At 36.7% G+C, this 72,089-nt stretch overlaps 3 protein-coding genes, 1 non-coding gene and 1 pseudogene across 4 annotated transcripts; 4 read left to right on the plus strand and 1 right to left on the minus strand.

Moving 5' to 3' along the window:
• The first annotated feature begins 17,019 nt into the window (after positions 1-17,019).
• Positions 17,020-22,006, plus strand: LOC143556831 (putative pectate lyase 5). The gene is made up of 5 exons (XM_077046066.1): positions 17,020-17,207; positions 17,803-18,511; positions 18,588-18,779; positions 18,863-19,068; positions 21,681-22,006. Exons 1-5 carry the CDS (start codon positions 17,074-17,076, stop codon positions 21,904-21,906), a joined length of 1,467 nt encoding a protein of 488 aa, XP_076902181.1. The 5' UTR covers positions 17,020-17,073; the 3' UTR covers positions 21,907-22,006.
• Positions 22,007-23,960: 1,954 nt separating this feature from the next.
• Positions 23,961-24,046, minus strand: TRNAY-GUA (transfer RNA tyrosine (anticodon GUA)). Its single transcript is given in 2 exon segments — positions 23,961-23,996; positions 24,010-24,046. It is a non-coding gene; the product is annotated as a tRNA-Tyr (tRNA).
• A 4,707-nt stretch (positions 24,047-28,753) lies between these two features.
• Positions 28,754-32,602, plus strand: LOC143556832 (serine carboxypeptidase-like). The gene is made up of 8 exons (XM_077046067.1): positions 28,754-29,071; positions 29,940-30,108; positions 30,200-30,319; positions 30,405-30,548; positions 30,617-30,767; positions 31,553-31,641; positions 31,734-31,992; positions 32,084-32,602. The coding sequence occupies exons 1-8, from the start codon at positions 28,758-28,760 to the stop codon at positions 32,344-32,346; spliced, it is 1,509 nt and encodes a 502-aa protein (XP_076902182.1). The 5' UTR covers positions 28,754-28,757; the 3' UTR covers positions 32,347-32,602.
• Positions 32,603-33,975: 1,373 nt separating this feature from the next.
• Positions 33,976-57,393, plus strand: LOC143556804 (serine carboxypeptidase-like). Its single transcript, XM_077046044.1, has 8 exons — positions 33,976-34,254; positions 34,615-34,783; positions 34,845-34,964; positions 35,063-35,206; positions 35,274-35,424; positions 37,917-38,005; positions 38,097-38,358; positions 57,131-57,393. Exons 1-8 carry the CDS (start codon positions 33,983-33,985, stop codon positions 57,391-57,393), a joined length of 1,470 nt encoding a protein of 489 aa, XP_076902159.1. The 5' UTR covers positions 33,976-33,982.
• Positions 57,394-66,877: 9,484 nt separating this feature from the next.
• LOC143556818 (serine carboxypeptidase-like) lies at positions 66,878-69,911 on the plus strand (annotated as a pseudogene).
• The last annotated feature ends 2,178 nt before the right edge of the window (positions 69,912-72,089 follow it).

The following is a 72,089-nucleotide window of genomic DNA, read 5'->3' on the forward strand; positions in this document are numbered from 1 at the left end:
CGTCGGCTCTGATGCCACTTGTTAGGTATTAAACAGAGTCGGTACGCAGCGGAAACACAAACACACGCGCAAACGAAAGCAATAAATAAGAGACACGAGATTTTACGTGGTTTGGTCAACGCGACCTACGTCCACGGGTTGCAACTAGGGTATTTTTATTAAGCGCGGTACAAAAGATTACAATACATGACCATGATATATATAGAGAACAATTAGGTTAAATGACTTAGGGACCAAGAAAACGTCAAATGGGCCATCTCCATAATTAAACGGGCCGCCCCCTTTTGTCTTCTAATTGTCAACCAACGAACCCGGCCCAAAGGCCTTCACTAATCCTAACAGCTGTTTATACGGTTAGGTTCACTGACAAATGGGAAATGTAGTCTCAACCATGTTATAATACGTATCAAATCAAATTATTACAATTACATATACCAAATTATGAATAGGTAAGAGTGTTAAAGTTAGAAAATAGGTCACATAAACTCGTAGTCGCCATATATTGAACAAATATGTGCTAACATAACCAAAGGGGTTACCAAACTTTCGAATTGTTGTGAAACCTACAAAAGTTTCATTATTTTGTTCCAACTATCAATCACACCATGATATCTATATAAGCAATAACATAAACAAAATGTAGTATTTACTATTACACTATACTTTTATTATATATTTATACTAGTTTGTATCCCTCGTATTACGGGGTTGTTTTATATTGTTTGTTTTAATATTTATTTATTTTTTTGAATTTATATTTTTTTTATTGTATGAAAGTTAATAAAATACTTATGGTTTGATGATAAATTGTTTCACAAATAAATGAGATGTTATAACCCAGTTTAAAAACTATATGGTTTTGTTGAGACCCAAGACCCGTTTATTTTTTTTACTATAAATTTGGTTTTATTAATTATAAATAATATTTATGAAAGTATTAATATACTTGTGGTTTGATGAGACCCAATACCCGTTTGTTTACTATAAATTTGGTTTTCTAATTTAAATAATATAAATATCTTTTTTTAAAATAAATAAGATATTAATTTTTAGTATATCCTATTTTATAGGATTTTTACATCAATAATTTGGTGAGAATAATTTTTTATTTAATGAGATGTTATAACCCGTTTAAGGAATATCTGGGTTTGGTAAGACCCATACCCACTAATTCGGGTCAAATGCATGAGAAACCTCCATTTAAAAATCAAGCAAATCTGGTGACTCCAAAAAAAGGGGGTAGCGACCACATCGCGACACATAAGATTTTTATGTTTTCGTTTATATATATTATTATAGATTTAAATGAATAACAACATAACAAAAGGTTGTGTTTTGTTTGAGACGATCGAAACATGTTTATCTTATTGTTATTTGTTTTATTATAGTTTCCAGTCTTAGTATATCCAGTTTACTTCCGCTATAACTGCACCCGGGAGGGGGATATATTGGGATTTGGGTATTAGGTTTACTATGAGCCAAAGAACCCGTTAGGTATCTTGGGTTTGCATTTTGTGTTTATGTATTATAATGTGTTATTAACTAATAAGCAATTCCGTCTTTTACTCTTTTACCATCTTACAGAATAAACAATTAACTTACACGTACATTTTATTAATTGTACTAACTAATTAATTGGCAAATATACTTTAAGCCAAATTACTATTAAGAGAGTCTAATCTTTGTGAAGAAACACCAAATTGTTTAAAAATGAAACTTAACAAAACCAACGCCATGAATACTATTTATATGGTTATTATCAATATTGTTATAAATACGGTTTATAAAACTATTATGTTGTAGTAACTTTCTAACTGTATAAATAATTGCTTGTATTTGATATATTACGAACATTAATAAGAATGAACTCTTCCATTCTCTCTCTCTCTCTGCAAACCTTATAATTCATGTTCTTATATTCATATACTTAGAATATTAGATACTGCTAGTAGGTTGTTTCAACAAAATCATTATTACAGTTTATTTTAGAGTTTGAGGGATTTAATGTTTAACATGGTGGCATATTCAATTTATATGCATAGATTTTTGTTTTTTTTTAAGAAAACGTAAAGGTTTTGTAAGGAACAAAATAATTTTACACAAGTAATAATAGAATTTGTAGGACGGTGCAAACAATCTTAACTTATTTTAGTAGTAGTTACATTTACTAGGATAAAGTAACCCATGCTTAAAAATGTATTCTCATAATGGGTTTCCGGAATGGGCCTTAGGGTCCATGTCGGACAAGCCTAGAATCTTATATTTTGTTTTGAAGCCCAAGATTTTATATATCATCAAATATCAAATATCTAAATTCTAATGACTGGTTTTGATTATTTACGGTTTATGAATTAATATACTTGATTGTTCATATAATGAGGTATTATAATTTGAAGTCTTTTAGAAATGCATAGAAAATTAAATTAAGTTGGAGTGTTGGACTAAAAGAACTTGGAGATGTAGAAAAAAATAATAAGAAATACTTATAACGTCACAAGACAAAAATAAGATTAAGAAAAACCCCTAACACATATTTCTAATCAAAACTATACATTCCCCCTAAAAGTCCTCCACATCTCGTGCCATGATCAAAATTAGTTTTCAAGCACATTCACGCCGTATATCTTCACACATGCTAGTCACTCGTAATTTAATAATATTATTAAAAGAATAATATTTAAAATACATAAAAAGCCACACAAGAGTTGGTTGCTAAACACAACACGTCAATTTTTAGCCCGGATTCAAAAGTGTCGATCATGAGTGAATACGGCCCGTTCATTTCCTATCACCTCTAATACGTTTCTTTGAAAAAAAAAAGTTCTTGTGACACAAAAGAATCTCGATAATATTTTTATTCAATTATTAAAGCCATATCTGTACTTTTTAATAGTGAAGACCAATAGGAAAATTTTTATTTATCACTGGTGGAAACTTTTTATTTTTATTAATTAATATAGTAAAATTTCCTATATTAATAACGTCTACTAGAAAATATAAACAAAGTATATAATAAGTTAATAACAGTTATAATAAAACTCATATGGTTTCATACAAATTACCAAAAATAATATAATGTTAATACAGAACCATACAAGTGTCTTTTTCAAATAATGCTCCAGACATTAACAAAGGTCGTAATTAATAATAAAAAATGTAGACTTTTCAATACAAGCCATAAAACGTTTTTAACCTAAAAACATACAAATAAATGAAATATTGATTATCGCTATGTCGTTATGTTGAATTCGGTGGTCAAGAAAAAGATATCTAACCAAATAAATAAAAGCGACAAGATTATATTATTGTAAGTAAAGCAAATATTATTTTACTTCTAGCATTAAAACATATATAGTTTTTTTAATGGCCAACAAAATAGTTTTTATGGGGAAGGTTAGCGTACAAATGAAATTAGCGTGCTAAACGTGAGAATTAAGTAGAGTAATTTTATATACAAGTAGAGTAATTATCATAGAGTAATTATGTAAGTACTCTATAATGTAATTACATAATTACTCTACATGTATATATAATTACTCTACCTTGCCCATGATGCGGTTGACCTGTATAGAAGTCCTTCATGAGTGACCAATTTGTAATCAAACTACTTCATTGAGGTGGTACCAACCTTCCATATTTTGTGAGCAATAAAAACGGGCGTGTTGCACTGATGATGCTTTAAATCTGCAATCACAATATCAACATATATATTGAATAATTAAATAGATAAAGTTAACATGCAACGTAAATCTAATCATTCTACACATGTAATGAAAACTAGAGTTTGGATCAAATACAAATGAAATTAGCGTGCTAAACATGAGAATCAGGTAGAGTAATTATATATACATGTAGAGTAATTATGTAATTACATCATAGAGTACTTACATAATTACTCTATGATAATTACTCTACTTGTATATAAAATTACTCTACCTGATTCTCACGTTTAGCACGCTAATTTCATTTGTATTTGATCCAAACTCTAGTTTTCATTACATGTGTAGAATGATTAGATTTACGTTGCATGTTAACTTTATCTATTTAATTATTCAATATAACTTTATCTATTTAATTATTCAATATATATGTTGATATTGTGATTGCAGATTTAAAGCATCATCAGTGCAACACGCCCGTTTTTATTGCTCACAAAATATGGAAAGTTGGTACCACCTCAATGAAGTAGCTTGATTACAAATTGGTCACTCATGAAGGACTTCTATACAGGTCAACCGCATCATGGGCAATTTGGTGTATTCTTGTTGATTTAAGCGCTTAGTGCCGTGACTCAAACTCTAGTTTCCAAGAAATTAGTGTTTTCGTTCTGAAATCACCACATGATTTAAGTACTTCTGATTCTCAATTAACACGCAAGAAAAAAATACCGACTCCTTTTAACTTTTAAGTAAGTGCATGACATAAATATATAAATGCGTTATCAAAAACTAAGTAATAATAGTACATAAATAAATAAGTGTGTTGTTCAATAAGACCCACCCTTTACGAAGATACCTTTTGAATTGAAGTGGTCATACTGTCATAGTGCTGATCTTAGAGGTGCACAAAACGGTTAACCGGTTAACCGTTAACCCGTTTTTTTCGAATAGGTTTTTTTTAATACCCTAACCGGTTAGACCGGTTAATCGGTTAGGTTAGTAACCGGTTTTGAGCGTCTGCAAAAGCGGTTTTGACCGGTTAATAGCCGGTTTTTTATCAAATAATAGTTAAAAAAATCGGTTAACCGGTTCGGTTAACCGGTTTATAACCGGTTTTGAAATCAGAAATACTAACCGGTTAGTAACCGGTGGTTAGGACAGTTAGTAACCGGTTAGGGTTGGACCGGTTACTAACCGGTTACAAAATCGATTAGAAACCGGTTAACCGGTTATGTTGTGCACCTCTAGCTGATCTTTGAGCTCAATTTGCTTATTGGGCTTGTATTAGAAGACAATTAAAGTGGCAGTTAATAATGTGGGTTGACCCGTTTGTTTTATTTTAGCCCATTTTTAATTTTTTGGAATTAAGCAATAACATCCCGTACTTGTAATTCTTTACGAGTGACTCCGAGTTATTGAATTACTCTGGTTGTAGCCCGTGAATGTGGGTCATATTGACCAAACTATGTAAATCTTGCGTATCTATCTTTGTTTGATTTCTCTTTTTGTTTTGTGATACGGAAGCATCTAATTTAAAATTTGTATATAGTTATCTTTTACTATTTGTTCAAATTTCAAATTCCAAGTTTATAATTTCTTGTTTAGTATAAATAGAGCTATTAGATCCATTGTTTAATCAGTTCTTATGTTTAATAAAAGATAATTAAGCTTGTGAAGAAACACTAACCAGACCCCGGGCAGATTACTGGTAACCTGGGGGTTAGATAGATGTTTCCCACAAGGGGTTAGACCCTGAAGATGGTTCTTCTGATAACCTGCAAAACAGACACCGTGAGCTCGTCACTGAGAAGGGGGGGGGTTCCTCCTTGTGACCACCCTCCGGCGTGAGAATCAGACTAGATTGCTCTTTAAATATAAAAGTATATTAAGAGATTGCTAGAGCAGATATCAGGTATATTATGATAATGTAAGATAAGATGAGATGTTCATACCATTGGGGTATTTATAGCCGAAGGTAGGTTTCCAATGAGGTATGGCCGGCTGCACAGTGTTCCTGTTCACCAACAGTAGCCTACGCACGTGCCCTGCTGGTAGTTGGTGGGTAGGCAGTGGCTGATAGAGACCAGGCCTACTTTACACTATTCCCTTTCCACCAACTGCCGGCTACGCACGTGGTATGACAGTAGTTGGTGAGTAGGCAGCGGCTAATAGTGACATACAGTGCAGGAGCATGCTGCTCGCCATACTGTTGTCAGTAAGCTGTCGTATCTCTGATCAGATCTTTCGCCCATACCTCATCAGGTACAGTAAAAGATCCTTCAGTATACGGACTGGCTTATTTGGGCGGGAGTATTCCCCCTCCCGCCCTTGTGCGGGATTGCTCCCGGCTTCGCTCATTCCTTCAGGTGACACTGAATGATCGAGAGCTAAGTGCCTTGTGCGTGTAGCCATGCTGCGCGGGTGGCCTTCCCTAATGGCTTGTATCCGAGGCTGCGGGGACAGGCGGAGTCCTTCACCATTGGGAGGCATTTCCTGCGGGACCAGCTTGCGTACTGCGCGTAAGGACGTCACGTCTCTGAGCATGGTTGGTCCTGCGGATCCAGTTGGTCTCTGCGCAGACGTTCCTGTTTAAGGTGAGTCTTGCGGGTCCAACTGGGCTCTGCTGGGACCTACCTCTTCAAGTCCCCCCAGTCCAATGTTCTTCTCATGCGTGTTTAATAAAGTGAGGTGAACTTTTGGACTTAAGTGAAGGGTTTTGAAAAGGGGTTTGTAAGGTTTTCCATGGGGATTCTTCCCGCGGAAGTCCTTGTCACTTTGCAGAAATTCCCGAGTTTCCTGCTTGGTCTTTGGGTATGATGCGGGTAGGTCTGTAACCTCCTCGCAAGTCAGGAGCATTGAGTCCCAGTTGTATGGATTTTCCATGAGGTTTTGGTAGTTTTGAACATAGTGATCAATTATGTTAAAACCACCAATTCCATTCTGGAGCTTCAAACAACGTAGTTCTCGACGTTCCTGCTATGCGGGGATGTTATTTCCGTTTCCGCAAGCATTGCCCAGAAGATCCTTCCTGGTTTCAATTCCCAGCGGAGCGCTAGGTATATGAAGGGTTTTGCCTTAACACTGTACCAGCGCTCGTCTTACGGTTACTTTACTTCCAAGGTATTCCTGGCGTCAATTCCCTGCGGGTGCTAGGTATGTGAAGGGTTTTGCCTTTACACTGTACCCGCACCTGTCTTATAGTTACTTGGTTGCCGAGGAATATTTGGCTTCAATTCCCTGCGGGTGCTAGGTATGTGAAGGGTTTTGCCTTTACACTGTACCCGCATCCGTCTTATGGTTACTTGTTCGCCAAGGTTCACTTGGCTTCAATTCCCTGCGGGTGCTAGGTATGTGAAGGGTTTTGCCTTTACACTGTACCCGCATCCGTCTTACGGTTACTTGTTTGCCAAGGTTTACTTGACTTCAATTCCCTGCGGGTGCTAGGTATGTGAAGGGTTTTGCCTTTACACTGTACCCGCATCCGTCTTACGGTTACTTGTTTGTCAAGGGGTAAGGGGTATTTTCCCGCTTACTTTTTAATATTTTCGAATTTTGAATTTTGAAATTCGAAGAGTTGGTGAAAAGATAAGAACAGTCCAAACCTCTGAAACGTCGTGCGACGGTTTCTTCTGACTGTGTCAGGACGTGCAGGAAGTTATGGTGACGTGACAGTACATGGTCATTCCAGTCGCTTTTTCAGGCGCGTGGGCGCGATTTTTCGGGCGCGTGGCCGCGAAATTACTGGCACGCGTCTTGTCAACAGCTGTTGCCAGCTTGCTTTTTGCCACGCGTCATAGTTTCATTGCACCTTTGATTTCTCTCTCTCCCGCATTAAATTCACCGCATTAATTGCGATTACTATATAAAGGGGAAGAGGGCTCTTTGTGATCCACACTTTTCACTCTTCATCTCTTCTTCTTTAGCGATTTCTGGCAAATACTCTCCTTTTCAGGCAAGCATTTTCCCGAAATCGCTCTCTTTCTTCAATGTCTTCTCGTGAAGAGGCTGCCGCAAAGGAAGTTCTACTTGCCAATCTTAATAAAAGCGAAGCCGAACGCGCCTGCAAAGAAGCTCAAGCTACCCTCCAATGGCTTCTTCGAGAAGCGTTGCCTCAGGTATGTTTAACTGTTTTCACGCTTTTCCTTGAAAGAAAAGGTTCTAATACTTGTATTTTTCTTTGTAGGTTGTGCGTCGGGTCTTTTCAGAGACCTCTTACGACGATGCTATGAGCGCAGCCCTCAACGCTTCTCATGAGGATGGGGAAAAGGCCGGCTTCCTGCTTGGTCTAGGGTTTGTTGAGAAAGGCGTCCCGCCTTCCAACTTCCCTTTGTTCGATGTAGATACCGAAGCCATTTATGACCAAGCAGTGAACCAATACGCCGCCTTCCCGCATCCAGTGGTGGAGAAGGTGGATGAAATAGCTGCTGCTGATGATGGGTTAGCTGTCCTCAAAGCTTTCCTCGAACCACCCCGCTCTTCTAACGGGGCGGGTCCAAGTGGAAGCGGACCTGAAGCTTGATCCTGAAGATCCCTTCCCATTTCTTAAGACTTGTATAGATTTTTCTTTTAGGCGGGTAGTTACTCAGCCATTCTTGTAAACTCGTTTGTGAAATATAAATCTTTTTGCGTGTAAGATTGTTATTTCCTTCTTTGCTTTATAAACTTATATGACTTGCATACTTAGTTTAAATTAGCAATTTTCCAAGTGTTTAGAATAAGTTAACCTGTTGAACGTGGTTGATAATGGGTTAAAGTTTTGCTTCCTCTTTCGTGATTGTGCGGGTAGAACCGTCACTTGCACTTAGTAGGATGGCTAAACTTTAACCTTCATCTGACCTGCGTGTAGGTTTTCCTTATCTTTTGAGGATAAGTTAACCTTTGAGCGTGGTTGATAATAGGTGTGAAGTTTTGCTTCCTCTTTCGTGATTGTGCGGGTAGACCCGTCACTTGCACTTAGTAGGATGGCAAAACTTTACCCATATCTGACCTGCGTGTAGGTTTTCCTTATCTTTTGAGGATAAGTTAACCTTTGAACGTGGTTGATAATAGGTGTGAAGTTTTGCTTCCTCTTTCGTGATTGTGCGGGTAGACCCGTCACTTGCACTTAGTAGGATGGCAAAACTTTACCCATATCTGACCTGCGTGTAGGTTTTCCTCATCCTTTTAAGGATTTTGTTTTGAACCGTTCGACGCGCGGTTGTCAATAGGTTAGTGTTCAGTTTCCTTTCATGATTCATGCGGATAGACCGGCACTTTCATTTAATGGGATAACTGAACTTTTCCCCTTCAACTGACCTGCGTGAAGGTTTGTCACGCTTTTGGGTTCGTGCGGGTAGGACCGCCTTCCCACGCAACGACTCCACGTAATGTGAATGTCGTCACTAGTGTTGCATAGTTTAACCGTTCGACGCGCGGTTGTTGACAGGTTACTGTTCAGTTTCCCCATTATGATTCGTGCGGATAGACCGGCACTTTCATTTATTGGGATGGCTGAACTTTTCCCCTTCAACTGACCTGCGTGAAGGTTTGTCACGCTTTTGGGTTCGTGCGGGTAGGACCGCCTTCCCACGCAACGACTCCACGTAATGTGAATGCCGTCACTAGTGTTGCATAGTTTAACCGTTCGTCGCGCGGTTGTTGACAGGTTACTGTTCAGTTTCCCCATTATGATTCGTGCGGATAGACCGGCACTTTCATTTATTGGGATGGCTGAACTTTTCCCCTTCAACTGACCTGCGTGAAGGTTGTCATTTTTGGGTTTATTCGGCATTTTGCCGTCTTCCCCATGCCACGATTCTTCACGTAATGCGGTGAGGACCGGCATCAGTGTTTGAATCAACCCTTCAACGCGCGGTTGTTAATAGGTTCAGTTTCCCCTTATCATGATTCATGCGGGTAGACCGGCATTTTCATTTAGTAGGATGACTGAACTTCCCTTAACTTACTTGCGTGAAGGTTTTGTCGTTTATTGGGTTTATGCGGTCTTTGCCGCCTTCCCTACGCAACGACTTTCCACGTAATTATGCGGTGAAAACCGGCATATTAGTGTTCATACAAGTATAATCGTAAAATCATCAGCTTTAATTTTCTTAAGAGAATCATTTCCATTAGAAGTGGCTCTTGGCCTTTTCTTTACAAATTGGAATTGATTACATGCAAATTGTGTAAATGAACTCCCTTCCATGTTGGGATGGGAGTGCCATCGAGCCGATACGCACCTGGTTCGGGATCTCGTTCTTTACGCAGCATGTAGTCTCGACATTGAAGCTGGAATTTTTTTTCGTGTTTTCCCCAGCTGGGGTTCTACACGCACCCGCCTGCTCAGCCTTTATTGCGCCACGAGGTGCGCGAGCGTCCCATCTCTGACAAATGCTTCGACCATGTCCTTTACGTCTATGCATTCTTCAGTGTTGTGGCCTTTTGTCCTGTGAAAGTCACAGTATTTGCTCCGATCAGCATCGTGACGATGTCGGATTATTGGAGGCTTAGGCCACGGGAGCTCTTCAGTGGCGAATATCTCTGCGACGCTTTTGGTGAGTGGCGTCCATCTGGAGTTCCGGTGCGACTGTACATTATCCCTTCTGCCCAACCGATGTTGCAAGCTGGATGGGGTGTCAAAGTTTACCCTTGACTGCCAAATGCCTAGCTTTCGTTTTTTATTTAGTCGGGCGGTGAGGACGTTGTCTTCTCTCGTCCTCTGGGTGTAGAGGTTTGTGCTCTGTGGGAGATATTTACCCAGTTGCTTCTCCGTTTCCGCATAGCGTTTTGCCGCTGTCATGATGCCATCCCATGTGGATGGCATGCCATCTTTACCCGTTAGGGTGCGGATGAGCTCTGGGTCATGTGCTCCCTGGATGAAGGCAGCGCGAACAAGATCTTCGCTGATATTGCCCAAACTTAGCTTCTTTGAGTTGAAGCGAGTGATGAAGTTTGGCAGAGATTCATCTTCCTCTCGTATGCATTTGAGGATTGTCCATTGCTCCTCGGTATACTTTCGTTGCTGGCTGAAGTGTTGGCTAAACTTCTGGTGGAAGTCTGCCCAGTCGTAGATGTGGTTGACCGGTAGGCGGTCAAACCAAGCTCTAGCAGCCCCCACCAGCGTCATTTGGAACATGTAACACCACGTGGGTTCCGTCCAATTGCTGACGGTTGCCCCCGCTATGAACCTGTTCAAATGATCGTCTGGATCAGATATACCGTCATATGTGCCTATGTTAGGCATCTGTTTGGCACTTTTTGGGGCAATTGCTTCCGCAATGTCCCTTGCAAATTTGGACGTTCCCGCATTTGCAACGTTTGGTCTGAACGTTTTGGAGAAGTCTCGTGGACTTCCATCTGTGCTTTTTGGTTTGAAGGCTTGTCCAAAATGCCTCTTCGGGTGGGTTTCCGTTTCCTTACGCTTCCCTTTTGCCCTATGGCGAGGGTTCGCGTCGGAGTCGGATTCCTCCGAATCGAAGTATTCGAATTCGTCGGCCTGTTGGACGGAACGCAGGCGTTCGTCCAACTCAGCCTGGAATTCCTTTTGTCGTGCCTCCGCCCATGCCTTAACTTCATCGAGAGTCTGGCGGGGGAGTCCTCGTTTCTCAAACTGGATATCGGTGGATCCCAGTAGGTGATCATTTACTGCACTTGCCCCAGCTTTGGTAAGTGGGGTAGTGTTCGTAAAATTTACTTCACTTGCCCCGGCTTCGGTAGCCGGGGTAGTGTTTGTAAAAACTGTGTTACCGGTATTCCCCCCAGTAGCTGGGGTTGTGGTTACCGGGATTTCTCTAACCATCTTTGTAAAAGTTTGAAAAAACTGGAGAAAATGTAGTTCTAGCTTTATGCACGGATGGCGCCAATGAAGAAACACTAACCAGACCCCGGGCAGATTACTGGTAACCTGGGGGTTAGATAGATGTTTCCCACAAGGGGTTAGACCCTGAAGATGGTTCTTCTGATAACCTGCAAAACAGACACCGTGAGCTCGTCACTGAGAAGGGGGGGGTTCCTCCTTGTGACCACCCTCCGGCGTGAGAATCAGACTAGATTGCTCTTTAAATATAAAAGTATATTAAGAGATTGCTAGAGCAGATATCAGGTATATTATGATAATGTAAGATAAGATGAGATGTTCATACCATTGGGGTATTTATAGCCGAAGGTAGGTTTCCAAGGAGGTATGGCCGGCTGCACAGTGTTCCTGTTCACCAACAGTAGCCTACGCACGTGCCCTGCTGGTAGTTGGTGGGTAGGCAGTGGCTGATAGAGACCAGGCCTACTGTACACTATTCCCTTTCCACCAACTGCCGGCTACGCACGTGGTATGACAGTAGTTGGTGAGTAGGCAGCGGCTAATAGTGACATACAGTGCAGGAGCATGCTGCTCGCCATACTGTTGTCAGTAAGCTGTCATATCTCTGATCAGATCTTTCGCCCATACCTCGTCAGGTACAGTAAAAGATCCTTCAGTATACGGACTGGCTTATTTGGGCGGGAGTATTCCCCCTCCCGCCCTTGTGCGGGATTGCTCCCGGCTTCGCTCATTCCTTCAGGTGACACTGAATGATCGAGAGCTAAGTGCCTTGTGCGTGTAGCCATGCTGCGCGGGTGGCCTTCCCTAATGGCTTGTATCCGAGGCTGCGGGGACAGGCGGAGTCCTTCACCATTGGGAGGCATTTCCTGCGGGACCAGCTTGCGTACTGCGCGTAAGGACGTCACGTCTCTGAGCATGGTTGGTCCTGCGGATCCAGTTGGTCTCTGCGCAGACGTTCCTGTTTAAGGTGAGTCTTGCGGGTCCAACTGGGCTCTGCTGGGACCTACCTCTTCAGCTTGCCAGCCGAATATTTCGGTTCAGGTTATTTTGACTATGATCAATAGTTCTTGACCCATTTAAGTAATATCTTGGAATCGGTATCATTTTGTTTGTGTGATTAATTGATAATCGGATCCCTAACACCTTGTCAATCTCCTTATTTGCGTCAACCTCCTTTCTTTTAAAGAAGTAAATTTTGTATAGGTAAACACACAAGAGATGGCAACAATATCAATCAGAAGCAAACCGCGGTTAGGAACATTTGTAATTCATTATAATTGAGATGTACCCGAGATGTTTTGGAGTTTAAAAGTAGACATTTTAGGTTATATAATAACATTTGTTATGTTAAAGAGAGAAAAAAATAAGAAAGAGAAGTTGAGGATGACATAAAATCGTTGGCCTTTTGGCTTTTTGGTGTATATTATCATATCCTATTGGTATACGTTAATAAAATGTTGGCAATCATTTAAATACAATATTAATCATGTAAATTAGTTGAATTGCATAAAATTTTAATTTGTATCAATGATACATATAATCAATCATCTTTTATCATTGTGGTGGGTGCGTAAGTATTTTTTATAATTTAATGTTTAATAATTATTAATAAATTGAATTAAATTTATCTTAATATCCAAAATAATACTTCCCCGCAGAATATGATAATACCTGACAAAAGAGAAGAAAATATGATATGTGGTGACAATTTAAAAAAAAAGTGATTACAAAAAGGTGTTAAATTCTTAAGTAGGAATTAAATGTGCACTTTTTTAGTTTAAAATATTAACCTACTAATAATTTATAGTTTAATAAAACAAGTGGAGAAAAATTTAATACTTTGTAGTTATGTAATAAAACTTAAATTTTGTAAATGAAAAAGTTTTTCAGGGCGATCGCACATCCAAATTAGCATGGTCAACTGATCAAACTTTAATGGAGCGTGTATTACTTGTCTCACATGTTTCGAGTTTTAGGATTTTTCTATTGAGTTTGAGTTTTATTGTCATCCCTTCACACCCTTTCTATTATGACCGAGCTTTCTATTATGACCAAGTTTGAGCTTGGCTCTTTTAGTTTACGAGAGTTTGAGCTCGAGTTTGGCTCATTGATTAATTAACATTGCTTTAATTATTATTATTATTATTATTATTATTATTATTATTACAAACCTTGGTGATGATTGGGCTACTTGGCGGCACCGTATTGATCATGGATTTTGTTTTTCTTCTTTTTGTTTTTGTTTCGGTACCATGACAAACATAACGTGAACCGAACGTATTGGCGTACACTCACTGCATTTTGTTTTAATTTCGATAACATAACCAATGTGACGAAGATCAACCGAATTTGTGTAGACTCACCACCTCAACTTCCGGGATCGACAATGCTCGGATCTTCCCAACTCCCGGATGTTACTGACTGACGCCACTCAATTGATCCACCTCAAACTTTATATGTTTTTGTTTTATTTTTGGTTTTTAGTTCCGGTATTATAACGCACTTAGCACCGACCGCATATGCGTCGAGTAACCGCCTCAACGCCCGTGATCGACAAAGTTTAGGTTTATCATCACTCGAGTTTTACCAACACCCCAGGTATAACACTAGTTTAAATTACTTTAAGAAAAACTTCAACTTGCCTATGCTCGGCTTTGTTGGCAAAACCTAATGCATAGACAAATAGAAGTTCAAAAGAGTTAAAAGATAAAAACACATTATAGCCGACAAACGTAAATGATATTTCCATACAAGGTTTGAGCTTGAAAACTTAGACCATCCACATCGTATCCCCCATATTTTTTGAGGGGGGAGGGGGTGTTAATGGTTGTGGTGGTTTATGGTATTGTGGGTGGAGGAGAAGGGAAATGTGATGATTGTTTTGTATATTTACTGTTCCACAATATTAATTTATTAATATTTTTTGAAAAGTGGTTGTAAGTAGAAAAAAGTAATGATAAATATATAAAAATATATTGTTTTTAGTGTATTTTAAGTTTGAAGATAGAGGAAATGACATGAATGCACCAAAAGAGCTTTGTTTTATGCTTAGGCACGACTCAAGCTCAACAAGGCTCACCATGAACGTCTCCCTACCACTATCATCACCATCACCACCTAACCACCAGTGCCAACATTGCCGTCGCCACCACCAACAAACACCATAAAGCTCTGATTCATTCCATTACTATATGTTAATGAAACAAGACAAATGAATTGTAATGTTTAATTTCATTCCTTTGTCAGTTTCATCCATTATTCTTTTCCACCCCCACTTCATTTCCCTAAACAAAACAGACTCTGATTTTAGAAACATCCTTTTATTTCTATGTCAACATAAAAACAATATACGGAACATAAATACCATGTTTTCAGAACTGGACCCGACATCAAGCTGGATTCAAGAATCGAAAGACATACTGCATACATACATACATACATGCGTACGTACACACACACACTTATGAAAATTTTCATTAATCTTGAACTCATTCGTAATAAAAATAAATTTCACTATTAATGCATACACACGTACGTACATACATACACACATATATACGCACACACTTACGGAAATTTTCATTAATCTTGAACTCATTCGTAAAAAAATAAATATCACTATTAATGTTTAGTAAAGTGTTTAAATATCATATACGTAAATGCAAAATAACAATTCATTTTATAAAATTCAAATGGTTAAAATAAAATGACATGTAAAAGGGTAACAAATTGTATTAGTAATTCTTTTTTAAATACACAACTCGTTGAACATTGTTTAAAAAGTCCAAGATCTCTTAAACTAAGAAACCAAATATTTCTCTAAATTTACTTCTATCCTTCATTGCCTAAACTAAAAAACTCTCCTAACTATAATAAAACTATAAATACATATTTAAATTGATATGATGTCCCACATCGACTATAGAAACAAATATTGCTTCTTCTCACTGTAAAGTGCAAATAAAAAGAAGCTATAACGAGTACAATCTAAATCCTCTTGTTTGTCCTGTAGAACGAATTACTAATTGGACCCGGTTTAATAAAAGCCACCCAGTAAACGGTTTAAACCATTCAAACCAGACGCTCAGGTAAGTGGTTTCATGGTCCATTTTAAAAAGGTCGTTATATTCAAACACCACCTATGGCGTGTTAACAACTCTATACGACTCGTATAGGGGTTATACAAGTCGTATAACCCTCACATGACTGACTAATATACGGAGGGGATGTGATGGCAACCTTTTCAGTCTGTATAGCCCCTATACAAGCCGTACATGTTTCAAACTCATAACACTATCTGACAGAAAATGACAAAATTCTGCACATATACGGCTCATAGACTCCTTATACAAACCGTATAGACACACCTGATGGTCAAATAACATAAATGGTGTGAGAATAACCTATTATGTCATTTAAAAACATTGATAAATATTTTCCATTTGGCCATTTGTTTTGACACTACATTTCTTTCCCAATTGCTATTATTTTACTCACTTATTTGGAGTTTTTTTTACCAAAATAGGGTGTAGGTAAAATTTATTTATCGAAATAGGTTAAATGAAACATATTTACCAAAATAGGGTTTTTATTTATTTTTCATTTATTTTGTTATGGCCCCACAGTCACTACTAACTCCTCCCCTACCAGAGTGGTCGCCGGCCATCACCATCAACCGCTCCGCCGCGCCGGCCATCTTAATCGTCCAAGTTCATGTATTCTATCTACCTATCTCTCATGACACCATCTTAATCGGTTTCGAGCTGAATTCCATTTGTGAACCAAATAACTGTCCGTCTGTCCGATTAGCGTTTTTGATCTTCATATAGTGAAACACACGTGAAGAATTCAGCCCAATACTGTAAAATTGTGATCGGCGCCGGCGTAATTGGAAGTTCAACGGCGTATTAAGCTGCAAAACGAGGTCATAAAGCACTACTCCTCGAGCAATTCGACTCTCAGATGGTGATCGTATCGAAGAAATTATGGCGCGAAGCGAAAATAGAAATTGGATATAAATATATAATGTTCACTTCGAAACCGAGCACCCCAATCTAAGTCCCTAAAATCCATTCAATTGAATTAATTTATGTATAGAAAAGAAGTTTTGAATAGAATAAACGAAAACTTAAAATAAGACAGGAAACCATCGAGGGAGAAGGAGATAGAACAACGACGTGAACTCCGGCGACGATGGCCGGCGCGGCGGAGCGTTTGATGGTGATGGCCGGCGACCACTCTGGTAGTGGGGACTTTTTTTTTAAAGTTGAACTTCATTGGTAGTGGGGACTTAGGCAGTTACTGTGGCCCGTGACCATAACAAAATAAATGAAAAATAAATAAAAACCCTATTTCGGTAAATATGTTTCTTTTAACCTATTTTGATAAATAAATTTTACCTGTACTCCATTTTGATAAAAAAACTCCACTTGTTTTGACTACTGCCAATTTGCCATGACCCCATATACCTATATATCATGTCACATTTCCAATAGCTTGCTCCCTTCCCCCTTTGCCATTCATGTTGAGCCCAGCTGTCTTGATTGAGCTTTCTTGACAAAGCCATTAAACCCCTACCATTTATTATTGCATTCAATCCTTCAAAATCCAAAACAAAAGATGCACACTTCTAACACATACATTTTATTATTTTGCCTATTAACATCCCTGTTTTCTGCCATTAGAGCAACTTTTAACCTCACACTCCCTCATCAACACCCTAATCCTGAAGCTGTGGTTCAAGAAGTACAAAGGTAAGATCTTGTATTCTTGCTGCATATTGCACACAAGATTCTTCATTTTTGTATTTTGGTAGAATTAGAAGAAACTGCATCTGGGTTTTGCTCATTACTATATTTCACCATCTGGGTGTCACTCTTTTTTTAAAAAAGAGTTCAAGAAATATAATAATTTCTCAAATCACAGAATATCCAACCTGGGTTTTGCTCATTATTACATTTTACCTTCTGGGTATCTTTTGTTTATCAAAATCACCTGAAAAATCTAACCTTTTTCACTGTGGTTCAAGTAGTACAAACTACAAAGGTAAGATCTTGTTGCATAATGCATATTGCATAAACCCCTTTTAGTATCTTCTCATTCCACACAAGATTCTTGCATTTTGGGTAAAAATGTAAAAATTAGTAGAAACTGCATCTGGGTTTTGCTCATTACTGTATTTCACCATCTGGGTATCACTCATTTTCAGCTAAAGATTTCAAAAAACATAATTATTTACAAAATCACAAAAAACCCTTTCTGGGGTTTGCTCATTACCACTTTTTACCATCTGGGTATCTTCAGTTTACCAAAAATAACCTTAAAAATCTAACCTTTTTCACTTTTCAGGAGGCTAAATGTGTCAATTTACAGAAGACAAATGCTTGACTCCGGCAACTCCGGCGGCGGGTGTCTCACCGGAAACCCAATTGACGACTGCTGGCGGTGTGACCTAAATTGGGCAAACAACCGGCAACGTCTCGCTGACTGCGCAATTGGGTTCGGAAAGTCAGCTGCTGGCGGCAAAGGCGGTCAGATCTACGTCGTGACGGACTCGTCCGACCACGACGTCGTTTCGCCAACTCCAGGAACCCTTCGTTACGCCGTCTTACAAACGGAACCCCTTTGGATAATATTCGAATCCAATATGGTTATTAAACTTAAACATGAGTTAATAGTTAATAGTTACAAAACAATAGATGGGCGTGGTGCCAACGTGGCGATTACCGGGGGCGGGTGCATTACACTGCAGTATGTTAGTAATGTTATTATTCATAATATTCGGGTGTATGATTGTAAGCCGTCGGGGAATACTAACATTCGGTCGAGTCCTACTCATGTTGGGTTTAGAGGTAAGTCGGATGGGGATGGAATATCCATAGCGGGTTCAAGGAATATATGGATCGATCATTGCTCGCTTTCTCATTGTACCGATGGCTTGATTGATGCGGTACTGGGGTCCACTGCGATTACAATTTCGAATAATTATTTTACGAGGCATAATGAGGTTATGCTTATGGGTCATGACGATGGATACACGCCGGACAAAGGGATGCAGGTGAGATTGTAAATTAATAAAATTATGTGTTAATGAGTTGTGTAGTTTTTAAATGTGTGTTTAAAATTTTTTGTAGGTTACAATTGCATTTAATCATTTTGGTAGAGGTTTGATACAAAGAATGCCAAGGTGTAGACTAGGGTATTTTCATGTGGTGAATAATGATTTTACTGAGTGGAAGATGTACGCGATTGGGGGTAGTGCGGATCCGACGATAAATAGTCAGGGCAACCGATACATTGCACCACCCGATGCTGACTCTAAAGAGGTATATATTATGATTATAAAATCTAATGTTAGATTAATGTTGTAACACTTTGTTTGATTGTTGGTTTTTATGCGTGTGAATAGGTGACTAAACGGGTTGACACGGATGAGGGACATTGGGCAGGGTGGAACTGGAGGACAGATGGTGACATAATGGTGAATGGTGCATTTTTTGTGCCATCGGGTGACGGGTTGAGCGATATCTATGCAAGGGCGAGTAGCTATGAACCGAAGTCAGCTAATCTTGTGTCACAACTGACTATGTATGCCGGAGTCTTTGGTGGCCCAAGGTATGTGTCAATTGGTTCTGCATCCTCTTTTCTTTACAACAAACTAACAAATATGTTAGTTCAGTAGTTTGGGCTTTTTGGTGATTTCACATTCAAATTAGGTGGATACACCATCAACTTGTACATTTGTTTTAAGTTTTTATCTACTCCCAACAGTATAGAAGGTTAGACCATTCACAAATCACAATAAGAAGAAAATGTAAAAAAAACGTGTATAGTCAGCTATCACATAATAAAAAAACATTAATCATTTTAGAAACATTCAAAACTAACTAAAAACAAAAAAAAAAAAACATTATCATATCACCACCAAAAAAGTACAATGGCCCCACCACAATCCGGTTTTTCCAGTTCTTGACTAAAAGCTACACTCGACATATAATGTATTTATGTGTGAGCCCTTGGGTGGGCAAAAGTGAAACTGCACTAATTTTGACGTTATTTTACTATTTTCGTGAAAATAACATTAAAAGTGGCGGAAGGTTAATCAGGCATCATGTGGTGGTGTTGATGGCCGAAAGACAAAGGTACGTACACCAATCAGCCGGTGTCCGGATGGTTGAGTGTTATGTGCCTTATGTCCAAGGCTTGATGCAAAACTACTATCGAGTCGAGGGTCTCACCGGAAGCAGCCTCTCTATTCTTAGGGGGTAGAGGTAAGACTGTCTACATCTTACCCTCCCCAGACCCTACCATAGCTTTGCTATTGGTGGGATATACTGAGTACGATGATGACTAAAAGCTACACTCGACATCCTGGTAACTCAAACAAGAACCACAACGATAAAACTAGACGATGTCGCCAAGGGCGAGGTGTAGTTAGGGCCCTGGGTGGCCCCTGTTTTTTTGCGTAGTAGTGTAAATTTACTCGTTTCCGTCCGAATTTTTTTATACGTAGTTTAAAGTTAGCCGTTTTCGATCGAAATTTGAGCCCGTCCCCCCTCGTTTGTAATTTTTGTTAATACATTTTGAGTCCGGCCCCCCTCGTTTGTAATTTTTTTAATACATTTTGAGTCCCCCCAGGTATCTTTGTCCAAGATTCACCACTGGATGTCGCGTTTTTGGGCTAAAACCGGCTTCTTGGCCATACTCCAAATACCACTATTGATCATATAGTTTAATGAAGTGGAAGTAGTAGAATAGAGAGTGGAATAAGTAAAACACCAGACACAAGATGTAACACCTCAATTAGTATATACATGGGTGCACGTGATTATGCGCGGGAATCTAAAATGTACAACAACGACACGGTTATGAGTTGTATTTTCATATCCATGGAATGTACAACTTGTACATCTAGATGTACAACTTATTCTACCCACATTGTAACATTTTACCTTCTTATTATTCTTAGGTTCACACTAGTAGTTTTAACTTTAATTATAATATGTGTAACCCAAATCCCAATGGTGTAATAATCCAGGTTATGTCACTTATTTTAGAGTCCCCACTATAATGTTGGAAAGTGAATAATAACACCATAAAAAGGGCATGAAGTGTCTTTTTCCTTGACAAAAGGAACATGTGCACTATATTTTAAGGCCCAAAAGTCCTATTGGCTGGCATCATATTAGGTCCCAATTGGATGTTAGCAAAAATTGTTCTTAAGGGTATAACAATATGTCTTTTAAGAACGTTTAAGATGCTCTTATTAGATCCGAATGAATTAGGAAAAGGGTAGTCTTGTCTTTTTTTCACAAGGGAAATTAGATTATTAGATCTGGCCAAAATGCTCTCTTACCTCATAATTGAGAAAGGATAATGTTGTCCTTACCAATTGGTAAAGGAGCAAAGATGGCCCTCCGTGTTATAGATATTCTTTTAACGGGAACAATATGACTCCTAAATTGCATCATTTTTCTACAAAGAGACGTAAGTCTCTACCACTGGACCAACTATTCCTTGATTGAAATATTGAATAAATGTTGACGAAAATGACCTCTTTGGTTACACAATTGAAAACAGAGTTTGCTATGCTAAATGCACCCCTTGAATTTTCTTTTGAAAATATCACATCAAGTTTTTTTTAATTTTTTTATGAATTTTTTTTAATAGTGTTACAAGTTGGGGGAAATAGCTAAGAGTAATGATGTCTTTTTCATGTGGGAAAAATAGTCTTATTAATTAATTAAACAAGGGGGGCTGGCTTTATCAGTTTCGTTTTCAAGGGTGAGAAATGTCAAAAGCAATTTTGTCTGGACCTGAAAAGAAAATATGTAAGCAAGCTGGAAATTATGACTTGTGGGCCAGAATTATTTAATTAAAAATATTTTGATTCCATTGTGGCCCATTTCTAGCCCACTATGTTTACTTATTCCTCTTAGAAAAATTTAAAAAGTGTTTTATTTATATAAATATAGAAGACTTAACCATTAGATATGACTTATGAGCTATTTTATAGAAGTTAATTGTCTTCATCATTTGTGTAATCATCATCGATTTCCACAATGTCCGCTAAGTTCACTTTCTAAAAGTAAAATAATATGTGCTCTATATAAATGCTTACTTTTTAGGCACTTTTAAATCATGTGCACTATTTTCATTTTTCATAGCATTATAAAGTCTAATTTCTTTTGATAATAGTGGTTAAGCTTAATCTACCATTTGTGTAGGGATGATGATGGGAGCGCGTCATTCACCGACGGGACGATCACTGGAGATAGTGCAAGCGGGAACACTGGGAGAGGCGGTGGTGGTGATGGTGACTATTTTGGAATGATGTTCGGTGGTAGCATGGTTGCAATGCCACTACCACCTAGCACAATCTTTTTCATTATATTTGTAATATACATTGCTACTAGCACCAACAATGGTGTATTTTCATTATTATTACTATAGCGATTAATTTGGGGGTTTTGTTTTGTTAAAAGGCAAGAAAAAGGTGAAAAAGGATCATCAACTGTGGTCCTCATTTTTTATGCTCATTGAGTCATTATTGATGTGGATAAATCATTTTGTTAAAAGTTTAAATGCGTTACATACAATCTCTTGCTTCGGCTTTTAACCCATAGGAACGAAGTTAGTTTGATTTCATTGATCACCTTAGATACCGAGCGAACTTTTCCCTCAAAGATCATGTCGTTCTTAGCACTGTGACATAGCCCGCAACTTGTAACACCCAAGTTTATGTCCCTGATCGGAGCCCCAACATAAAACAATCATAGGAATCCAATTATGTCAAAATATGAAATCAACCACCTGATGATGCGATAGTACAATATTCTTTACAAAACATAGTTTTTGTTAACTAGTTGAGAGGGTGGGTAAGCAGCAACCATCAATCCGTCATAGGGTAACATGGGATGTTCTTGTCTAGACATATTGTTCCATTTTTTTATACCCTCCAATTTAAATTTTATATACTTTTTTGTAAAGGCATGTATAAATTGAAAATCCATTTTATATACTTGATTGCATAAGTTTCATTTCATTATTCGCGATTCTATCCTACTTTAGTTACTAACTCTTCAACGGATTTCATTTAAAGTGGCTCTTTGTATACATATCAGCCGACCTCGTTAGCACTTAGGGGGGACGACGTAACTTCTAACGCATGCTTAGTCACAACTGGGGGTGTTAATTTCTAATAGAATACAGACTTCATACGGAATTTATATATTTGGGTTCAGTCTAAACAAGTTCTGGTTAGTTTTGGGCCGAATCCATGACCACGTTTAGCTAAATGATGTTTTTTTTTCGATCCAGCAGATTTATTGGTTGACCCATTTAAGTCATTTACTTATTTATTTTTATTTGTTAAATGTGTTTATGAATAAAACTATTTGGGTAATTTTTATAGCAAAGCTTAAACGCAAGTTGATTTTAACATAATAGCTTAAAATAATAATATATGTAAATTTAGAATTTTAAAGCACTAGTATGAAAAAATGGAAAATTTAATAATTTTTTTTTTTTGGGTTAAACATTTCATGGTTGTGTCGACCCGCGAATATACATGTATTCAGCTTCTGATTTTCGGCTTGTGTTAGAGTGTGAGTCAGATTTGGCCAGCCAATTAGCTAATACAATCCATTTAACAACCCCTGGTCTAGAACCTGTGTGGGTTCCTTCGTGAGTGACATAATTTTTTTGCTGGCTCCCATTTGTGCTCTGTACTTTGTTTTGGGCTTAGCTACTTGCTAGTGCCTTTTAATATTATTGCTGTTCAAAAAAAAAATTGTATTCTCGTATTTTGTTTGGAAATAAAAAAGGCGGCCCGTTATTATGATCTTATATGACTTTTTATTTCACTCTTTTTGTCTTTAAGGGCCCTAGTGGAAACTTTTGGATACACACCAAGTGGATTGGCTGGTTAGCACAGTTTTGGCGACTGATTATTATTTCTAACAATTAACAATTAATTTTTTAAATTTGGAGAAAATCAATTTTTAAACCAACAAAGTTGTTCTCTAGAAGAATTTATGAAGTTAAAGAAATATTTAAAGCTAGGCACCCCGTATACATTTTCAAAACAAAAGGGGATCAACTTAAGCACATCAGTATAATTTGTATATGTGAGTATGAGCGTTCAAATAGTTTGTGGTGCAAAGTTTGGTCGGAGAAAACTCACTCGAAATTGGTTTGGTTTGTAAATCAATCGAGCCCTAGCGGCCTAGCCAATGTTAGCTTGTTCATTCGACTCCATATTACTAACCACACTTTTTAACGTGTTATAGGCCAACACTCCAACTACCCAAGTAAAAGACATTTAATAGTTTAATCCCATCTTTTCATCATATTAGGTTCAATTCAAATCAAAATCTTTTCTTTCTTCTAAGTTCTAACAATCTAATCGAGTCGAAACCAAAGTAAGCCAATTCATTTAAAATAAGTACCAAACGGGCTCGTTTAAAATCTAGCCAAGCTAGAGCACAAAATAAATTGAAATAAAGTCCGACCTGCCGGATTCGAACCAGCGACCTAAGGATAGCCATGTTAACACTACAGTCCTCCGCTCTACCAACTGAGCTAAGGTCGGATTTTGATTTATGTATTGAGATTATGGAGTGAAAACATAAATTATCTATATAGATTAAAATCAAGATGTCGGTGCCATTGAATCATCAGGTGATACTACTTAAGTATTTAAATGAAATAAATAATAGGAACTAATTAAATATGATCCATTGGCTTGGTGGTGAGATGTAGACTGTTTCAAATTTCCTCTCTTTCACCTCAAGTTTGATTCCTACTGTTAGCACTTCTTTTTTGCAGCTATTTGTTTTGAATTTCACTTTTTTAATTTATCACGAACTTGCTCATTAATCATTTGTGATTATGAATTTCCAAAGACGCGTACACGCATCTTAACAAAAGTTTCACATCGACTCGCCATCATGTCACTTAACGCACCTTACAATACATGGCATTTTGTGTTTTTGTTTTAGTACCGTAACGAACACAAAGAAAGCCGACCAAATGCCAATTTTGTTTTGTTTTAATCCGGTAACGTTGAAAGGAAGCCAACCAAACGCCAATTTTGTTTTGTTTTTTTTTTTTAATTTCCGGTACCATAACAAAGGTGACGGAAGCCAACCGAATTCACGTAGACTCGGCGCCTCAACACCTGGGATCAACAACGTTCGCGTTTTACCAACGCGCAAGTTTACCGACCGACACCCCCATTCGCCATCTCTATTTTTGTGTGTGTGGTGTGTGTGTACACACACACATATATTTCATTTCTTAGCTTTTGTAACATAACGAACGTAATCGAAACTAATGATGAGCAAAATCGGTACTGGTACCGGTGTACCGTCGGTACCGAATCGGTACCAAAATTTCGAGTTTCGGTATCGGTACGGGACCGGTATTTCCTGAATGTTTACTTTCAATACCGGTACCATCCCGGTTCTGTACCGGTACCAAGCATTCGCGATTTTCGGGACCAGGATTTTCGGGACCAGAACCGGTCGGTACCGGTACGGTCCCGATCTCATCGTTAATCGAAACCGACCGAAATCATGTCGAGATACCGCCTCAATGCCCAAAACAAACAACGTTTGAGTTTTACCACCGCCCGAGTTTGCCGACCTAATACGTCGTTTTAAATATTTTTATTTTTTTTTATATGTGAATATTTTTATATGTTAATTTGACGAATTAATTTTTTGAATTTTAACGCTCAATTTTACAAACAAGGGCCATACCTTAACGAAGGTAACCAGTACCTAACAAATCCGCGTTGACTTACCGTCGTAACGCTTGGGATTTACCAATAACCATGTTTTACCAACACTCTGGTTCCAACGCCGGAGTTACTGCGCCGGGTAAAAAAAACTAGTTCTAATGAAAGTTAAATGTATTATTTTTTCCTATTATAATAGTTTGAATTTTGTTATATTCTTTTAATAAATTATAAATTTATGTGTGAAAATTTAAACTTGACAACTATAAAAGTTAATGTTTAATTCAGACAAATCAAAGGGCCCGTATATAGTTTACTTATTGATAATCATTCATGTATTTTTCATAACCAAGCATTCATTTTATGAGATAGAAAACATTTTATATATACGTCACAAGCATTTTATTGATTACCATTCAGGGTTTAGGGGGGGGGGGGTGGCGGTGCAGCTTGTTGCATGTTTACCTGTCTCTTTATTGTAATTGGATCCCTTTATTTGAATGAAATACTTCAATGGTTGGGTTTTGAAAGAAAATTTTCGAGAAGTAAATTTATACATTTTCTTGATTTATGTAACCAACATTTTAATAAATATTTGCTATTTAGCTTTGATTTATCAATAGGTTTCGTAATTCGTACCATGTCAAAATGGTGAGTTATGAAAAATGGTAAACAACTTATACATCCGTAATGAAAATGTAAAGGTGAATGTTATATTTGGTAAAGCGTATGCTTAGTATTTGTTACTCTCTATGAGAATGCCAAACCCATTTTGGTGAGAATTTGATTATGATGTTTACTATATTCAAATAGTTAACAAACCATATGAGAAAATTATAATCTAGGTTCTTAATTGATGGGAATCGAGATCTTAAAGTAGCTAGAAACGTGTTTTTTGAAAAGTAATATCTGTTTAGAAATACAATTTACTTTATAAACGAATTTTGTTTTTAAGTGAAATGTGTTTATCGTACACATAAAATATTCTTCTTGTTATGTTTTATTTAGTTCATCCGTATTATTTATCCCCACTAATCTTATTACATTTATTTCCTTTTTTATATTATTATAGTACTCTAAACGTTTGTTTATTACCATTTATGCTAAACATTTCAACTAATCTTTTTCTAAAAGTAGTTTAAGACTTTTATTTATTTTTTTTAATTTTGATTCCATTTTGGATTCTTCCAGTGATTATGGATTTATGGGCATGAAACTGGTGTTCGAACCGAGTGTACGCAAAGAGATCTCACTTTTGGGCAAAGTGCCATTTTATGGATTAATGATACTCAATCGAATAACTATAGTTAAAGAAAAATATTAAACACTATGTGCAATTAACCTAAATCACTTATTCTACATGTTTAAAATGGAATTAAAAAACTTTGTAGTCGATGACTCGATGGTCATCTACTATAACACGAAACCCTTCATATCGGTCAATAGTTGTGGATGTCTTTTTTTATAAATTAAGGGGCTATTTGGTTCATTCAGATCTGAATAAGGCTCTGTCCCATTCAGCAACAATATTGAGTCTGGATGATTCAGACCCAATTTTAACTAATCAGATGTTTTTCTGTCTGGAACCAAACAGTTTGAATTCTGAATGAATTAGATGTTTCCATCTAAATGGTTCTATTCAGATGTAAACAAACAACCCCTAAAACAAATAATTGTGGTTTAATTACTTTTATTGTTTTTTCTTTATAAATACAGGCTTAAAAACTTATTTATTGTTTTATTGTCATTTTAGTTTTATTGCATGTTTTATAATCATTTTAGTTTTATTGTGATGTAAATATGTAATGAATATACGAGTAATAATGTGAAACGTATCCATGGTTTGAGAAAATTAACACTTTCAGGGTTTAATTTTTTAAAAAATTGCATGTTGGAGATATTCAGTATTCAATCTTTAGCATGCTAGGTTTTAACATTAACTTTCTTAAAAAATTATGTGAAGTTTGTATAAAATAACTAATTACTCTTTTAATAAATTATGGTGTGTATGTATATAGCTTACAAAATTAATAAGAAATGGGTAAAAAAGCCAAACATCTTTGTAATGTTCAATCCGATCAAAAGATTTCGTATGCTAAAGAAAAAAAAAGCCAAGCTATTGAAATTCTAACAAGCGAAATTTCGGTAACAACACCTAGTCAACATAACCAAGTCATTTTTATTCATACATACTCTCCCACACTTAAATCTTTCATAATTACACATCAATAAACTTACAAATTCACAATAATATTTTCTGTATTAAACTTTTTTATTTAATACATAATTGACAGCCCACAAAATCACTTCACTTAATTTCCAGAATATAAGTATGAGTGTCACAAAGAATTACTCAACTACTGCAAATATTTTGTTTTTTTTATATTATTTGTTACATAGTTATATAATAAAAAATATTACTAAAAGTATCAATATGTTACAATGATAATTAATCCACTATTATTTTCTAGATGTTATAGTTACACGCAAAACATTTATGTGACAGTATAAACTTCTCTTTAACTACTATATACAATATGATCAACACTACATATAACACACTCAATGCCACAACCATTTACTATTATAAGCGAATTAACTTGTTTTGCTAAAATAAAATACTTGTTTTATTCTTTTTCATTTTACACACTGTAACGAATCAAATCAATACCAATCGAACTCCTGACGCTTCCCGGTCACAAAGCATGGGTAACCGACTACCACTAGCTTTCAAAACAAATGTGTTTTCATTTTCATTGTTTACGCACTATAACCAACCGAATCAATACCAACTGAATTCGCGTTGTAACACACTGGTTAAACCACACTACCTCTACTTAAGTTAGAAAAACCCAATGCAAATCGCAAAACAAATTTCTAGCAAACATATTAACTAGGGATGAGCTCATGAGCTTGGTTTCATACCGATACCGCTTAAAAACTTGGTACTGGATTCGAAAGTGCTTGGTTCGGCACTGGTACCGTCAGCCAAGCATTCGGTAAATACCGGTTATCGGTACCGATCTTGACTTTCCTAGTCCCGATTTCTTAAAAACTTGGTACCAGCTAGGGATGAGCTCGGGATGGTACCGGCCGACCGGTACCAATCCCGATCCCAAAAATTTTAAAATCCCGGTTCGGTACCGGTATTTCGTGCAAATTTCACGAAATATCAATACCGTCCCGATCCTGAAAACTCAAAACTTGGTACCAATTCGATACCAACGATACCAAATCGGTATCGAAAATGCTCATCCCTAATATAGTAGCTGCACCGACACCGATACCGATTAACTCATTTTATTACATTAAAAAAAGTGTGTGTTTGGAACTTGGATGACATAAAGTGTTAAAAAGACCACCAATACGGTTCCCGCCCAATAAAGCAAAATCAGTTTCTCCCAAAAACAAATCAAAACGTCACCGTTTCACTCCGCACCACTTGTTCTTCACACTTTTCCGTTATATACTTTCTAACAACTCATGAACTTCACCACCCTATAAATAAGCCTTCAAATCACTCTTTAAATCTATATTCAGTCATTTACATTGTCTCTCAACAATGACGAATATTATGTTCATTTCGTCTCTCGTTCTTCTTTCGTTTGCATTTACGACGTCGTTTAGTTTACAAAACCCTAGGTTTCCGACTAATGTAGCTGAGAAGATGATCAGGGAGTTGAATCTGTTTCCGGAGCGATCGGTTAACGTTCTGGAGGATGAAGTTGATGTGTTGCGATCGTCGAGTGATGGCGAGAAGAAACTCGTTGAGAGGCGGTTTAAGTTCCCCGGTTTTGATGATCCGAATGGAGCTACCGTTGAGGATTTAGGGCATCATGCTGGATATTACCGGATTGAACATTCGATTGATGCTCGGTATAGTTTGGAAACTTTACTATATTGATTGCTTGTTTAGTTTTGTTTTTTATTTGGTAGTTTTTTATTAGTTTGTGATTATGATTGATTCGATGAAGTTAATAGGGATTAACTGGAACCTAATCGGATTTTGAAATCGGTCAAAGTTGAAAATTGGTCAAATTTGGTAAAAATCGGTCAGAATTTGTCAAAGTGTTTTGAAAAATTACATAATCAGGATTAGGCGTTGATTAATCGGATATCGGAAAGCTATGACTCGACCCCTAAAATCAGTATTAGCCAAAATCGGTGAATATTGATCAAAACCTTTAAAGAACCTAATTGATTTCTGAAATCGGTTAAAGTCGGTCAGATTTGGTAAAAGTTAGGTCAGAGTTGGTCAAAATCAGTCAAAATTTGTCAAAAATATTTGAAGCATTTGAAGAGTTATACTTGTTTTAAAAAACTATATGCAAAATTTTATATATTATGCATTAATTTTGAAAAATTACATAATGTAAGAGATAATTCAAGTGTTGTAAAATTTGGGATTAAGCGTCGATTAATTGGATATCGCAGAGCTACGACTCGATTTCATCTAATCAACCCCTAAAATCGGTGCCAGTCAATTGGTGAAAATTGGTCAAAATCTTAAAAGTATCTGAAAAATTATACTCTTTTTTTATAAAATGTTATTTATAAAATTTTGTATGTATCTACTTAGTTTTGAAAAAGTTTGATTCGAATTCGATTAATCTCTTATGGTCGTTAGTTCATACCTCACTGTCCGAATAACGCTTAGCGAGTTCTATGACACTGCTTCCGAGTTCAGTTGTTACTGTTTAGCAAACTCAGCTAGCATCTAAGAACACACATTTGAGTTTTGCAGGATGTTTTATTTTTTCTTTGAGTCACGGGGTCAGAAAACCGACCCTGTTGTTATCTGGTTGACTGGAGGCCCCGGATGCAGTAGTGAGGTTGCGCTCTTTGAAGAAAATGGTCCATTCAAAGTTCAGAAGAATCTATCTCTTGTCTGGAATGATTATGGCTGGGACCAGGTAACACATATATATCTTGTTTATGTAATGTATTAATGTTAATTAGTTGACAAATGATTAACATTTTGATTATTTATATGTTGATATTTAGGCTTCCAACATATTGTTTGTTGATCAACCTACTGGAACCGGTTTTAGTTACACTTCTGATCGTAGAGACATTCGCCATGATGAGCAGGGTGTGAGTAGTGACCTATATGACTTCTTACAGGTTTGTTCCTTTTGTTAATGTTAAGTATATGTAATTATGCAACATCACACATTCTATACATAATATTGATTTTGTTTTGATGCAGGCTTTCTTTAAAGAGCATCCTGACTATGCAAACAATGACTACTTTATAACCGGAGAATCGTATGCTGGACATTATATTCCTGCTTTTGCGACAAAGGTTCATGAAGAAAACAAAGCTAGTAATGGAATCCACATAAACCTCAAGGTACAAACTCATGCTTTTTGTGAGCAGTTGGGTTGGTGTTTCTAATTACTTTATGATTTGTCACACAGGGCTTTGCTATTGGAAATGGACTCACTGATCCACTAATTCAATACAAAGCGTATACCGATTACGCGCTGGACATGAAGTTAATTAAAGAGTATGATCGTGATAGGATTAACAAGTTACTTCCCGAGTGCGAGGAAGCTGTCAAACTTTGTGGTAACTTTATTTCATGTCATAAAAAGCACTTATTAGAACAATACAAAATATATTTCAAGTAAGCCTGGCAAAACATGCAAGTCAGGTCGGGTTACGGGCCAAACTAGATTCGGGTCAAAATGTACAGTTTCAAGTAGGAGTCTTAAAGGGTCATGCTCCTGGGCTGGTGGATCCAACCTGACACTAGCTTGAACACGATTCTAATCGAACACGACACGCATATTCATTGGTTGACCCGAACACGACCCGTTTAACCCGAGAGAGCATGCCTTATATTTAAAGTTGTAGTTTAACCCACAAGAACTCGAGCTTGGCTCGTTTCGAGCTATGTGGTTAAATATCGAGCCCAACTTGTGAGTAGTTTTTCAAGCTCGTGCTCAGCCCGTGAGCAGTAATTATGCTTGAGTTCCCGTGTTATATTTAATAATTAATTTAAATTCATTTCTAATTATTTTATGTGTATGTGTATATTAACTAAAAATTTTCATTAATCTAACATGCATTATTTAGTTATTTCTATATTAGTTATTATAGAAGTCTATATTTATATATTAAATAAAAGTTATATAAATAATAGGCTCGTGCACCAGCTCAAACTCGAAAAGTGAACTCAGGCTCGTTTATTAAACAAACTTATTTTTAGGCTCAAGCTCGTTGAAGCTTGGCTCTATTCGTGTTATTACCAAGCTGATCTTAAGTATCTCACGAGCGTCTTCACTCGTTTACACTCCTGGTTACATTGCTGCTTTTAAGGCTAATTGAATGATTTTCTGCTCTTCACTCAGCCACTAATGGAACAACAGCTTGTTGGGATGCATACCTGTCTTGCAACAACATTTTCAGCTCAATTAAAGCTGTTATTGGCAATATTAATGTAAAGATATTTAATCTAATATTTTTTTTATAATCAACATTATGTGAATTTTTTGTGAGATATATAATTAATCATCTTCTAACATATTGCAGCACTATGACATTAGAAAGCAATGTGTGGGCCCTCTATGCTATGATTTCTCAGACATGGAGCATTTTCTTAAATTGGAATCAGTTAAAGAAGCTCTTGGAGTCAAAGACATTGACTTCGTTACATGCAGTGCTGTTGTATATAATGCCATGCTTACAGATTGGATGAGGAATTATGAAGTTGGTATTCCACGCCTTTTAGAAGACGGGATTAAGATGCTTGTATATGCTGGTGAATATGACCTTATATGCAACTGGCTCGGTTAGTGTTCATCAGCCCAAATTCAAATCATCTGTTTGAATATTAATACATATATTAATGTAATATTTGTTCAATTGTGCAAATTGTTTAGGTAATTCAAGATGGGTTCATGCAATGGAGTGGAGTGGTCAGAAAGAATTTGTTGCATCTCCTGATATTCCTTTCGTAGTTGATGGTTCTAATGCGGGCTCGTTGAAAACCTATGGTCCACTTGCTTTTCTCAAGGTTCGTGATGCTGGACACATGGTTCCAATGGATCAACCGAAGGCTGCTTTAAGCATGTTAAAGAGGTGGACTACGGGGTCACTTTCTGAGAGTGCAGCCGAGCCTGAATCTCCTGTTTCTTCTATGTAATGTGATGTTAGTAGCCAGCTCGATGCTGGGCTAACGGTATGTAGATAAACTATATGTGGTTTTAACCGATTTGAACAATAAGAGCGTTATGGACTAGCATTTTGAATGGTTTGATTTTCTGTTTACTGCAATTTGGCTTCTAAGTTAGTGGATATTGTTGGGCAAATTACACCAAAATGTGATGGACTATATTACAATGTTATGCAATGCAATGAAATATAAAAATAAAATATAATTACCATGTAAAAATCACGTGGTTCTTTTTTTATTGATTAATATTTTTAGTTTTAAAAAGATTTTTAAAATTTAATACATTTGAAACAATAAATACTGATATTAGTTCATGTTGAAGATTAAATCAATCTTGTTCTTCACTATAAAAAAAACCGTGGTTAATCTGTAAGAATTATCTACGGTGTATTTGCTTGTCACTGGTAGCGCTTCATTAATTATGTTAAGTATGATACGCCTTCTCAAATATTAGGGGTTTTGGGGATAATTTGTGTCTTAAGAAGATTGAGAATGAATGATAAGCCATTAATTAAGCCTTGTGATATTTGTCACAAAGCTAAACAAACTAGGGAACCATTTCCTTCACGCAACCATAAGACTACTAGCTTTAGGTGATGTTGTTCACTTAGAAATATGGGTACTCTTTAAGGTTACAACTAGAGAAGGGTTCAAACTTCGAAGGTTTCCTCACAATTGTTGATGATTATTCCCAAATCAAACCCTCTTTGTCACAATTAAGAACATTTGGCTAAGTTTTTATACAAACTGTTGGTAATCAAAGTCACAAAAACTGTTTTTTGTATTAAAGGGATCAAACCACCACATCTTACAAAGACATTTAAACTACCTATTTATACTAAAACATGCTACTTAAAAGCTGCAGAAATCTGCTCTTGCAACTTGTACAAGTTGCTACCTTATCTTCCTAGCAGTACATTAATCTTGTAAACTGAAACATATTCTTGTTTAGATGATGAAACACTACATTAATTTTTAGGCATATATGCAGTATTTTTAAAATCTTATACATATATATGATCCAATAATTATAACAAATCCATAAACTTACAAATTCAATATCAACAAAGTTTTTATAAACTTACAGATTCACAATAATAATAATAATCTATTAATTAAACTTAACACACAATGAAAAAACGCTCACGCTACCAAATAAAAATATAAAGAAAATTTGACCAATAAAGTGAGAGTACTGTTGGTTTAGCTTTTAATTAAGGGATATAGATACATACGCAATTCCCACAAAAGTACTTAATTTAATTTTCAGAATATAAGGGTCACAAAGCAATACTAAAACCACTTATACTTTTTGTTTGTTTGTTATACATGTTTATTATAGTTACATAGTTCAAAGTATTGGTATGCTTCAAGGAGAAGTGGAGAACTAATCTATATATGTGGTTATTGATTTAATTTATACACGCAAACCATCAATGTAACATCATAAACCATTACATGGTTCAATGTCACAATAATTTACTATTAACTGAATTAACTTAAGAAGAATGAAAATAAGTTTGTTGGGATGTGATTCCCGCCAAATAAAGGAAAGACACACTGCTTACCTACTTCACCCTATAAATTAATTATAACCTTCAAATTAATGAACTCTCAAACAATGCCGAATCCGATGATCGTTTCCTCTTTAATAATTCTACTTATTCTTGCTCCCATGCCTTTTACGACGTCATTTCCGTCAAATGTAGCCCGGAACGAAGTTGATGTGTCACGATCGTCGAGTGATGGTGAGAAGAAGCTGATAGTTGAGAAGCTGTTCAAGTTCCCCGGTTTTGATGATCCGGATCATGGAGCTACAGTTGAAGATTTAGGGCATCACGCAGGATATTATCGAATCAAACATTCGATTGCTGCTCGGTATGAACAAGTTAACTGGGATTAAAGTCGAAAAATAGGTCAAAATTAGTTAGAATTGGTCAAACTCAGAGTTTGTCAAAATATTTGAAGTATTTGAAAAATTAATCATGTTCTTGAAAAATTGCATAATGTATGAGATAATCCAAGTGCTGTAGAATTTGGGATTAGGTGTCGATTAGTTGCAGTGCTATGACTGGATTTCAGCTAATCGATCCCTAAAATCAGTACTAGTCAAAAGTGGCGAAGTATCTGAAAAATTATACTTAAAAAAGTCTATATAAAAAAATTTGTATAGATCTACATAATTTACTTATTTTTTTTTAATTATACCTTCCTGATTTTGAATTAAAAATTTTGCAGGATGTTTTATTTTTTCTTTGAATCACGGGGTCGTAAAACAGATCCAGTGGTTTTGTGGTTGAATGGAGGCCCAGGATGTGGAAGTGAGATTTCTCTATTTTATGAAAATGGTCCATTCATAATTCAAAAGAATTTATCTCTTGTTTGGAATGAGTATGGCTGGGACCAGGTAACACATCTATACTTTGTTTATATGTTAACCAACATAATAATTTATTTCTTGTATTTAGGCATCCAACCTATTGTATGTTGACCAACCCACGGGAACCGGCTTTAGTTACACCTCTGATCGTAGAGACATTCGCCATGATGAGCAGGGTGTGAGTAGGGACTTATATGATTTCTTACAGGTTTGTTCTATATATGTGTTGTTGTTAAGTATATACATGTAATTATGCAACACTACACGTTCAATTCTATGGATAATGCTGATTATGTTTTGATGCAGGCTTTCTTCAAAGAACATCCTGAATATACAAAAAATGACTTCTTTATAACCGGAGATTCGTATGCAGGTCACTACTGTCCTGCTTTGGCAGCTAAAGTCCATAAAGAAAACAAAGCCAATAAAGGAATCCACATAAACCTCAAGGTACAAACTTGTGTTTCTTGTAAGCATTTTGGGTTTGTGTATTTTTATGTACTTTGAGTGATAACAGGGATTTGCTATTGGAAATGGGCTCACTCATCCGCTAATTCAACACAAAGCTTACCCTGATTATGCGCTACACATGAAGCTAATTAAGGAGTCGGATCGTGAAAATATTAACAAGTTACTTCCCGCGTGCGAGAAAGCTGTCAAACTTTGTGGTAACATTATTTCATATATCATAAGAAGCACTTGAAGCAACAATACAAGATATGCTTCAAGTAAGCCGGGCCAAACGACCAAGTTGGGGTCGGGTAACGGGTCAAACTGGGTTCGGGTCAAAACATATCGTTTCAAGTAAGAGTTGTGTTCACGGGCTGGAGGATATAACCTGACACGAATTTGAACACGGCCTAAATCGAACAAGACACACATATTTATAGGTTGACCCGAACACGACCCATTTGACTAGAAAGAGCATGTCTTGTATTTAAAAGTGTAGACGAGTCGAGCCTCAGCCTGTTTAACCTAAAAAGTTTGGCTCATTTCGAGCTACATTTCTAAAGCTCGAGCACAACTCGTGAGTAGTTTTTCAAGCTTGATCTCAACCCATGAGTAGTTTTTAAGCTTGAGCTAAGCTCGCTTATTATTTATTTATTAATTTAAATATATTTGTACTTATATATATATATATATATATAGAGGATGGTTCAAGAGAGAAATGATATTATTGTAAGAAATGAAAGAAATTAATATGGGCCACTAGTTTTGTTTTAAGTTTTAAATGCTTAAAGTTAAATAAAGAAAATATTAATCATTCTCTTCTTCAATTAATATAACTAATAAACCATAATACTTATCTACTTAATTAATATAACTAATTAAATTATTATAATTGGAAAATATTAAGAATTCATTTATTTTTATAACTTATTTTTTGTGTCTTAAATTTTTATCCTACACAAGTATAATTTATTCATATATTAAAATTTCTTTCTATCCAAAACTAATTTCTTCCAACTCAATATATTAATATCCGTCAAAAAATACTCACATTATAATGAATAATACCAAAAAACTATTTTACATGTGTTTGCATTAAAAATCAACAAAAAACATACAACCTACACAAAAACGTATAATCTACACTTGTTCTAAGAACAAGACAAATATAACCTACACACGAAAAACATATAACCTACACACAAAATTCATAATCAATAAAATACACATGCATACGGAAAGATATAACCTACACACGAAAAACATATAACTTACACACGAAAGTTTTATCTTACACAAATACAATTTATTCATATATTAATTTCTTTTTATTCAAAACCAATTTCTTCAAACTCAACATATCAATATCCATCAACACGTAGTTACATTGTGATGAATAATACAAAAAACTATCTTACACATGTTTGCATTAAATGTCAATAAAAAATATACAACATATACAAAAACATATAAGTTACACTTGTTCTAAGAATAAAAAAAACACATAACCTACATACGAAAAACATATAACCTACGCATGTGTAGGGTGTGTATCTTTGTGTAGTTTATATAATTGTTGATGTCGAATTACAAGTATAAGTTGCATGCTAAATGTATGTTGTACGTTTTTATCGCTCAAAACAAGTATAGGTTATATAACTTTGTGTAGGTTGTATATTTATTGTTTACATTTAATTGACACATTTGTATGATATTCTTTTTTATTATTATTTATGACAATAATTTTTATAGGCAAACCAATTGAAAAAAAAATATATTATGTTTTGATATTTAATGTTAAAAAACATGCTAATAAATTGAGTGGAAATTATTTTTTTAATATAAAAAATAGTATTATATGAATAAATTGTATTTATGTTGAATAAAATGAAGAATGTGTAAATAAAACTAAAGTAGTTTTTTTATATTTTTAATTATTATAATTAAATTATTTAAATATATTAATTAGAGAGAGATTTATTATGGTTATATTAATTGTATTAATTGGAGAGAGAGTGCATTTATTGTTGCATTTACATCTTTTTTATTTATTTTTTAATATTTAAAACCTAAAATAAAACTAGTGGCTCATATTCATTTCTCTCATTTCTTGCAATAATTTGATTTCTTTCTTGAACTTAAACACACACACATATATATATATATATATATTATAAATATTTTATTAACTTAATAGATATTAATATATTAAATAAAAATTATATAAATAATAGGCTTGTTTAGGCTTGTGAGCCAGCTCGAACTCCATTAGTGAACTCAAGCTCGTTTATTTAACATTCTTATTTATAGGCTCAAGCTTGTTTAAGCTTGTCTCGATTTGAGCTCTTATCGAGCTGATCTTGAGTAACTGATGAGCGGCTTGACTCATTTACACTCTTACAATCTTACTTGTATTATTGCTATTAAGGCTAATTGAATGATTTTGTTGGTAATCGATCAAGAAGCAATTTGAACATGCTATATATCAATCTGATATGAACTAGCATTAGATAAACAAGAATTGAACAAACTACACTTTGATTACGTGAGAATATGATGCATCGTCAGACACATACATACGCGTTTCAATGAAACGACACAACCCTATTTACTAATCAGTTTGTAACTTCCATTGTTTAGATACTTACCCTTCAACTAAGTACAAATATACAATAAATCCTATATAACAGATTTTCTGCACTTTATTCAGGCACTAACGGAACAACAACTTGTATGGATGCATACAAGTCTTGCTACATCATTTTCAGCTCAATCAAAGCTATTATTGGCAATATCAGTGTAAAGAGATTTAATCTAATATTTTATTATAATTAACATTATTTAAATTTCTTGTGAGATATATAATCAGTTATCTTCTAATATGTTGCAGCATTATGACATTAGAAAGCAGTGTGATCAGCACAAGGAATGCTATGATTACTCAGACACAATTGCTCTTCTTAGCAAGAAATCTGTTAAAGAAGCTCTTGGGGTCAAAGACATTGACTTTGCTCTATGCAGTGAAGTTGTACGTAAAGCCATGCTTATGGATATCATGAGGAATATGGAAGTTGGTATTCCCCACCTTCTAGAAGATGGGATTAAGATGCTTGTATATGCTGGAGAATATGATCTTTTATGCAACTGGCTTGGTTAGTGTTTATTGGCCCAAGTTTAAATCATCTGTTTGAACATTAATATATATTAATATTAATATAATATTTGTTGGATTTTGCAAATTGTTTAGGTAATTCAAGATGGGTTCATGCAATGGAGTGGAGTGGTCAGAAAGAGTTTGTTGCATCCGCTGATGTTCCTTTTAAAGTTGATGGTTCTAAAGCGGGCTTATACAAAACACATGGCCCACTCACTTTCCTCAAGGTACATAATGCAGGACACATGATTCCTAGGGATCAACCGAAGGTAGCTTTGAGCATATTAAAAAGGTGGACTAGGGGGTCACTTGCTGGTTCTTCTATGTAATGCGATGTTAGCAGCGAACGTGATGGTGCGGCTAATTGTTTGTAGATAAACTATATGCGGTTTTAACTGATTTAAACATTAAGAGCGTTATATTTTGGATGAGTTATTTTTTCTGTTAACTGCGAATTAGTTTATAAACCAGTGGATATTGCTACATATGCACGCTTGGGGTTACAAGTTGATTCGATTAAAGAATTTATTTGGATTCTCTAAATGATATATTCTTCATGAAAAATAACACAATGATTACTCGTCATTAACACTCGATGTCTTCCTCGTTGTAAGCAATACTTTTAACTACATGCTTAGGATTTTATTTATAGATGTGGAAAAAGAAGTCAATGATATTGTAGTAATTAAATGCTATTTGTTATCTTTTGTAATATTCCAAAGTTGCTCAAAGTGTACTTTATGAAGCTATGAACTATAATGAATACAATAACAAAGGTGATTCGGCTGACAATACCCGCCAAGGTCGCAACGCTTATCGCAATCCGCAGTCGTCTTACAAGGTATATCACGAAATTGGTCTTCACTTATAGATGGAGTTTCTTCGCTCACTAGTGATCTTTCACTAGCAAAAACATGTGATGTTTGCAAACCTGCAACATATAGTTCGTCATCAACAAATAATGGGCATGCTAAAATACAAACAGGATCAAAAGATAGAGAGTACCATATATAGACTGAAAACAACATTACAACCAAGAATGTCATCTTCAATGTAGTTGAGTTCATGTTTGAACACATTACAATAAAATATGTTGAGAAGTAAAGAGTTGCTTTGTATTTTGATGAGAATAACCACTTATGCATTCACCTATGTATACATATAGGCTCTAAAATCTTCTTAGACTCATACATGTTAGGTTATGTTATGTTATGTTATGTTCTGGTATGATATGCTACGATATGTTATGCTATTGTGTTATGTTACACTACAATTCCAATATATGCGTATATTGAAATTGCTCGATTAGTTGATACGTGAGAATGTGACTCTGTTATGCTATTGTGTTAGGTGTAGTTTGGCTTTTACCTTTATAAAGCTTAATTTGTGATCGAGTTTTAATATTAATTTATAAATTATAACTGCTTTTATCACATCATTTTCTCATCAATTTGGTCAAGCAATCATTATTTCATGAAAATTAACATCATAGCATTCCTAGCATGATTACTCATCACTAATGCTTTCTCTCACCGTCATTAAAGCTTAACAACGAACACCATACGCGTCACTACTAGACATTAACGTACGGCACTTTTAAATATAAAGACAAACATGTAAAGGAAGAGTAAATAATACTTAAATAGTGATTTGTAATCTTTTATAATTAGCCATAGTTGTTCAAATTGTGTTTCTGAATTATTGAAATATGGTACAATAACAAAAATGGCTCTTTTGACAAAACCCATCAATGGGGCAACGCTTCTCGCAATCATCATTTGTTTTACAAGGTATTATGTCTTCAACGCTAGATTGAGTTTCATCTCTCACTAGCGATCCTTCATTAGCAAAAATACATGATTTATGCGAACATGCAAAATATACTTCGTCATCAACAAACTCGGAATATGCTAAAATATAGAAAAGGATTAAAAGATAAAGAGTACCATAGATTAAAGATAACATTACGACTAAAAATGTCATCTTCAATGCAGTTGAGGTCATGTTTGAACCAATTAAGACACACTAAGTTGAGAAGTAAAAACTTATTTTATATTTGGATGAAAGTAACTTCTTATGTATCAACCTATATAACCCATATATATAAGCTCCAAAATCTTCTTAAACGCATGAATGTTTATACTATGTTATGTAGTGTTATGCTGTTATGTTTTGTTATATTGTGTTATGATGTGTTTTGTTTTGTTATGTTATACTATGCTGTGTTTTGTTTTGTTATATTATGTTGTGTTATGTTTTGTTAAAACTCTTTTGGTAAATATAAAAATATAAAAAATTCAAAGGGTCCAAATGGATTCATCAAATAAATGATCACGTTTATGATCTTTTATGACAAAGACTATTACAATGTACCTTTTTTAAGAAGTATTTGTATGTACACAGCTTGAAAATAATATTTATCGTTTTTTAGACAAAATAAGTAATTTAAAAATAGATTATGCTATTCTAGTGCATTATTAGTAAAACATAAAAGCTTTATCACTTGTAAAATGTATAAATTAATAGTTAAATATTACAAGTAGAAGAGATAAGTATTTTTTACGTTTATGTGGTGAACGAGTGGATGCTAACCAGAAAAGGTCATAATCATAAGCAGGTTACAACACTAAAGGTAAGTTTAAATCCCTAAGGGCAGTTCGGGTATTTTATAAGAAATTTATGTTTCTGTAAACCGGTTTATGCACCTCTAGACCTGGCTATTAAACTATTAAACTTGGGCTTCTTGTTGTGGGTTGTAAAAGAGACTTCAAAAGCTTATGTGACCTGGCACACCATGGGGAGGGGTTGGGCCATATAAGATTAGGGGCGTCAGTTCCTGACATGACCCGATACTGACACAGAGAAATATAGGTTTTGGGTCGGCTGACACCTTAAACAGGTCAACCTGAACCCGTTTAAAAAATTGATCAACCCGAGTACGGCTCGTTAAAAAGTGGGTTGACCAGTACGTTAACCCGTTTAAGAATTTTAGAAAAGTTAATATTTTGATTTTAAGATAAGAAATTAAGAAGTGTTAAATTTTAAAGTTTAAAACTTAGATTTTTTTAAGTTTTCATATATTTATTGACTTTTGAAAAGTAAAACTAATTTTTTTTAAAAGACTTTTATCTAGTTTTCACATCCAACATTTTTATTCAATTAGTTATAATTGTCTATTCATAGATAATTTCTATTCATTTGTTTTTATTTGATCTAAATATGTAAAAATCAAGTTTCTTTATTGAAAATAAGAAATGAACACACAAAAATAATTTGATATATCATAAATTACTTAAATGTTTTATATGAATAAGGATAATTAATTGTTAAAATTGTAAGTTACTAGCTATTACTCATATTCATAATTGAACGTAAAAATGGGTTGACGAAACACGACACAATTTAAAATAAGTCAGCCCGACTCAACACGAATAGATATATGGGTTGGGTTAGGGTCAAGAATCTCAACCCGCTAACCTGATATGATTGACACCCATATATGATAGACAAAAGAGAAAATGGTGGAGCCCAAATGCTATCACATGTTCTACTCGACATATTAGCTAATAATATTTTATTTTGATTGATTATTAACTACCAGATTTATGTTAAGTAAACAATACACGTTTTCTGGCTCATAAAACCTTCTTGTTTTGCATCACCAGACATAATCCAGTATTGACATTTTTTTTGGCCCGTTTACTTATAAATATATTTCGTACCAGAATCATTTATTGTTCATTCTCTTAAATGCTTCATACTTTTTCAGCTAAATCTATAGACTTATGTTTTATAGTTTAATTGAATCAAGGATGCACATGGCCAGGTTCTTGATCATGAATCATATTATCGCAACCACAATACGAATAACTTAGTTGAGGTAATTATTAATAAATCGTAGTTTCAAATTTCTAATAGAAACTAAATAAATTCTCTATATGATATAAGTAACAACACAATGATTTTTTCCAAATGTTTTCTTGCATATAGGCAATAAAACACCTTGTTGCCTCAACTTGTCATGGGTTTCTATGTATGGTCTCAATCTTTTAAGATCACTCATCATTCTTGGAGTCACTTTCTTACCAAAGTCAAAACTGTTTCACAAGTGACATGCTTGTGTGCGAAGCAACAAACAAGTGTGATTCAGAATGGGCCGATACATTAATATCGCCTGAACCTGCATAGTACATGGCATGTTTCAACTAACATATTAGAAAGTTTTTTCTATAAAATATCAAATCAAACATTTCATACCTTCTTGACGCATACAAACCCTTTAAAATTCTACATCCTGCTTGACGCGGTACGGGCCTTTTTTTTCAACTTTTTAGAAACAAACTAAAAATTAACTATTCTTATTATTTTATAAATTAAGCGGATTGTGTTGTCAAAAAGCAATCAACTTAATGACAAACAATCTGTAATTATTTGGTGGATACAGGCTGCAGGAGTACATAGAGACAATGACCGCTAGGGTTACAGAAAACTCACGGGGCGCTTTCAAATTAACTTTAATTTAATGAAGGTAAATGAAGAGGTAGGTCCCAGCAGAGCCCAGTTGGACCCGCAAGACTCACCTTTAAGAGGGACGTCTGCGCAGAAACCAACTGGGTCCGCAGGACCCACCATGCTCAGAGACGTGACGTCCTTACGCGCAGTACGCAAGCTGTTCTCGCAGGAAAAGCCTCCCAATGGTGAAGTACTCTGCCTGTTCCCGCAGCTGCGGATACAAGCCATCAGGGAAGGCTACCTGCGCAACAAAGCTACACGCGCAAGACACTTAACTCTTAAATAATTCAGTAATGTCACCTGAAGAAGGAGTGAGCAAGCCGGGAACACTCCCGCACAAAGCCGGGAGAACTCCCGCCCAAATGAGCCAGTCCGTATGATACTGAAGGATCTTTTGTACTGTACCTGACGAGGTATGGACAAAAGATCTGACCAAGGATACGACAGCTCACTGACAACAGTATGACGAGCAGCACGCTCTTGTACTGTATGTCACTATTAGCCGCTGCCTACTCACCAACCTGTCGGAGGACGTGCATGGCATGGCCTGCAGTTGGTGGAACAGGAATAGTACACAGCCGGCCTGGTCACTATCAGCCGCTGCCTATCCACCAACCACCAGCATGGCATGTGCGTAGCCCACAGTTGGCAGAACAGGAACACTATTCAGCCGGCTGTACCTGCTTGGAAACCTACATTCGGCTATAAATACTCCAACACCTTGGAATGGTATGATTATCTTATATCTTATCTCATATCTCATATCTTGATATATTACCTGATATCTGCTCTAGTCATTCTCTTAATATACACTTATATTCAAGAGCAATCTAGTCTGATTCTCACGCCGGAGGGTGGTCACAAGGAGGTACCCCCCCTTCTCAGTGACGAGCTCACGGTGTCTGTTTTGCAAGTTATCAGAAGAACCATCTTCGCCGGGTCTAACCCCTCGTGGGAAACATCTATTTAACCCCCAGATTATCTGTAATCTGCCCGGGGTCGATTAGTGTTTCTTCATTGGCGCCATCCGTGTATAAAAGCTAGAACTTAATTCTTTTTCAGTTTTCTCAAAACTTCTGGAAAGATGGTTAAAGAAACCCCGGTAACCACAACCCCAGCTACTGGGGGGAATACCGGCGACTACACAGTTTTTACGAACACTACCCCGGTTACCCAAGCCGGGGCAAGTGCAGTAAATTTTACGAACACTACCCCAGTTACCCGAGCTGGGGCAAGTGCAGTAAATAATCTTTCACTGGGATTCACCGATACCCAGTTAGAGAGACAACGAACGAGGCTCCCCCGCCAAACACTCGATGAAGTTAAAGCGTGGGCGGAAGCACGTCAAAAAGAATTCCAAGCTGAGTTGGATGGACGCTTACGTTCACTCCAACAGGCTGATGAATTCGGAGAGTACTTGGACGATGATTCGGAGGAATCCGATAGTGACGCAAACCCTCGTCATAGGGCGAAAGGGAAGCGTAAGGAAACGGACTCCCAACCGAGAAGGCATTTTGGAGAAACCTTCAAACCAAAAAACGCGGGTGGAAACCCACGTGACTTCTCCAAAACATTTAGACCAACTGATGCAAAGGCGGGAACGTCCAAATTTGCAAGGGACATTGCGGAAGCAATCGCCCCGAAAAGTGCCAAACAGATGTCCAACATCGGCACTTATGATGGTATATCTGATCCAGACGATCATTTGAACAGATTCATAGCGGGGGCAACCGTCAGTAATTGGACGGAACCTACGTGGTGTTACATGTTCCAAATGACGCTTGTTGGGCCAGCTAGAGCGTGGTTCGATCGTCTACCGGTCCACCACATCTACGATTGGGCAGACTTCCAGCAGAAGTTCAGCTAACACTTCAGCCAACAAAGAAAGTATACCGAAGAGCAATGGACAATCCTCAACTGCATCCGAGAGGAAGATGAGTCCTTACCAGACTTCATCACGCGCTTCAATTCAAAGAAGCTAAGTCTGGGCACTATTAGCGAAGATCTTGTTCGCGCTGCTTTCATCCAGGGCGCGAAAGACCCAGAGCTCATCCGCACCTTAACGGGTAAAGATGGCATGCCGTCCACATGGGATGCCATCATGACAGCAGCTAAACGCTTTGCGGAAACGGAGAAGCAACTGGGTAGAGATCTCCCCCAGAGCACAAACCTCTACACCCAGAAAACAAGAGAAGACAACGTCCTTACCGCCCGACTAAACAAAAAGCGGAAGCTAGGCATTTGGCAGTCAAGGGTAAACTTTGACACCTCATCCGGCTTGCAACATCGGTTAGGCGGAAGGGATAACGTACAGTCGAACCAGAACTCCAGATGGACGCCACTCACCAAAAGCGTCACCGAGATATTCGACACCGAGAGACTCCCATGGCCAAAGGCTCCAATAATCCGAGAGCGTCACAACGCTGATCAGAGCAAATTCTGTGACTTCCACAGGACAAGAGGCCACAACACCGAGGAATGCGTACACTTGAAGGACATCGTCGAAGCATTTGTCAGAGATGGGACGCTCACGCACCTCGTGGCGTAATGAACGCTGAGCAGACTAATGCGTGTAGAACCCCAGTTGGGGAAAACACGAAAAAAACTGCAGCTTCAATGTCGGAGACCACATACTGCGTAAACAACGAGATTCCGAACCAAGTGCATATCGGCTCGAAAGGCTCGATGACACTCCCAAGAGCATGGAAGGGAGCTCAATTACACAGTTTCCATGTAGATCAATTCCAAACTTGTAAAGAAAAGGCCCAGAGCCACTTCTAATGGAAATGATTCTCCTTACCACATTGATGCTGATGGTCTTACATTTATACTTAATGAACTTTCCACACCAATATGCCGGTCTTCACCGCATACATAAGTGGGGAAGTCGTTGCTTGTGGAAGGCGGCAAAACCCGCATAAACACAAAAAACGGCCAACCTTCACGCAGGACGGTCATAGGTAAAGTTTGGTGATCCCACTAAATGAAAGTGCCGGTCTTACCCGCACAAATCATGATAGAGGAAACCGAACTAACCTATTGACAACCACGCGTCGAACGGTTAATTTATTCAAAACACTGATATGCCGGTTTTCACCGCATAAATAAGTGTAAAGAAATCGTTGCGGCGGCAAAACCCGCGTAAACACAATAAACGGAAAACCTTCACGCAGGTCAGTTATAGGTAAAGTTTGGTGATCCCACTAAATAAAAGTGCCGGTCCTAACCGCACAAATCATGATAGAGGAAACCGAACTAACCTATTGACAACCGCGCGTCGAACGGTTAACTTATTCAAAATACTTAGAAAATTTCTAACGGAAGGATGAGGAAAACCTCCACGCAGGTCAGATATAGGTGAAGTTTAGCCATCCTATCAAGTGCAAGTGACGGTCTTACCCGCACAATCACGAAGGAGGAAGCAAAACTTCAATCTATTATCTACCACGTTCAAAGGTTAACTTATTCTAAACACTTAAAAAATTTCTAACGAAAAGATGAGGAAAACCTCCACGCAGGTCAGATATAGGTAAAGTTTGGCCATCCTACTAAGTGCAAGTGACGGTCTTACCCGCACAATCACGAAGTAGGAAGCAAAACTTCAACCTATTATCTACCACGTTCAAAGGTTAACTTATTCAGAACACTTGGAAAGTTGCTAATTTAAACTAAAGTATGCATGAGCAAGTCATATAACGTTTATAAAGCAAGTCATCCAGTGAAAGTAGCGGTCCTACCCGCACAAAGATTTATATTTCATAATAATTCAAGTATTACAAGAATGGCCGGGTATCTACCCGCCTACAAGAATATAAATCTATACAATGTAAACCTATCCTAACAGTGGGAAGGGATCTAAAGGTTCAAGCTTCAGGACCACTTCCTCCAAACCCACTTGTACCCGCACCATCAGTTGGCTGTGGCGGTTCAAGGAAGGTCTTAAGAATGGTTAGCCCATCATCAGCAGCAGCAACTTCGTTCACCTTCTCCACTACCGGATGCGGGAAGGCGGCATACTGGTTCACTGCTTGGTCATATACAGCTTCAGTATCCACATCATATAAAGGGAAGTTGGAAGGCGGGATGCCCTTCTCAACGAACCCTAGACCAAGCAGGAAGCCGGCCTTTTCCCCATCCTCATGAGAAGCGTTGAGGGCTGCGCTCATGGCATCGTCGTATGATGTGTCCGTGAAGACTCGATGCACAACCTACAAGAAAAAATACAAGTATCAAAACCTTTTCTATGTACAAAGAAAAGCGTAAAGATATTATGAAATTACGCATACCTGAGACAACGCTTCTCGATAGCTTGAGCTTGGTTACCGGCGCGTTCGGCTTCACTTTTGTTAAGGTTGGCGAGCAACACTTCCTTAGCAGCAGCCTCTTCAACGCCCTTTAGCTTCCGCTTGGTGTGGTCAAGCACGCCCCTCTGGTCCAAGATCTCTTGGAGCTTCTTGGCGTCTTCCATAGCCAAGGCATCATGAGCCTGCTGGAGCCTCTCTAGCTTGGCTTTAAGCTCCTCATTCTCAATGCGTAGAGGCTCAGCAACAGCTTCAGCCTTGGTGGCCCTCTCAGTTGCGTTCCGTGCAGTTTCCTTAGCCAGCCGAAGCTGTTCGTTAACAGCTTGGGCAGCCTTGGAACGGGCCTCAAGACGGGCCTGAACTTCAACTTCAAGGGCCTGGAAGGCCTTCTCCTTTTCCGCAGCCACTGCGGCAAGCCTCTTGTTCTCCTCCCGGATGGCCCGCGCCTGAGCCACTTCCAGGCTACGCGCCGTCTTTAACTTGTCGTTTTCACGACAAAGTAACTCGACGCGCGGCAGCATCCGGGCAAGGAGAATCCGCAATTCATTCGACAGCCTACCCTCCTGGTAGCTGGACATGGCTTCCCCCAGCGCACCAGCGGGGGCGGCGTGGCGCGCCCATTCGACGCATTCTACAGGCGTCCGAAGGTTTGTTCCTCGGCGGATGTTCCATCGTGGAACATACACTTCATTGGAATCCGACACTGCAAAAGCAAAAAGCAGTTAGGAAAAGATGATATATAAAAAACATATATAAAATAAAATAATAAAAAGGCCAAAATAACCCTACGCACCTGTAGGGTCGACGACAGGCCTGTAGCCGCCAAACCCATCACCCGAACCTAACGGATATCCATCCAAGAGGTCAGGCAGATGGGAAGGAGGCAGAGATTGGCTTGACGCCCCAACCCCGGACATACCTGAAGGACCGGCTGTAGTCGCCGGCGCCGGAGGAGGCATAGCGGAGGCCGCCGCGGTAGAAACCAGCGGAGGTGAACTCACCGGAGGTGAACTCACAACCGCGGCCGCGGCTGCGGAAGAATCCACAGTAACATTCACCGCCGGCTCAGTGAAGGAATCAGTGAATTTGGCACTGATAGCCGGCGGAGATGTCATCACAGTTGGAACAGTTGGCTCAACCGGGTGAGCAACTGAACCAACAACTGAAGCAGGCGCAGACGCCTGGGTCATCACCTCAGGTAGGTTGACCAAACCTACCGTCATGGGTCCGGAGGTGCTCATCCCCGCTCCGCCCTGGAATGCGGCAGCATCCACGCCTGCACGAAGACAAGAGATATTAGTATAATGGCGGAAAGCTATGCAGTAAAAATAAAGGAAGATTATACTTACGGGTTTTCTTGAGCCTAAAGGTGCGAACAGGCGGGGACGAACCCGATGGAGCCGGCCTCTTCTACCGGTCACCGTCGTCGTCCTGGGCTGCTCGGAGGTGACAGTCGTCTCAGCCTCCGGAGCAGTGGTCTCAACACCACCTGGGTTCCCCGCCGCCTCCTCGCTCTCGGTCTCCGAGTTTGACCGGTTCCCCGGATCGGCAGTGGAGGCAACCTTCGCCTTCCCCTTCCCGCCGGCAGCCTTCTTCTTCCTCGCCAATAAAGGACCATCTGCGGATTCCTCATCAGAAGATGACAAAATTAGAGGAATTCCCGTAGAGGTTTGAGCATTGAGAGGGCGAGGGTCAAAAAGTTCTTTACCTGGCCGCCTGGCGCTCAGGATCTCGTGGCCTGGCGGGTAGACCTCCACGAACCGATCCGCCGTTTGCTCAAGGATGGGCAACTCGTGCTCATCTAGAGCACGAGTACCCATCCGAGCGGGACCATCACTCTCCCGCGGCTGCAGGAGAGACTGCAAGTCGTTTCCCTCTGAAATAAAAAAAGAAACAGTTAGAAGAAAAACCTATATCAACAAAGAAGACAGAGCATACCGTAAGGGACATAGTTCAAACCGTATTCGAGGACGATGGGAATCTGTGACGCCTCCTTCCACACCCGGCTCATCCTGAGCATCACCATCCCGGACTCCGCAAAGCGGTACACCGGAGTCTGGATCCGGGAGATCTTGGCGAACCACTCCGCCTCCTGGTGGTTGAGGGCGTGAAGGGCGGGGAGTGCTCTCCCATTCTTAAACGTCATCGCAAGGGGGACGACGCGAGCGGAGATATAAAAAAACTCCCGCTTCCACGACCGAAGACTGCGCTCGGTAGCGCAGATCTTCAAACCCTTGATCCGATTGACCAAGGTGTACCACCCCTGGATGCACCTCCAGGAGTAGAAGGTCATCAACCGATCAACGTGGGGCTCCACGCCCAGAATGAGGCACACCCACTCAAAGTGTCGGATCTTGGCGATCGCCATCGGGTGTACCTCCGTCAGATGCACACCGTGCCTCTCCAAGACATGGTATACAAACTTCGTCAATGGGAACCTGAGATTCCCATAAACGAAGAATGCAGCGTACACCCCTATCTTGCCCTTGGGGGCATCGTACACCGTCTGGTGTGGCTCCGGAAACTCAGGCTCGAACGGCTCGAGCATGAACTTCCGGACGACGTACTGATAGAGGTCGGCCGGAAGAGCACACTGGCACTCGCCAGCAGTACTCTTGTCATCCTTATCGGAAGTGGACGACGGATTCTCGACGAACACGTCAGACTCCTCGGCAGCAGCCTCAACATCATGGGAAGAAGACATTCTGGAAGGATGAAAGGCAACCATTTCAGAAAGAATATTCGCCGGAAATCGCTAAGAAGGAGAAGATAGAAGTGAAGGTGTGGATTACAAAGGACCCTCTCCCCCTTTATATACTCATCGCAATGAATGCGATGAATTTAATGCGGAGGAGAGAGAAAAGAGCTGGTGCAATGAAACTATGACACGTGGAAAAAGCAAGCTGGCAACAGCTGTTGACGGGACGCGCGCCGTAAAATCCGCACCCACGCGCCCAAAAAATCGCGCCCACGCGCCTGAAAAAGCGTCTGGAATGACCATGTACTGTCACGTCGCCATAACTTCCTGCACGTCCTGACACTGTCAGAAGAAACCGTCGGACGACGTTTCAACAGTTTGGACTGTTCTTATCCTTTCACCAACTCTTCGAATTTCAAAAAGATTCAAAAAGATTCAAAAGTAAGCGGGAATATACCCCTTACCTTGGCAACCAAGTAACTATAAGACAGGTGCGAGTACAGTGTTAAGGCAAAACCCTTCACATACTTAGCACCTGCAGGGAATTAAAGCCAATAATACCTCGGCAACCAAGTAACCATAAGACGGGTGCGAGTACAGTGTCAAGGCAAAACCCTTCACATACTAAGCACCCGCAGGGAATTGAAGCCAGGAATACCTTGGAAGTAAAGTAACTATAAGACGAGTGCGGGTACAGTGTCAAGGAAAAACCCTTCACATACCTAGCACTCCGCAGGGAATTGAAACCAAGAAGGATCTTCTGGGCCATGCTTGCGGAAACGGGAATGACATCCCCGCATAGTGGGAACGTCGAGAACTAGATTGTTTGAAGCTCCAAGATGGAATTGGTTGTTTAACATAATTGATCATTATGTTCAAAACTACCAAAACCTCATGGAGAATCTACACAAGAGGTACTCAACGCTCCTGACTTGCGAGGATGTTACAGACCTACCCGCATCATACCCAAAGATCAAGCAGAAAAGTCGGGAATTTCTGCACGTGACATTAGGACTTCCGCGGGAAGAATCCCCATGGAAAACCTTAAAATTAAACCCTTTTCAAAACCCTTTGCTTAAGTCCAAAAGTTCACCTCACTTATTAAATTCATGAGAAGAACATTGGACTGGGGGGACTTTAAGAGGTAGGTCCCAGCATAGCCCAGTTGGACCCGCAAGACTCACCTTTAAGAGGGACGTCTGCGCAGAAACCAACTGGGTCCGCAGGACCCACCATGCTCAGAGACGTGACGTCCTTACGCGCAGTACGCAAGCTGTTCCCGCAGGAAAAGCCTCCCAATGGTGAAGTACTCTGCCTGTTCCCGCAGCTGCGGATACAAGCCATCAGGGAAGGCTACCTGCGCAGCAAAGCTACACGCACAAGGCACTTAACTCTTAAATAATTCAGTAATGTCACCTGAAGAAGGAGTGAGCAAGCCGGGAACACTCCCGCACAAAGCCGGGAGAACTCCCGCCCAAATGAGCCAGTCCGTATGATACTGGAGGATCTTTTGTACTGTACCTGACGAGGTATGGACAAAAGATCTGACCAAGGATACGACAGCTCACTGACAACAGTATGACGAGCAGCACGCTCTTGTACTGTATGTCACTATTAGCCGCTGCCTACTCACCAACCTGTCGGAGGACGTGCATGGCATGGCCTGCAGTTGGTGGAACAGGAATAGTACACAGCCGGCCTGGTCACTATCAGCCGCTGCCTATCCACCAACCACCAGCATGGCATGTGCGTAGCCCACAGTTGGCAGAACAGGAACACTATTCAGCCGGCTGTACCTGCTTGGAAACCTACATTCGGCTATAAATACTCCAACACCTTGGAATGGTATGATTATCTTATATCTTATCTCATATCTCATATCTTGATATATTACCTGATATCTGCTCTAGTCATTCTCTTAATATACACTTATATTCAAGAGCAATCTAGTCTGATTCTCACGCCGGAGGGTGGTCACAAGGAGGTACCCTCCCCCCCTTCTCAGTGACGAGCTCACGGTGTCTGTTTTGCAGGTTATCAGAAGAACCATCTTCGCCGGGTCTAACCCCTCGTGGGAAACATCTATTTAACCCCCAGATTATTCGTAATCTGCCCGGGGTCGATCAGTGTTTCTTCAGTAAAGGTTCGACCTGCTTATACGTTTCATCCTGTTTTTAAAGTTATTAAAATACTTAACGTAATACGAGTTCAAAAACTATACTTTTAACAAAAAAAAGTAAATAAGATCTTTTCTTTTCATCAATTGACCATTTTCTTATAAACTGGTTAAAATTGTCACGCGTCTAAATGCATGATAATTTGAACCTCAAAGTGTGGCTTTTGACACAAACTTTTCAACTTGGGTAGTTAAGATCTAATCAATGATTCAGTATACTTAAAGCCTTTACTTTGTTTGTATAAAGTTCTATTAAGGCTATTGGACATTTTCATGTTCTGGCGTTTTTAGATTCAATTGGCCAGTATTTGGAAAGAAAAAAAAAGTGACCCTGAACTATGTAAATCAACCCACAACCCAAATCTCAAAATGGAGGTATGATGGTCGTTTTACATTCAATATTAACTTAAAAGTACACTTGTGTTTTTTTTTTGCCAAATGGATTGTTTTATTAAAAAGTGTCAATTTGGCAAAGGGTCAAATGGGTCGTTTTAATATATATATATATATATATATATATATATATATATATATATATATATATATATATATATATATATATAAAAGTTCCCCGGTTTTGCTGATCCGGTTAATTTTGTGGAGGATGAAAGTGACGTGTTACGATCATCTAGGGATGGTGTTTGAGGAGAAGCTGGTTGAGAAGCTGTTTAAGTTCCCCGGTTTTGATGATCCAAATAATGGAGCTACTGTTGAAGAGTTAGGACATCACGCAGGATACTATCGGATCGAACACTCGTTTGATGCTCGGTATGAAAAACTTACATTACTTCTTGCTAAGTTTGGTCTTTTTTTGTTAATTTTTACGAGTTTGTGATTAATTGGTGATTGACCAGTAACTAATTGGTCAAAATTGGTTAAAAAATCGGTCAGAATTTGTCAAAATACTTGAAAATTATAGTTGTTCTGTAAAATTATAAGTATTAATTTGAAAAATTACATAATGTAAGAGATTATCCAGGTGTTGTAAAATTTGGGATTAGACATCGATTAGTCAGAGAGCTATGACTCGATTTCACGTAATCGATCCCTAAAATCAGTACTAGTCAAAAGTGACGAAGTATCTGGAAATGATTGGAAAGCTTATTTACTTAACTATAACCAGACTTGATATAGCTTATATCGTTCACTATCCGAAATGGGTGTTTTGTTTAGTAAAACTGGTCTTGAAGTTACTGGGTAAATGGATTCGGATTGAGGAAGATACCTTGCAACAAGGCGAAGCGATACATATTTGGTTTTAGTGTTTTCATAGGTAATTCTACGATTTCTTGGAAGAGGAAAAAATAACAAACCGTGTCTCGATCTTCAGTAGAAGCTGAGTATCGAACTATATGTGTAGTGATTTTAAATTTTATCAACTTAATTCTTTCATTAATATGAACCATATTACTTATTGATTTGTATTTATATATTTTATAGATTTAACTTTCATAAAAATGAAATAGAGAGCATTTATACGTCGCATCGTTAAATTTGGGATCTTTAAAAGAAAATTTTAAGAAGTGACACCCCCAACTTCTACTTTTAATGATGTTTACAACATACAAATAGTTGATATGGCACCCCGCTAAATGGTCATATCCAGACAAATATTAAACTTAATTTCTTTACGTTAATTCTCACTTTATTAAATTTTGATAAGTTTAATCCCATCAAGTCTAGCAAAATTACACGTAGCGGTAGTTTTTATAAAACACCGGGTCACACACTGAAAAACTCAACGAACACTAACGTTGGTGATAGAAAATATTTAATGCTAAGAACGTATTAAACAAAAAAATACATAAAAAAATATATTTATTTGGTTACAAGATCAAAAATAAAATTTACGATCGACCAAACCAAACGTAATTTTATTTTAAATATTATTTCTCGCAAAATGTCATTTACGTGTGCCAGTGTGATAGACGGGTACGGATGGATTCATGGATATTTTATATATAGATGAGCGAGTGTTTGTTTTATCAAAAGTTTAATTTGAAATCAGTTAAGCAAAGTATACAAAAATTAAATTTGAAATCAGGAAGACAAAATTAAACAAGCAATGTAAGGTTTCTGAACAATACCAATTAAGCAGCATACGAGTATTCGATTCGATAATAACCGGCATGATGACCTAACTCTTTAACAGTAGCTCCATCCGGATTAACAAAAATTGGGAACTTAAACCACTTTTCAACTAGCTTCTTCTCACCATCCCTAATCGAAGCAATCGGTGCAAGAAGAAGAAGTAAGAAGAAGAAGAAAGAAGAAGTTGTAACATTGTTTTTTTTATCATATACAATTTGGGGATTTTGAATAAGGCTATATATAGACGTTATTTGGTTTTGTTTTCGTACCAAACTCAATATGATTTAGTAGCGGCAATTAATTAAGTGTATGCAATTAGTATTTGTTACTTTAAACATTATATATCAATAAATTTGGGATCTTGATTACCTATATCTTAAAAGAAAATTAAGAGTAAATTTATACATTATCTTGATTATGCATCCAACCTTTTCAATTTTAAGAAATATTAGTTTTGCATTTCTCAACAATTTTCGTACCTTGTCAAAAGGCTGAGTAATGAAAGATGGTAAATAGTTTATACACCGGTGATCATAATGTAAAGGTGGGTGTAATTATGTTTATAATATACATGCAGGGGCGGACCCACATAGTGTGGATCGGGGTCCCGGGACACCAATGTTTTTTAAAAATTTATTAGAAGCGGTATATTAAATTTTTTGAGGACCCCATAAGATTTAATACTTGGAACTCATATTATTAATGTTGATGTGGTCTGGTGGAAAGTCCCTTGTTTTATCTTTGAAAGGTCATGGGTTCAAGTCTTACAAGGCTCAGTTTTTGGTTTTTTGTGTTAATTTTTAGTGTTAATCAATCATTTGATTGCTAATGTTGCAATGATAACTTTGGAAACATTCAAACACCTCTAAAATACATATCATTGTTTTCAACTTTATGCATGGTTTTCTTTAGAAACATTCAAACACTTTAAAATATCAGTTTTATTTTTCACTAGTTTAAGTTAATGGTTTTCAACACATGCTTATGAAAGGGTGGATCTAGGTTCTATCTCAAAAATGTTTAAGAAAGGGAAAACAAAGTGTTTATGTGTCAACCCGACCCATTTTGACCCGTTCAGGTAGTGATGATTGAAAAGAAAGTTTTATTATGATATTGTTTTTTATTATGTTCTTCGCCTCGACCCGACCTGAACAACGACCGACCCAAAAAATTTGAACATCGAAAATATGGGACCCCATTGGCAAAAAATCCTGGGTCCGCCACTGTATACATGTACTTAAAAGTAGTATTTAACAAACATAAGAGAAAATGATTTTAAAGTAGCAAGAAACGTGTTTTCGAAATGTAATATATACGTATTTATATTATACACGTAAGTTTTCTTACCAATTATGTTAAACATTTCAACTAATACTTTTCCTAAAGTATAATACTTTTATTTTATGTTTATATGGTTATGGATTCTTCCTGTGATTATGGGTATGGAACGGGTGTTCAAATGGAGTGTACGAAAAGAGTGTCTACTTTGGGGGCAAAGTGCCATCTTAAGGATTAATGAACGTCATTCGGATAACACGAAACCCTTTATATCAAACGATATTTGTGTTGTTTTCATTTTGTAAAAAACTAAAATGAATAATTGTGGTTTAACAGTTTTTTAAAATTATATTTTGTATAAACATATAGGCTTAAAACATATTTATTTTTAATAATCATTTTGATTTTATGTATTTTTTTATAGATACATTAGTTTTATTGTGATGTAAATAAGCATATGAGTGTCTTGGGGCTGGGTTCTAGTAGCAGAGACAAAACCCTGATTTCAAGTCACAGAAAGTATGAAATTTATTGTACAAAATATAAAATGAAAATAAGTCTACGAATAATTATGTAAACCTTACATGTAATGTAACCCATGGTTTGAGAAAGCTAACATTTTAAGTGTTTAATTATTGAAAAGTAACTTGTTTATATTACTCATTTATATTTGCTATATGGCTATATGCTATTCAATTATAATCTCTAAATTTGTTAAAAACAACTTTTGAATCCTAGGGGCTTAGATGTTTAGGGTGGTAAGGACAAATACGTTAAGAGGAGATTATTATTAACAAAATTTTTCTCCTTGTATCAATAAAAACAAGTGTCTGTTGGGATGTGATTCCCGCCTTAATAAATCAAAGACAAACGACACCGTTTACTTCACTCTATAAATATATAAACTGATCAAGTCCTTCAAATCTTCAAATTGTCACTGAAACAATGTCGAATTCGACGTTCATTTCCACTTTCGTTGTTCTTCTTATTGTTTCTCCCATTGCCTTTACGACATCATTTGGTTCAGAAAACCCGTCAAATGTAGCCCGGAAGATGTCCGTTAACGTTCTGGAGGACGAAAGTGACGGTGAGAAGAAGCTGATAGTTGAGAAGCTGTTCAAGTTCCCAGATTTTGATGATCCGGATGGAGCTACAGTTGAAGATTTAGGGCATCATGCAGGATATTATCGGAGCAAACACTCGCATGCTGCTCGGTATGAACAAGTTAATAGGGATTAAAGTCGAAAAATGGGTCAAAATTATGGGTCATAATTTGTCAAAATATTTGAAGTTTTTGAAAAATTACATACAGTACATAATTTTGAAATATTGCATAATGTAAGAGATAATCCAAGTGTTGTAAAATTTGGGATTAAGCGTCTATTAATCGGACATCTGGTCAAAATTGGTACTAGTCAAAATCGGTGAAAATTGGTCAAAATCTTTGGTTAAGTTATAAACTTTTAATGATGATTTAATACTTTTGAGTTCACACATCTGGGAATCTTACCATGCTTATGGATATTATGAGGAATCTTGAAGTTGGTATTCCACGCCTTTTAGAAGACGGGATTAAGATGCTTGTATATGCTGGTGAATATGACCTTATATGCAACTGGCTCGGTTAGTGTTCATCAGCCCAAATTTAAATAATCTGTTTGAATATTAATACATATATTAATGTAACACGTGTTCAATTGTGCAAATTGTTTAGGTAATTCAAGATGGGTTCATGCAATGGAATGGAGTGGTCGGGAAGAGTTTGTTGCATCTGTTGATGTTCCTTTTGTAGTTGATGGTTCCGAAGCGGGCTTGTTGAAAACCCATGGTCCACTTGCTTTTCTCAAGGTTCATGATGCGGGACACATGGTTCCAATGGATCAACCGAAGGCTGCTTTAAGCATGTTAAAGAGGTGGACTATAGGGTCACTTTCTGAGAATGCAGCCGAGCCTGAATCTCCTGTTTCTTCTATGTAATGTGATGTTAGTAGCTAGCCCAATGGTGGGCTAACGGTTTGTAGATAAACTATATTTGTGTATCCACTTCAAAGATTCTACAATGATTTCATTCGATGATTGCTTAATATTCTCTTCTATTTTATCATTGACTGTGGATTACTGAGTGGATCATACATTGATATATTTAGTAATTTTTATTAAAGATATATGTGACTAATAATATAAAAAAAACAAAAAATTGAAGTAGTTAAGTAATGCTTTGTGACAACATACTTATATTCTGGAAATTAAGAAGAGTGATTTTGTGGGTTGTCAATTATGTATTAAATAAAAAAGTTTAATTCAGAATTTATTTTTGTGAATTTGTAAGTTCGTTGATTTGTTATATTGAATTTGTTTAAACATTAATATTTCACATAAATTCTGCGAGTTGAGACATATTCTTGTTTAAACGAGTAAACATAGTAGACAAACGAAACGAGTAACAAACTTTTCACGCGCGACCTTGTTTCAATCAAACTGATATGCTCCTTTGCGTCTCCTCCCTACCGCCTTGCGAACCCCAACCAAACAGCCCACAACCACCAAAACTATGGTTCAACTTCCTATTGTGCGCAAAAATGGCACTTTACTCGATTTCAAAACATCTTCAGAATTTGTATCAGTTCGAAAATTGGATCAGACTTAAGCCCAAATTTTTTCCAACCACTAAGCCCACATTATTAGATGAGGTAGACTCACTTGGGTTGGATTGGGCCAGAGACCATAATCTTGGGCCAGAAATGTTCGTAACGGGTTAGGCATAGGTCCAAGAGATGCACTATCTGATAATTAGGTTGTTTTTTATTCAGCCCACCACTACCACCAGCTACATGGGCCGAATCATATCTAGTACCCCTTGACCCTTGTAACTGTACAAAAAGGACTTTGGTTCAAAACAAAAAAAAACGCGCTCTATTTTGTTTTTGTAAAAAAAAAACACTATCTGATCATGACCGGTAGCCCCTTATAACTAAATAATATATATTTAATTGTGTTGAGTTTGATAATTTATGGAGACAAATTAAGATGCAAGTCATAACTCATAAGGTTCAAAACAAAAAATGAAGTTTAAAAAATGACAAATGGGCCTAAGTAGTCATGTGGCCGGATATAATGCATTCATCATGTGGACTTTTTAACTGAAACTACACGGGCAAGCCTTAAGCTTGGATCAGCCCACAACAAAAAAAGAAAGAAGCAATACGACAAAAGATTATTTAGTGATAATGAAGATGTGAAGTCGGAAGAAAATCAAACCGGGCGTTTCATGAAATATGGCTAAGAGCTTTCTGGTACTTAGTTTGTTATTTCCGTATGCTTTTTGTTTGTTATGTAGTTTGGGTTAATTTTGAACCCTAATTTTGAACCCTCATAGGCTCCATGGTTTGTCAGTTTATGTATAGGAGCTTACACATGCTCTTACAGCATTCTCATCTCTTCTACCATCTACAAATTCAAATTAAATTAAAAATCATTATATTTTCGCTCTTCTTTTTAATTAAATAATATTTTTTATACATTTATCATTCATTTTCTCTCTTTTTTACTCACAACTACTTTCAACTGATATTTAAAAATTATAGAAAGTGAACAGTAGTTTTTCAAATATATAAAAAAATCACTGCATTTTCTCTCTCAACTACTCACAACCCCTAAACCACTAACTAAATTATAAAAACTCCACTCACAAAACTTGATGTTTTGGATGTGAATGCTCTTAGTTTGTAATTTGTTTTCTTTTTATTTTTAATGAAAGTTTGTCCTGGCTTCGACCAGTTTACCATATATATATATATATAGGGGATGGATATTGCGATAAGTTATATTACTGCGAGAAGTGAAGGTGTAACTCCATTAATCCTTAATTTCACTCTCTTTCTTATGATGTTACTTACATGTATGTAGGTTGGTTGTATTTATGTCTTAGCTACACACATTCAAACCTACATACCTACACACATACAAACATACATACACATATACAAAAAATACGTATTTACACACGTACATACGCACCTACATAGTAAAAAAGGGAGTGAAAATAGGGATTAATAGAGTTATACCTTCACTTTCCGCACTTCTCGCTATAAAAAAACTTATGAAATGATCCAATACATATATATATATATATATAGGGGATGGATCTTGCGAGAAGTGATATTACAACGAGAAGTGCGAGAAGTGAATGTATAACTCCATTAATCCATAATTTCACTCCCTTTCATATGATGTTACATACATATATGTAGGTTGGTTGTATTTATGTCTTAATTACACATTCAAACCTACCTACAAAGATATAAATGTACCGAGCCACATTCAAACCTATGTACCTACACACATACAAACATACATACACATATACAAACATACGTACACATGTACAAACATACGTACCTACACGCATACATATGCACCTACACAACGCACCTACACATAAGAAAGGGAGTGAAATTAGGGATTAATGGAGTTACACCTTCACTTTTCGCACTTCTCGTTGTAAAAAAACTTCTGAAATGATCCAATGTCATATGGTGCATACTTAAGAATTTGTCTCCATCTAAATACAAAATAGCTCTTTACTTCTCAACTTATTGGGTTTTACTTGGTTCAAACATGACCTCAACTACATCGAAGATGACATTCTTGGTCGTAATGTTACTTTTAGTCTATGGTACTCTCTATCCTTTTGATCCTTTTTTATATTGTATCATATTCCTAGTTTGTTAATGACGAAGTATATTTTATAGGTTTTCAAGCATCAAATGTTTTTGTTGACGAAGGATCGTTAGTGCGCGACACAACTCAATCTAACATCAAACCTACAAAGGGTGATATACCTTGTAAAACAGACGGGGAATGCTAGGATCGTTGCCCCCTTGGCGGGTCGTGTCGAAAGGATCATACTTGTGAATGTATTCATTTTAAATAATTCATATAATACAATTTGAACAACTTTGGCTTATTATAAAAGATAATAAATAAAAGTTACTAGAGTATCGTTGACTTTCTTTCTACATCTTAAAATAAAAAAAAAAAACAAACATCTGGTTAAAAGTATTGGTTACAACGAGGAAGATATCTAGTGTTAATGACGAGTAATCATCGTGTTAAATTTCATATAGGGAATCCCAATAAAATTTTTAATTGAACGATGAATAAATTACATTTGTATCAAATTTCAGTGTTTTTCCTTTACCATTAATATTGACGTCATTTGTACTTTATGTTTTTAAATGTTACGCACTTTGTCCTTTATCCCTTAACCAATTAATTATTGTCGTTAATCAGGCCATACCCTTTTATCTCCCCAACAACACCAACCCAAGATTTGAAAATCTCCCATTCTCTTCCTTCTCTTTGTACACCACCCATACCTCTGGCAAGTGGCAACCGCCAATTATTACCCAAATATCATTCGAATGGATATGTAACACCAGTTCAAATTCATCAACTTCTGTATAGTTTTGAACAATTAATCATGCACGTTCATCCATTTTACGGGATTTATGATTGACTGGCTATGTTTTCTCAAAACTGGTAATTTCAGACAAACCCTAGAAATGTGAATTTTGGATTAACCTAAAAAATTTTCAAGTTGATTGTTTTCAACGACCCTTTTGTGACGAAGTTGCAGATATTAGAGACCAAAAATGTTAAGCTCTTACCCTATTACCTTTTATTCAACTAGCCTTGATTTTGGTGAACTTTCTTGAAATTGCGATGATGTCCAATAAAGCGTAGTGGCTAAGTTGAGGTGACGTTTTGAACCACGAACACATCGTAGTGTAATTATACTATGTTGTATATATTTAATTACACCACTTGATTCACATAGCTAGCACGTTAATGTAATTTGTATTATATATATATTAACTTTTTTAACTTAAACAAATTCCTAAAGAATTATTTTAACTTTTTGTAAAAGAATATTTTGTAGTTATTTTATTTTATTCGTTGATTTTGTTTAAAACAACTCGTCGGTGTAGTGGATGTGTGCAATAGCGTGTGATGCACATATGCAAGAGTGTTGTATTGCATGGAATACAATGTTATTACACATATTTGATACACATTATTGTATATATGCAATATAAGACTATTTCACATATCGAATACACACTATTGCGTATATGTAATACAACACATATGCATACATCGACTTTTATTTATTTATTTTATATTTTTTGCATATAATATAACACTATTGCATGTATACAATACACACTATTGAATAAATGCAATCAAACATTATTGAACATATAAAATACACACTATTGCAAATATGTAATACAATATTATTACATATGTGTAGACTTTTTTATTTCTAGTGAAGAATAACAAAATATAAGAAGGATGAAAGAAAATAAAATTGAATTTTTTTTTATTTTTAATTAAAAATATTTTTTTTAGGAATTTTTAGGTTTTCTCTTCAAGGAGGAGTTTTCTCTTGATCCTTCCCCTGTATATATATATATATATATATATATATATATATATATATATATATATATATATATAACATGGTTATAATAAGAAGTAGGTTTTTCCTAAAAAGTGTAGAAAGTGTGTTTTCACCACTATATCTAATAAAACACACCGCACAATAAACACACCGCATAATAAACACATTTTTCATATCCACCATCAGATTAACATATCTAACGCACCAGATTACTTCTTACACTTCTTAGACACACTCTATTTTTTATTTTAACCCCACCCTACATATATATATATATATTTATAGTGTTTGGATTAAATACAAATAACTTCTATAGTGAGAATTTTATAAATAACTAAAGTAATTATATTACATTATTTCATTTTTTATAACATAATTACTCTAGTTTAATACTGTAAAAACTATAGTTATTGTATGTTTAGTAGATTAATTTTATTTGTACTGGATCCATCCCCTATCTATCTATCTTCAAAAAAACAATGTGTCACTGTATGATTGTTCCCACCTCATTCAAGCCATTAGATTGCTTGATTTGTGATTTGATGATTCTAATGCGTTTGACCCGAATTCGCGGGGTGCGGCTAACACAAACTTTTTTGTGACTATACAATAGAAACGGCCACACTTATAGTACATATTCATGTGATCATTGCTAGCCTTAAGCCACACTTGTTTGAACAAAACGCGTGATTACAACAACCCATTTAGCCATGGTTTATTGAAATGGATGTGACCAAAACACAATTTTTCGTAACTATATAATGCAAACGACCACATTTGCAATAAATCTTGTGGCCGTTGGTACCCTTAAGCCATACTTATGGAAACTAAATACTAATTTTGTTCAATGAAGTATTTTTTATATGAAGTTAACTGAGACCTAAACAAAAATAAAACTCGTATTGAGTATAATGTTTGGTTTTAAATACTATACGAGTTCGAGCCGAGTTTAGGCTCGTTTAACGTTTAATTTTTGATGCTATTTTCTCAAATTTGTTAGAAGAAAATTATAACAAGACAGAATAGTAATTAGTTAAAACTGTAAGTATTTGTTGCTTTCTATGATTTTTTTACATTTATTTTTTCGTAAGAACATTTTCAAGAAGTAAATTTATACTATTTCTTGATTTATGAAACCAGCTTTTATAAAAAATAAAAAAAATAAAAAATTAGCTTTGCATCTCTCATCAAATTCCGTACCATGTCAAAATGTTGATTTATGAAAGACGGTAAACAAACTTATACACATGTGTAAGTGTTTGTTGCTTTCTATGATTTTTTTATTTTTTTATTATTGTTTTTATTTTGCGAGAATATGATGATGCTGCTTACAAGACACCAGGGCCGTTCTCAAGAATCCTTAAAAGGTTAAGGACTTGGGGCAAATGAAAAAATGGGCCCCAAAATTTTTAAAAATCAATAACTTGTATATAAAAATTCAATATTACAACGATAATTATAATGAAAATTAACAAAGTTATTGTAACAATGGTCAAATTTGAATACTTGAGCAATTCGCGAGAATCAAAGTTAAATGCAAGGGCTTCCTATTGAGCAACAAATAAAATAAAAAAAACTTACAGCAAGAATCAAACACATGACCACATGTTTGTTAGAAAAGGACTTTACCAGTTACATCAATCTACATCTTTTAGCATGAATTGTTTTACTTATATATTATATAAAAAATGTGTAAAAAAAGTTATGGGCCCTAAAATATGGTGGGCCTTGGGCCGTTGCCCTCTTTACCCACCCTATGGGCCGGGCCGGGCCTGCAAGACACAAATACTTAAAATAGCTGAAAGTAGTATCTAACAAACCATGTGAGAAAATGATTATCTAGGTTTTTAAAGTAGCTTGAAACGTGTTTTTCTTGAAATGTAAAATCTGTTTATAAACACAAATGAATTATGAATTAAGTGAGCTGTGTTTATCGTATCGTGCACATAAGAATTGACCTATTTTAGTAAATAGTTTTGAAATACCCCATTTTGGTAAATACTTTACCCACAATCCTCATTTTGGTAAAAAACTTCACATAAGACATTCTTTTTGTTCTGTTTTATTTATTTTATTCGAAATTATTTGTCCACACTAATCTTATTATACATGTTTCCTTTTTTATGTTATATTTATATTATAAACGTATATTTTCTTACCATTTCTGTTAAACATTTCAACTAATATTTTTCCAAAAGCAATCAGACTTTTAAATTTGTTTAATTTTGATGCCATTTGGACTCTTCCCCTCATTATGACATGGAACGGGTGTTCAAATGGAGTGTACGCAAAAAGAAGTCACTTTTGGGCCAAAGTGCCATTTTATGGATTAGTTCATTCAAATAACTATAGTTAAAGGAAATATTAACCAATAATAACCACTACGTCTAAAAAACATAAATCACTTGTTCTAGATTTCTAAAATGGAATTAAAAGAAACATTGTAGTCGATAGTCATCTACTATCGGCTGGGCTCGTGATCTAAATTAATCATTCAAAAAAAAAAAGAACATATCGAAACCCTTCATATAAGCGTATACTCATAGAAGTCTCCTTTATATAAACAACTAAAACGAATAATTTTGGTCTAATTATTTTTATTGTTTTTTTCTTTAAAATATATGCTTACAAACTTGTTTACTTTTTATTAGGCTTATCAATTAGTTTTATTGTCTCTTTTATAATCATTTGAGTTTTATTGTGATGTACATGAGTATACAAATAATCACGTAAATCGTACCCATGGTTCAAAAAAATTAACACTTTCAGGGTTTATTTTTTTTAAAAATTGCATGTTAGAGATATGCAGTTTTTAACATGTAACATGTTTTGGTTTTAACAATTTAAAAAAATCTGTTAAGTTTGTGTAAAGTAACTAATTGACACTTTTGATAAATTAAAGTGAGAATGTATGTAGCTTACAAAAATAATAGAAATTGGTAAAAAAAAACAAACACTCCACTCCGATCAAAATATTTTGTGTGCTAAAGAAAAAAAAAGCCAAGCAATTGAAATTCTAACAAGCGGAGTTTCGGTGACAACACATAGTCAATAACTCAATATAACCAAGTCATTTTTATTCATACTCTCCCACACTTCAATCTCTCATAATTACAAATCAGTAAACTTACAAATTCACAATAATATTTTCTGAATTAAACTTTTTTATTTAATACATAATTGACAGCCCACAAAATCACTTCACCAAATTTTTAGAATATGAGTATCACAAAGAATTACTTTAACTACTGCAAATATTTTGTTTTTTTATATTATTAGTTACATAGTTATATAATAAAAATATTACTAAAAGTGATCAGGGGCGGATCTACGGTGTTAACGGGTGGTTCCTCGGAACCACCCGAGTTTTGAAATAATAGTGTAGTTATATATAGAACATAATAAAGGAACCACCTTATAAATTAGAAATGAATCACTCTATAAACATTTGAAGCGCTTGTCTAGATGGTAACATCTTGATTTTGTAACCCAGAGGTCGCAGGTTCGATTCCGGTTTTGAAACTTTTTTTTTTCTTTTTTTTAATAACTTACCCAAACATCAGTTAGGGTTTCAAACATAACCAGCCCACGATTAGAGCCCCTCTCCAGCCTCCACAGTCCGCCCCAGTCCCTGAACCTCTTCAACTCCTGACCGCCGGCAGCCTCACTCCGTCAGGTCAGCCACTCGTCCCCGTCACTCCGACCATCGCGGAACGCCGTCAACCTCGTCTCTGTCTGCCACTCAGCCGTCCCCGTCCTCCTGCCATTGCCTACTCTTACTCGAATCCTCTTATCCTCCCACTTTGAAGGTAAGTTTACATTCATGATTCATTGTTAAATGTTAATTGTTCTTAATTGTTAAGTGTTAACTACTTAATTGTTAAGTTATTTGCTAAATTTAGTTTTAGTTTGTTAGATTGTTGGTTTTAATTTGTTAGTTTGTTAGTTTTTGTTAGTTTCTTTTATTATTTTATCGTATTTTTGTTATGTAATGAACTTTTTCCCGAACCATCGAACCGACCCGAACCTCAAACCGACCCGGAAATTTTTTACCCGACTTTATGAAATTGAAACATCTAAAGTAGTGCACCACCCGAAAAAAATTATTGGATCCGCCACTGAAAGTGATACAACGACAATTAATCCACTATTATATTATAGATGTTATATACACACACAAACCTTTTATGTAACACTACAAACTTCTATTTAACTATTATACGATATAATCAACACTACGTATTAATACACACACAATGTCACAACTATTTACAACTAAGCGAATTAACTTGTTTTATTCATTTTCATTTTACACACCATAATGAATCAAATCGATACCAATTAAATTCCCGACGCGGCCATGTCGCAAAGCATGGTTTAAACTGCTACCACTAGCTTTCACAATAAATGTTTTTACGTTTTCATTGTTTACGCACCGTAATGAACCGAATCGACACTGACTGGATTCTCCTTGTAGCGGATTAAACCACACTACCTCTAACCTTCACATCTACTCGAGTAACATAAACCCGAAGCACACACCAAATTTCTAGCTAATATATTAGGGATTGAGCTCGGTACCATACCAATTCCGATCCTGAATTTGTTAAAAACTTGATACTAGAATCGAAAATGCTCGGGTCGGTAAATACCGATTCCCGGTACCGATCTCGAATTTCCTAGCCCCCTTACATTAAAAACTTGGTATCAGTATACCGTTTTCTCATCCCTATAATAGACTTACAATTTCACAATTATTTACTATTAACCGAATTAACTCATATTAGTTATTTTCTTATATTTGGAAAACAAGTTTGTTGGGATGTGCTTCCCGCCAAATAACAGAAAGTCAGTTTCCAAACGACACCGTTTCGTTTAATTGAGAGTTATCTCTTAATAATCATCTACTCCTCAACTTGACCCTATAAATAACATCATCATTCATTCGCTGATTCAAATATCTATTCAATTCAATTCAAATCTTTGCATTATAAAATGGCGAATATTATGTTCATTTCATCTCTCATTCTTCTTTCGTTTGCTTTTACGACTTCGTTTAGCTTACAAAACCCTAGGTTTCCATCAGAGAATACGAGTGACGGTGAGAAGAAGATGGTAGAGAAGCTGTTCAAGCTCCCCCCGGTTTTGATGATCCGGATCATGGAGCTACAATTGAAAATTTAGGGCATCATGAAGGATACTGTCGCATCGAACACTCGTATGATGCTCGGTATGAACAAGTTAATAGGGATTAAGTCGAAAAATGGGTCAGATTTAGTAAAAAGTTAGGTCATAATTAGTCAAAATTGGTCAAAATCAGTCATAATTTGTCAAAATATTTGAAGGTTTTGAAAAATTACGTACAGTATATAATTTTGAAATATTAAATAATGTAAGTAAGAGATAACCCAAGTGCTTTTAGAAATTGGGATTAGGTGCCGATTAGTTGGATATTGGAGAGCTATGACTCAATTTTGACCCTTAAAATTGGTACTAGTCAAAATCGGTAAAAGTTGGTCAAAATCTTTAAAGTATCTGAAAAATTATAGTTTTTTAAAAAAAGGTTACATAATTGTTTAATTTTGTCTTCAAGATTTCAAGTTACAAATTTTAATGATGATTGAATACTTTTGACTTCACATAGAAATCTTACCTTGTTTAATATTGACTTTACTAATTTCGAATTAAAAATTTTGTAGAATGTTTTATTTTTTCTTTGAATCGCGGGGTCAGAAAACAGATCCAGTTGTTCTCTGGTTAAGTGGAGGCCCGGGATGTGGCAGTGAACTGTCGATATTTTATGAAAATGGTCCTTTCAAAATTCAAAAGAATTTGACTCTTGTTTGGAATGAATATGGTTGGGATCAGGTAATACAATTATACCCTGTATAATATATTAGTATGCGTTAACCTAAATGATTATGTATCCGTTGATATGGTTGGGATCAGGCATCCAACATACTGTTTGTTGACCAACCTACTGGAAGCGGCTTTAGTCGCAACTCTGATTGTAGAGACACTCGCCATGATGAGCAGGGTGTAAGTAGTGACCTATATGACTTCTTACAGGTTTGTTCCTTGTGTTAATGTTAAATGTATTAAATAATGCATTCTGTTCATTAACTAATGATGTTTTGATACAGGTTTTCTTCAAAGAACATCCTGAATATGCAAAAAATGACTTCTTTATAACCGCAGAGTCATATGCTGGTCACTACTGTCCTGCTTTGGCAGCTAAAATCCATAAAGAAAACAAAGCTAAAAAAGGAATCCACATAAACCTCAAGGTACAAACTTGTGCTTTTTATAAGCATTTGAGTTGGTGTGTTTAATCACTTCATGAGTTGTGACACAGGGATTTGCTATCGGAAATGGACTCACTCATCCACTAATTCAACACAAAGCGTACCTTGATTACGCACTGGACAGGAAATTAATTAAGGAGACTGATGGTGAATATATTAACAAGTTAATTCCCGCGTGCGAGAATGATGCCAAATTTTGTGGTAAGTGGTAACTTAATTTCATATGTAATAAGAAGCACATGAAACAACAATACAAGATATGCTTCAAGAAAGCCTGGCAAAGCATGCAAGTCAGATCTGGTTACGGGTCAAAACATACCGTTTCAATTAGGAGTGTTAAGAGTCGTGTCCGCTGGCAGGCGGGTCCAACCTGATATGAACTTGAACATGACCTGAATCAAACAAGACACATATTCATGGGCTAACATGAACACGGCCTGTTTCACCCGAAAGTGCATGTCTTTTATTTAAAAGTGTAAACAAGTCGAGCCGAGCCGAGCCTCGGCTCTGTTTAACCAAAAAGAACTCGAGCTTGGCTCATTTAAAGCTATATTTCTAAAGCTCAAGCACAACTTGCGAGTAGTTTTTAAAGCTCGATCTCAGCCCGTGAGTAGTTTTTAAGCTTAATCTCGGCTCGTTTATTCTTATTTATTAACTTAAATATACTTTTACTTATTATATATATATATATATTATAAATTTTGAGTTAACTTAATATATATTATTTAGTTAATATTATCATAGTTATTATAAAAATAGATATTAATATATTAAATAAAATTTATATAGATAATAGGCTCATGAACCAGCTCGAACTCAGTAAGTGAACTCAGTCTCGCTTACCAAACAAGCTTATTTTAGGTTCAAGCTCGTTTAGGCTCCGCTCAATTGCCGATCTTGAGTATCACACGAATCACTTGGTTCATTTACAATCCAGCTAATTGAATGATTTTCTGATCTTTCTTCAGGCACCAATGGAACGATGGCTTGTATGGACGCATACATATCTTGCTCAGTCATTTTCAGGTCAATCAAAGCTATTATTGGCAATATCAATGTAAAGAGATTTAACCTAATGTTTCATTATTGTCAACATTATTCAAATTTCTTGTGAGATATATCATTTATCATCTTCTAACATGTTGCAGCACTATGACATTAGAAAGCGGTGTGAGGGTGTATGCTATGATAACTCAGAAGCGATTGCTCTTCTTAGCAAGGAATCTGTTAAAGAAGCTCTTGGAGTCAAAGGCATTGACTTTTCTCCATGCAGTGATGTTGTACTTCAAGACATGCTTATGGATATCATGAGGAATCTTAAAGTTGGGATTCCCCACCTTCTAGAAGACGGGATTAAAATGCTTGTATATGCTGGCGAATATGATCTCCTATGCAACTGGCTTGGTTAGTACTCTATGTTGTCCCAAGTTTAAATCATCTGTTGAATATATACTATTATAATATGTGTTCAATTGGCAAATTGTTTAGTTAATTCAAGATGGGTTCATGCAATGGAGTGGAGTGGTCAGAAAGAGTTTGTTGCATCTCCTGATGTTCCTTTCGTAGTTGATGGTTCTAAAGCGGGCTTATTCAAAACCTACGGTCCACTTAGTTTTCTCAAGGTTCATGATGCGGTACACATGGTTGCTAGGGATCAACCGAAGGTAGCTTTGAGCATATTAAAAAGGTGGACTAGGGGGTCACTTGCTGATTCTTACATGTAATGTGATGTTGGTTTTCCTATTTGTGTATGTTCTGTGTTTACAAAGAGAAAGAAGCCTTAATATTAAAGGCATTACAAATATTATAAAACGTGGAAACTAAATAACGTTGGAGCTGAAGATAAGCAATTGAAATCGTGTGTTTATTTTTGTCTGATCCCTTGGTTTTCTGTCCAAGAATCTTAGTTAATATTTTAGTGTAATTTAAACAGATTTGTGATTTTGAAACAATTAATCAAACTGAACCAGTATGCTCATCAAATACAACTCCTCTAAATTCATTTCTCCCAAAATCCATTATGACATATGTGATTCTAAGTAAGAATACTCAACAACTTTGATTAAATCTAATTAAGAAAATAAAAGCATGTTCTGCGTGTTAAATTTTGTGATAATGGAATTCTCTATATTGATTTAGAGATATTACATTGTATTATGTACTGATTTACAAAGCGATAAAATAGGAAAGTCAATAACAAAATTAACCACTCTTGAATACGAACTAATTTAGGAGAGGTGGTTGAAGTTGCCATATCATCTTTTATCCCCCTGCAAGCGAAACGGCGGTGGACAAACTCTAAGCAATTCCCGAAAATGTTCAAACTGAGGTCGTGGTAAGCTTTTAGTAAAGATGTCCACAAGTTGCAGCTTGGTAGGAACAAACTGAGTATGTAATCTGCCTGACATAACCAATTCACGAACAAAATGATAATCCAAATCAATGTGTTTGGCTCGTTTGTGAGACACCGGATTTTGGCTCATGAATAGTGCACTGTGGTTGTCACACAAAAGAGTCGGACGTGAAGGAGGAAGAGCATTAAATTCCTTCAAAAGATGAGTGATCCAGACGATCTCAGCTGCTACATTTGCCATGCCTGATACTCCGACTCAAAACTAGACCGAGCCACCGTTGGTTGTTTCTTGGCGCTCCAAGACACTAAGTTACCTCCTAGAAAAATTGATGTAATCTGCCTGACATAACCAATTCACGAACAAAATGATAATCCAAATCAATGTGTTTGGCTCGTTTGTGAGACACCGGATTTTGGCTCATGAATAGTGCACTGTGGTTGTCACACAAAAGAGTCGGACGTGAAGGAGGAAGAGCATGAAGTTCCTTCAAAAGATGAGTGATCCAGACGATCTCAGCTGCTACATTTGCCATGCCTGATACTCCGACTCAAAACTAGACCGAGCCACCGTTGGTTGTTTCTTGGCGCTCCAAGACACTAAGTTACCTCCTAGAAAAATTGAATAACCATGCGTGGACCTCCGAGTCTCAATACATCTCGCCCATTCCGCATCCGAATACCCCAAAATAGATGAAGCCGTAGGACGACTAAACAAGAGACCATGGGATATAGTACTTTTAACATACCTGGGAATCCGTTTAACCAATTGAAAATGCTTTTCGGTGGGAGCATGCAGGTGTTGGCACGCTTGGTTGACGGCATAGGCTAAGTAGGGTCGGGTGATTGTTAAATATTGAAGGGCGCCTACAATGGAACGGTAAAAAGTTGGATCAGAATATGGTGTTTCATCCGTAATGAAGGTGTCCGAGGTCGATAAAGGAGTATGAGCAGGTTTAACATGACATAACCCGGCATGTGTGACAATGTTGGCATATTTGGATTGAGTGAGAAAAAGAGTTGAGTCGGATCGGACAACCTTAAGTCCAAGGAAATAGTTTAGGGAACAAAGGTCTTTGATGGAAAACTCGTTATGAAGACGACTCATGAACATAGATAGAAGAGATGGTTTGTTTCTCGTATGAATGAGATCGTCTACATAAACGAGCAGATACATAAGAGTGTCTCCTTGATGAAAGACAAAAAGAGATGGATCGGCACGACCGCAAGAGAAGCCGAAGGACAAAAGGAAGGAGCTTAGACGATGGAACCAAGCCCGAGGGTCTTGTCTGAGACCATAGAGAGCCTTATTAAGTTTGAAAACATGAGATGGAAGTTTCGGGTCAACGAAACCCGGTGGTTGCTCCATGTAGACGGTTTCGGAGAGAGACCCGTTAAGGAAGGCGCTGTTCACATCGAGTTGGTGGAGAGACCAACCGTTAATGACGGCTAACGAAAGGACGATGCGAATGGTGGAGGCCTTTTCAATGGGGCTAAAAGTATGTGTGAAGTCAAGACCCGGGATTTGTGTAAATCCTTGAGCTACCGGTCG

Source organism: Bidens hawaiensis, unplaced genomic scaffold (genome assembly GCF_021521415.1).
Source record: "Bidens hawaiensis isolate Kalapana, Puna unplaced genomic scaffold, B.hawaiensis_p1.1 tig00018745_1, whole genome shotgun sequence".
NCBI lineage: Eukaryota > Viridiplantae > Streptophyta > Magnoliopsida > Asterales > Asteraceae > Bidens > Bidens hawaiensis.

Bases quoted from the DNA above. Each gene is read 5' to 3' on its own strand.
- LOC143556832 (XM_077046067.1), top strand. From the start codon at position 28,758: ATGACGAATATTATGTTCATTTCGTCTCTCGTTCTTCTTTCGTTTGCA. The intron at 29,072-29,939 runs GTATAGTTTGGA...TGAGTTTTGCAG, and splicing joins GAACATTCGATTGATGCTCG to GATGTTTTATTTTTTCTTTG. The intron at 31,993-32,083 runs GTTAGTGTTCAT...CAAATTGTTTAG, and splicing joins CCTTATATGCAACTGGCTCG to GTAATTCAAGATGGGTTCAT.
- LOC143556831 (XM_077046066.1), top strand. From the start codon at position 17,074: ATGCACACTTCTAACACATACATTTTATTATTTTGCCTATTAACATCC. The intron at 18,780-18,862 runs GTATATATTATG...GCGTGTGAATAG, and splicing joins CCGATGCTGACTCTAAAGAG to GTGACTAAACGGGTTGACAC. The intron at 19,069-21,680 runs GTATGTGTCAAT...CCATTTGTGTAG, and splicing joins GGAGTCTTTGGTGGCCCAAG to GGATGATGATGGGAGCGCGT.
- LOC143556804 (XM_077046044.1), top strand. From the start codon at position 33,983: ATGAACTCTCAAACAATGCCGAATCCGATGATCGTTTCCTCTTTAATA. The intron at 34,784-34,844 runs GTAACACATCTA...TCTTGTATTTAG, and splicing joins ATGAGTATGGCTGGGACCAG to GCATCCAACCTATTGTATGT. The intron at 35,425-37,916 runs GTAACATTATTT...CACTTTATTCAG, and splicing joins GAAAGCTGTCAAACTTTGTG to GCACTAACGGAACAACAACT.